Genomic DNA, 72,089 nt, shown 5'->3' with positions numbered 1-72,089 from the left:
TGAAGTGTTTGTGAAGGCGACGCTGGGAGGAAATGAAAGGTGTAGAGCACTTGGTGTGAGTGTGGGAGGAGGAGGAAAGGCCTGGTCGGGTCGGGTGTGTTTACTTTTAGGTTCTCTCTCTGTTCAGGGATCTTTCTTTTTTATCACAATACGTCATATACAGGATTGATTCTCTCTCTCTCTCTCTCTCTCTCTCTCTCTCTCTCTCTGATTGTGTATCTATCTGTCTGTCTGTCTGTCTGTCTGTCTCTCTCTCTCTCTGTCTCTCTCTCTCTCTCTCTCTGTCTGTCTGTCTGTCTGTCTGTCTCTCTCTGTCTGTCTGTCTCTCTCTCTCTCTCTCTCTCTATATATATATATATCTCCCATTGGAGCCCAGTGTCCAGAGTATTGGACAGAGCTGGGATTTTTCAAGTCTTTATAGAGTAGGGAACCCCCGGGTAGGGACCTATGAGCTTCGCGACTATGAGCCAGTAGGAGGAGGGCAGTACGCTTAGTGTCCTCCCAGTGCAATGCCTCGCCCAGCACCCCTGGGATCCAATGGGTTATATATATATATATATATATATATATATATATATATATATATATATATATATATATATATATATATATATATATAGGTTAATGAAGGGATTGTATAGCCACTCAGATAGAAGTCTCTCCTTCTATCTATATACCTAGGCTGCTTCCCCCAAGAAAAGGGAGGTAGCCGAGACAGGACGACACACTCCCCATTTACTCATCCATTCAAACACATTCATTCGCATCTTAGCCCCAAAGGGGAGAACGGACAGATCCTCACCGCACCACAGTGCACAAGGGTCAACTGCGTAATGCAATCAGTGACATCCGCAGCAGGGCCCGACGGCAGAGCTGGTTTACCCCTGCCACATCATAACAGACTCATCCCCTTACCCGCACCTGACCTGAAATAGCTGATCAGACCAAGTGCGGGATAATATCCCCTCAGGGCTGCGTCATCACTTATTCATTTACAATTTCTCTCCACCCATTTCTGTCTCTCCTTAGCTGAATAAAATCGCCTAGTAATGACAAGAATATACAAAAGGGTCGTCCCCACAGACTGACTATACAGAACACAGTCAAGTTGTCTGTGAAAGAATCCAGGATACACTAGAAGGATCAGTAATGAAAGATGACAAAGGAAGAGGCAGGGAGATTGAACAGTAACGCCAGTGGGAGAAATAATGATAGATGAAACAGGTAACGATCAGTCTCATATTACCTCCTCAGAATTGTAAGGAGTGATTGGTTGTCTACCGTAATTCAGAACATTAATAGTAGGAGAAAATAATTCATAATCATGTGTACAAGGAAAGATCGCCACTTCGACTGATGCACGAGTATTCTGCCACTAAAGCACTAGACGTACTGTACATGGCTGTTCTGAGTGAGATAGAGATGAAAGTGAGTGAAGAAGTTGAAGAAAGACATTCTGCACTGCGTGTTTTATCTCCACAGTGAAAAACCCACGTAAGGACGCTTGTGAAGGCTACTGCTCTGTTTTTTATGTTCAACAGTTAATGTGGTGATACAGTGTAGTAAAGTTTTATACGTTGGTTCATTTGTCACTTAGTAATGTACAGTTCGTTCAGCGCCCGAAAGGAATTGTAATGATAAAACTGATTACTGAACATAATTCATGCATACCAAACAGGCAGTCATCTGATACTTCTTTTCAATAGTAAAAACGCTGCTTAATAATACGATTACTTTTAGCCCAATCCTCCCTGATGTATTTCGCTGCAGGCACACTAAGTACAACAAACAGTCCTAGTATTTTCCCGACTGAAGCAGGATCCTGACTTTGTTGACCATTCCTGTTGTACCAGTTTTTGCAGTTGGGATAAAAATTTCCATTGGACTGTGTGGTCAAAAAGCAGCTTAGCGGGGAGTGTGCAGGGCTGGCAACAATTATTCATGTTGGAAGAGAGAGAGAGAGAGAGAGATGGCAGGTACAGTGGTTACCATCACGTATCCAGTAATTCCTTTACACTACCTAAAAACTGCGTCACATTGTAAAGAGATTGTGTTCAGCTAGCCGGCAACCAGACAGGTTAAAGAATAATAATTGTCTACATCTGTACAAGGAAACTGAGATGCATTAATCTGACTCATTAGCTCCTTCTGTATGACTGATTAATTTGTACAATATTATTCTTGCTTCTGTCAGAAAATTTTATTCAGCTTGGGAAAGGTCCCCTAGAATGAACACGTATGAAACACTCTCCATCAGTCCCCTTTGCACGAAGACAACTATTTATTACCATACACTCATGGTTACGTCAGCTTAGGGTAGACCTCTCCCAGTGAGGCAATTAATGTAAGGGACTCATCGGAGCGATGCCCATATTGTAATACCCTCAGAATTCATAAGAACCTTGAGTTGCTCTCACATAGATAACCATGGCCCAGAGTTCCAGAGATGACCTGTTGCATAAATGAAGGACTGGGAATGATGGTTAACTCTTGCATTAGAGAGCTGGACAGAAAAGGGATGAGAGTTTGTTGTTAGACGAGTGCAAAGCGCACGTTGTAGAGCTGGAGGGATGCAAGCAGACAGTTCAGAGAAGCAGTGACCATTGAAATAGTGATAGAAAATAGATAAAGATGCAACAGTGCAACGAAGAAAAAGAGGTTGAAGGGAGCCAGTAAGAGGAGGAGAGTTAATGAGACGAAAAGCCTTTGACTCCACCCTATTGAGAAGAGCTGTATGTGGGGAGCCCTCCACACATAAGAGTTGTACTCTACACAGGGGCGAATAAAACCCGTGTATAAAGTCAACAACTGTGTAGGAGTAAAGAAGGTACGGAGTCGGCTTAGTACACCTAATCTCTTGGAAGCAGATTTTACAAGAGATGCAATATGATCTTTCCAAGATAAGGTCCGAGTGAATGAAACCTCAACCATGTTTAAGGATGATGCAGGATTCAGGTGGATATTATTAAACATCAGTGGGTATTTTTGTGGACGATTGTGCCGGGTTGATAGGTGTAAAAACTGAGCTTTTCATGCATTAAAAACAACCAGACTATTTTTACCCCAGTCAGAGATACGAGCCAAGTCAGACTTTAAGTGTACCATAGCCTCATCCCTTGTTTGTTGAAGTAAGTGCTGAGATGGACGTTGCGGGAACCTAATGGAAAGGTGATGGGTGGAACCATCAGCGTGCGAGTGGATAGGGTTAGATGTACAGCTTAGAAGGTCATTGATGAATAAAAAGAAGAGAGCTGGTGATAGGACAGAACCCTGAGGAACACCACTGTTGACAGATGTAGGGGAAGAACGATGGCCGTCTGCAACAGCGGCTACAGAACGACCAGAAAGGAAGCTACAGATGAAGGCATAGATAGAAGGATAGAAACCGTAAGAGGGCAGTTTGAAAATTAAAGATTTATGCCAGACTCGATCGAAAGCCTTTGAGATGTCAAGTGCAATGGCAAAGCTTTCGCAAAAGTCCTGAAAGGAGGATGACCAGGAGTCTGAAAAGTAGGTGAGAAGATCGCCAGTGGAGAGTCCCTGACGGAACTCATACTGATGATCAGAAAGAAGGCTGTGATAGGAAAGATGCTTTAAAATTTATCTGTTAAGAACTGACTCGAAAACCTTTGAGACACGGGATGTTAAAGCAGCTGGACGATAGTTAGAGGGTTGGGAATTGTCACCCTTCTCTGGGACTGGCTGAATGAGAGCAAACTTCCAGCAAGAAGGAAAGGTACAAGTTGACAAAGGGGAAAGAGTTTACCTAGGCAGGGTGTAAGCACAGAAGAACAGTTCTTGAGGGCATCACGAGGGACTCCATCAAGCCCATATGCCTTGTTAGTATTATGGCCAGTGATGGCAGAAAATACATCAGCTGAATAAGTTTTAATGTCAGCCAAGAGGAAGTCAGAGGGGTGAAGTGATAGAGTAACAGCACCGGAATCGTCTGAGGTGGAATTGGAGGAGAAAGTCTGAGCGGAGAAATCTGCTTTATTAGTAGAAGAAGTAGCTACAGAGCCATCAGAGTAGAAAAGAGGAGGCAAGGATGATGAGGTAAAGTTGTTAGAAGGGCTTATGGTAAAGTGCCAGAAGGAGCGGGAGGAATTCGAGTTGGAGAGTTGAGAGCATTTAGTACGGATGAAATTATTTTTTGCAGAGCGAAGAACAGACTTAACACGATTCCGGGCAGAAACATAAACAAGATGTGATTCAGGGGAGGGTTGGCTCCGGTACCTTTTATAGGCCCTCTCCTTGTTGTGGACAGCATTAGAACAGGCGTGATTAAACCAAGGCTTTCTTGCATTAGTCAAAGGATATGAGAAGGGAATGTATGCTTCCATGCTCAAGAGAATAACCTCTGCAATGCACAAGGCACACTCAGATGGCTCCCGGCCATGGAAGCAATAATCATTCCAGGGAAAATCAAAGAAGTACTGCCTGAGGGCCTCCCAATCCGCAGCTCCAAAATGTCACAGTCGACGTTTCTTTGGAGGGTCCACAGGCCATACCGGAGCGATAAGACAGGTCAAGGTAATAAGGTTGTGATCGGAGGAGGCCAACGGAGAAGAAAGATTAAGAGCGTAAGCAGAAGGATTAGTTGTAGGGAAGAGGTCAAGTATGTTGGAGCTCTCTCCAAGGCGGTCAGCGATACGGGTAGGGTGCTGTACAAGCTGCCCTAGGTCATTAAAGACAGAAAAGATGTAGTATGCCTTCTTCTCGGTTATCTCCTTCATCTGAGCCGATATTGTCTTAATCCTCATTACGTTGGATATGAGTAGTTGTGTAACTGGTTTTAGAAGTGGCCTCTGCATGTATGTGTGTGGTCCAAATGCGAGTTGAAGACAAATGTCAGTAATAGCCCATTCAGTAAATGATCTTCATTTTACTTTATTGTGATTACCTACCAAAAAAATATCTCTGCCTGACAAATAAAAAGCTACCTCTGTTAATCCCGTCAGTTCTGTGACAACTATTTTGCTTTGTTCTTACAACTGCTAAACGATTATATTTGGTTTTGGGAAGACCTCTTTTAGTGTGAATGTTAGGGAAACACTAAGTATTTTGTCACATTATGTCCCAGTGACTCTGCACATCAATGCTACTTTACGACGGAGCTTGACAAAGTAATAAACTGCTGACGCCTAATTACGCCATTATCGGGAAACAATCGACCGTCTATGCCTCGCTACCACGATTTAGCCACGGGAAAATTAAACAGGTGATCGTAAACTATCACATTTTAGGCAGGCAACGACGAGGAAATGACAGCGAATAAACCCAGCGTACAAAGCCTACGCATTTGGTTATATTTACCCCCCCCCAAAAAAAAAAAAAAAACTTATGGAAGGTAAGGAAAGTACATGCTCAGTTAATAACTCTATTAAATTCCCAACCTAAATCTTGTTGCATTGATCAAAATCGATCAGATGACCAGGAGTCCTAAAATTAACTGAATTGACCTTGGGTCTGAAAGTGGTTGGAATTATCTTGAATGAATATCGAGTTGTCTGAATGGATATGAATGGTTCTAAAATGCTCTAATGGATCGAAATTTACCTGAATAAAACCAGACTGATATAATAAGATCTGAAATTACTTGGATGGACATGAACTGATCTGACTAGACCCCAGTGATATAATTTAACATGAACGGACTTTGAGTGAACCACTTATTTTCTCACCTGTGTCTGAAGATTATTCTCAAACCCATAATCGGACTGATGGATGTCTGGAATAGTTTGAGTTTTCAGTAATATATTCACCAGACCTCAGGAGGACTCTAAATTCCCTTACAGTACGGTTGCGGTAAATAATACCTTTTCACTGTCTTGAAATGGTAGAGAGGGACGCCTTCATGTGGTGGCACCGATATGTGTGGGTGGCTTCACTGCCTGTCTGGGTAAACGTCCATTTTCCCTCCTCATCACCTAAAAGGAGGGTGATAGACAGCAGGAAAAGGGTAACGTCAGTCTGCAGTCCACTGGGTTCATGTTCAGATTAAACCATTAGCGCCCAGTCTCCTCAATATAGGACGGAACTGGGCGTTTTCAAAATATAATAAAGAAGGGAACTTCGGGGTAGGGACCTATGAGCTTCGCGACTATGAACCGACAGGCGGAGGGCGGTACGCCTAGCACCCTTCCAGCAAAATCCCTCGCACAGGAAGTCTGGGAGCCACTGGGTTAACCTGGGGTTGCAACTACTACTACTACTACTACTACTGATAGTGCACTGAACTTTCAGTAATACTTATAGCATACACAACAAAAATGAACAACTACATGTGATAGTCTCCATAATTTTATTCGAACATAATCACGAAATTCGGAGGGAACCATTTTACCGATTTAGGTTATTGATTCTTCGCATGTGAAAGAAATATATTTCAGTATATATAATTTGCCTCATCAGTTTATTTGACACTTGTCTTATATTTCATATATTCTGGTCAGTTTAATGTTAATGCTAATTACCAAATTCATTTTGTGTTCGAGAATCGAAACATCAGTACGAATGCCAATTGATAACTAATTATAAATACTGATATTAATTTATATTTTAATAACTGATAGGATTGTTAAAATTCTGCTTCATTTAAACTTTGGATTATATTTTCCTAACACTGGTATGTTTATCTCTCGTGTTCATTTTTAGCAGTTTTTATATTTTGAAAATATTTTTATAAGTTTATAAGTAACTTTTTTTTTTTAAACAGTAGTTGTTTCAGTTGATAATCCCTGACCGTTTCATTATATTATGTTTAAGGAGTATATTAATTTTATCAGGGCATATGCACAAGCAAAAATTTTGTGTATCTAAATAATAAAGTCTAAGTTCAGCATGTATGTTTCTGTCTGTGCATTTATTCGTTTCTCTCTCGAGGACGGTAATAGATATCGACCTAGGTCTTTTTGTGTTAGGTCGGGGTAAGTCCCAGGAGTGTCAAAAAAAAAAAAAAAAAAAAAAAGTGGTAATCGCGCGCGATGCGACGAGGGAAATTGTCGGAAACTGCGACAAGCGAAAATAATTTTTTCCAGTGTCTGGTCAGAAATGGTCATCGTGGGCTCAGTAACTGTACTGAAACAAAGATAACGGTATTTGCAAACATTTTTTCATGGAAAGGCTATTAGTTAGTGACGCAAATTTTTGCGGACAGCACTAGTACGTAAATGACTACAATCTTTCATAGTAGTTTGGCGTCATATTAATATGTATTTTTTCTTTGTCATAGCCTATACGGATGAAAAAGTGTTATGAAGGAACTTACTGAAATTTTTAATACTAGTACACACACCTCACACCCACCCACCCACACACACACACACACACACACACACACACACACATATTTGATGTACTGTCCCCAGTGGCATTAGTACTAACAAGGCATATGGGCCTGATGGGGTCTCTCCTGTTGTCCTCAAGAACTGTGCTTCGGTGCTTGTACCCTGCTTAGGTAAATGATTTTACCTTTGTCTGTCCACTTTTACCATTCCTTCTTGCTGGAAGTGTGCCCTCCTTCACCTGTTCAAAAGAAAGGCGACCATTTGGAGGCAATGATCTTGCTGCAAGTGCGTGCCGCTGTAGAAAACAGTGAGTGATCTTCACGTCAGAAATTTCTTTCGCCATTAATGCAGCAAATCCCGAACGGTTGCCCAGCATCGCTGGTGCCTCATTTGTACATATCGAACCAATAATGATGAGCGAAAGCTGATGATTTGTGATGAATTCCCATACCATACTGCACACATCAGTAGCTTGTGAAGTTGTCTTAAGTGACTGACAGAAAAGAAATTTTCATCCACTTCTTTGTCGTTTGTGTAACTGACCACTACCATTTGCTGACAACAGTTTGGCCCATCTTTTGATTCATTCACCCGTAGGCTCATCTTTACTGGACTAGACTTATTATCAGCGACAACATGCCTCTGAACATCCTTATTCATGTCACATAATTTGATAAAGGCAGTTGTAGTTCTTACTTTCCCTCCCTGACAAACTAATCTTCGCCACGTCAAGACTTATTAAGTTCCACGCCAGTTGTATGGGCTTTCTTGATTTAGCAATCGGGTATGCAGCTTGATAAGAAGTAGCAACTTTCAACTGTATAGTTTTATAGTCGTCATACTTCACTTCCATCGATTTTTGCCGCACCATAGGGGTGGCCAAATCCAATGTGTGTATGTGTCCAGAACTGTTCCAATCACTCACTGACCAAGTCACTGTACCCTGTTAAAGGATGGGGTCCAGGTCTTATGAGAGTGTCTGTTGAGAGATAGGGGCATAGGTGATGCGCCTGGAATGCTTTTGAGACATGTTAGGGTGCATTTGAGGTGCGTGTGATGTGCATCTGTGTTGTTTTTGATGTGTTTGAGAGTGTGTCCAAAGACGAAGGACAGTTTTTGGGCGTGTTTGTCTGGTGGATATGACTGGCGTGGGTTCGGCTATTAAAAATGTCCCTCATCTTGTTCCGAACATGCAAAGTGCATATACATCAACAGTATGTCCTTACATAGAGCCGTGTGCACACGTACAGGCTAGCAATGAATTTTCTGTAAACTCACCTAACGACAAACATTGCACGTTGTATACATGTCTTTGATGCAGTCAACTTAGCTATCTGTATACTGCGTGAACAGTGATCACGACTTTGCTGTAGAGGTGGGGAACTGTGATCGTCCCTAAATATCTTTTAGAGTGAGAGAATTTTCATGTAACCGTATGTTTCGGTGAAGGCAATGAATCTCATGAGGCTTCCTTATGTTTAACATGTTTATCTTTAGTTCACTCCGTCCAAAATCTCCTAATTGGTTGGTGGTAAATATAGATCAATTTTCAGCTGATTCACAACCCAATTATCAGAACAAGTCACTGGTTCCGAAAGCTTCTGGTGAAATGTCTCATACCACTGTTCCACAGAACTTCAAGGAAATCCAGCGCCAAAAAAATTGCATTAATAGAAAATCATTTTAAAAAGAAGTCAGGTATAATTATTCCCTTGTACAAAGGAAAAGGGGAAAAAGAAGTGTGTGGTAATCATACGGGCATTTGTCTTCTTAGTATAATAGGAAAAGTGTATGGTAGGATACTTATTGACAGAGTTAGAGAAAGAACAGAGAAATTAGTTGGAGAAGAACAGGGAGGCTTTAGGAAGGGAAGAGGTTGTGTAGATCAGATATTCATTCTCAGATCTTTAGTGGAAAAGTTTCTAGAGAAGGGAAAGAAGTTGTATGCGGCTTTCATGGATTTGGAGAAAGCATATGACAGGGTGGATAGACTAGGATTGTGGAAAGTGTTAAGAATATATGGAGTAGATGGGAAGTTGTTGAATGCTGTGAAGAGTATGTACGATGGTGCGAAGGCTGCAGTGCGTGTGGATGGTGAACTAAGTGAATTTTTCTCTTTGAAAGTTGGGTTGAAACAGGGATGTGTCATGTCTCCATGGTTGTTCAATCTGTACATGGATGGGGTAATAAAAGAGGTACAAGGTAGGGTAGTGGATGTTGGAGTGGCCCTGGTGAGAGAGGATAGTGTTTGGAAACTCCCTGTACTGTTGTTTGCAGATGATACTGTGTTGTTGAGTGAAGACGAAGGGGAGCTGCAAGGCTTGGTGGATGAGTTTGAGAGAGTGTGTAAGAAACGGAATCTAAAGGTGAATGTAGGGAAGAGTAAAGTGATGGTCTTTGAGAGAGGTGAAGTCAGTGAATGTACAGAGAGGTTGGATGGTGAGGAATTGGAAAATGTGAGTACGTTTAAGTACTTGGGTAGTGTGATGAGTAAGGATGGAGGTTTGGAGGGTGAAGTGCTTGAAAGAGTACAGCAGGGAAGAAAGGTTGCTGGTTCTTTGAAAGCAGTGATAAGAAACAGGGAAGTGAGCATGGAAGTGAAAAAGTTACTACATGACAGTATTGTGATACCAACTCTAACGTACGGAAGTGAAGCTTGGACGTTGTTGGAAGGACACAAGTCAATAGTGAGAGCAGTGGAAATGAGTTATTTAAGAGGAGCCTGTGGAGTCACATGGAGAGACAGGCTGACGAATGAGGATATAAAGGAGCGTTGTGGTGTTGATGTGGATGTGATAGGAAGCGTTATGAGGAACACACTGAGGTGGTTTGGCCATGTGGAGAGGATGGAGGGTGAAAGACTGACGAAGAGAGTGTATGTGAGTGAGGTGGAGGGGGAAAGAGGGAGGGGGAGGCCGAGGATGAGATGGAGAGATGGGGTGGAGAGGTATATGAGAGAGGGGGGTGTGAGTTGGGAGCAGGGGAGTGAAATGGCGGGGGACAGGGCGACTTGGAGGCGATTTGTTTGTGGCCACCCCAAACGGGATTGAGGCGTCTGGCAATAGATAGATAGATAGATTTTCATCATCTATACAGTGACTAACTCCTGCAGTAATGTAGCCTAATATATTGCATTCATCTGTTACCTGACTTAACTATGAGAGGGACGGTAATGATGAAATAGTTTGAACCAAAGCTGAACGATGTTGTTACAAAACGAAAAATTATTAATTTTCTGTTTATGTGAACTTGTTTGCATTTCACCTTCGGACATAGTTTAAAATGTGTGAAATTTATGACGGTGTCTGTACCCTACTTTTAAACTACTCTGCTTACGAGATAATCAAGCATTTCTAGTAGAAGCGAAAATTGCTAGTTGTCTTTATGATTTACTTTGCTAGGGTGCTAAACCACAAGTCTCACTCCACACCCACATTATAACCCACACCTTCCTTTACCTCCATCCTTCATTCACACCCTCTCCTCTTCCAACCCTCTCACATTTCCTCCTCATCCTATCGTCTAGTTTCACCTAACTCTGCCCCCATTTTTCCACCACACCCTACTCCAATTTTTCTTCACCTCTTCTGCTCCCCAGGCTTTCTTTTACCACCTCGTATTCCCAAATCTTCCTCCGTTCTTTCCGTCTCCAGTCTCTCCCCCGACTTTTCCATTAGCAGTGTCCTTCATTCATCTAACACCTTTCCTTTCTTTCTGGCCTCTTCCATTCCTACTCTCCTCCTTCACAACCATTCTAACCCTCCCTCTCCATCACAAACATCTGCCCCCTCTACGTCTCCATTCTATCCCCTCTCCATTACATCCATACTTCTCCCACCTCTCTCCATTATATCCATACTACCTCCCTCTCCATCACGCCCATGCTACCCCCCCCCTCTCCTTCACATCCATACCACCCCATCTCCATCATATCTATACTACTCCCCTATCTCCATCACATCATACTACCTTCCCTCTCCATTATATCCATACTGCCCCACTCTCCATAACATCCAAACTACATTCCCCTCTCCGTCACATCCATACTGCTTCCCCTGTCACGTCCAAACCAGTCATCCCTCTCCATTATATTTTTAATTCTCCCCCTTTTCCATCACATCCAGTCTGGTTTCCCCACTACATCACTTTCAGACAACTCCCATCTCCAGGTTTCCTTTGCTCCTCACCCTATAACAATTCCATTCCGTATCCTACTCTTCCCAGTTCCCTCCCCTCTCCTCCTCGGATTCCTCTCCTTTTCCTCTCCCAAACCCTCTCTGATTCCTCCTTCCTAATCCCCATGGCCTCTCCCGTGCTATATCCCTCTTCCCTTGTCTTTCCCATTTCCTTTCCTTTTCCCTCTGCCCTCTCTCCATGCCTCCCTTAAATTACTGCTTCTTCCCAACCTTTCCCATGCCATATCACCTCTCCTCCCCATACCTTATTCCCTTTCCTCTCCATTCCCCTCCCACTTCCGGGTTTTCCCTCACCACGTCCTCTTCCCATCTCTCTTTATTTCCCGTTCCCAGTTTTTCCCCTGTTCCCTCTCTGCTCTCTTCCTCCCTATCCCTCCTCCCGTCCCCCTGTCGCTCTCCACACAGCCTCGTCTCCAACCAAAGTGAATCAGGCCTTAGTGAAGAAGCTACCTGACTTGCCTTGTAATTTACCTTCTGTACATAAGCTCTTATCAGCGAGAGGGGTATGGCGCTGTAATTGAGCTGCGCTTGGTATAGTTTTCCTTTGCAACTGTACAGTAGGATTAGAAAACAACCCATGTTCAATTTAATCCCTTCAACTGGAGGACGTTTATTTTATTGTGTTCTGCCTCACGATGGAGATTAGACGATTTTTATTCCGATTAGGTAAGATCTCAGCGGCCTGAAGGGGTTAGTGAAGGCTATTTTCAGTCTCACTACCAGGTGTCTCCAGTGAGTTAAATATAATCGTTTGGCGACAGGAAGAAATTATACAAAAGACATCCTGATAATGAAGATTAACTGTGTATGTGTAACTTCCCCCCTCCCCCCCACAAAAAAATATATATATATATTTTATATATATATATATATATATATATATATATATATATATATATATACACACACACACACACATTTCTCTCTCTCTCTCTCTCTCTCTCTCTCTCTCTCTCTCTATGTGTATATACTCGTGTATATATAATGCAGGTACAGTTAACATGTGCTGTATCTAAAACTGAATAGACCTCTCCTTCTCTGCCACAGCCTAACTATATTTAATTTTTCCTCAAATATTTTAGTGAATTCCAATGTGGCAAACACACTCAAAACAAACTTAAACCTGCACCAGCTTTGATGACATACTTCCTCAAAAAATGAAAATTAAAAAAGCGAGCTGTCGTAAGCAACGTTAGAAGTGGCATTACCCGTACAAAGTCTGGATAAAGAGATTATAGATGTTTTTCCCATAGTACCTTCATAAATTGGAATAAATTACACACTGCCCCTGAGTTGACTGACTCGTAAACTCAGCTGTGGTGATGAAGGATTCCAACATTTTAAGTAAAGAGGAACTTTGCTCTCAGTGGCTGTGAGCTTCTGGTCTCGGTGGAGTGGAGCAGCTGCCTGGGTGTTATTTCAGAAATTCAGGAACCAAAGTTGAAATTGCGAACATTTGTCTTGTCTACTCCCAGTGCCACACTTGTGCTTGCTAATGGCTCGAAGCAACTGTTTATAGCAGCAAAATGCATCTTATTTCTTATAATTATGTGCAGTCCATTCCAATGAATTAATTTGAATGTTGATTCATGGGGAATGCTCTATACAGCTACGTTCCTCTTTTCGACTGATATGGACAGAGCATTCATTTTCGACATGATATACTATGACACACTTTGTTTCTACCACAGCAATGGCATTTTCGGTTCATGCACGAAGGTAACATGTCATTACTGTATATTGAGTACCTTTGAACATACTATGATTGCTTCGTATAGCAAATCAGGCGCCATGTATTATTTAGGTGTGTGGACTATTGCGTTTTTACCAAGGATTAACATTGTTTCACGTTTCAGTCATTTCTAGTGGCTTGTGCAGGATATGAACGACAAGCAGGGGTACCCGGCATTGCCTGGGTGAAATCCTATGATAGTGCATACTGAAATTGCTTTGGACCGTGTGTGGCCACTGCCCCTGTGGGAGAAGTCTCACAGGGACCCATTTTATCCACTCAACAAATGTTATTCCTTGGGTCCATTTCCCCACGGATATACTCCCAGTAGACCTATTCTTACCTAGGACCTATTTTCCCACTACCCACCACCCACCAACCTTTTCCACCAACCCTGCTCACCAACCCACCCACCTATCTTACTTATTCACCGACCTACCTTCCCACCCACTCCCCCACCACATCCACCCAACCCTGACCACCACATCCACCTTCCCACCTTCCCACCCACCTAGCCCCTCCACACCCACCCATCCACTCAACCCCGCCCACCTATCCAAACAATCCTTTCACCCATCCAACCTGTTGTAGTTAATGCCGATAATGGTATGGTTGTAGAAGTGAAAAACTCAACGGAAATTGGCTATCATGATTTCTCACGTTGCCATCAAGGGCACCACTTTAGCAACTGTAATGTACACATTTAAAAGTGGCGCAAAAAGTTACACCTGATAGATCTGTTTAGAGAGATATGCCTCGACTCTGACATCCACAGAGGACCCACAGACTCTCTGTTTGTGGGTTCTCTATAGACTGACAAAGCAAAACTCTTTCTATATATATACATATATATATATATATGTATATTCATAAGGATCACATGATTCATCAGCACATCTGAGCTGTTTTCTCTGAGCCGAATCCTCATGTCTACGCACGAGTTTCTGCTCGCCCTACCTGCGCCGTTCTCACGACCTGCTCCGCTCCAGCGCTTGGTCATTAGGCGCACTGAAAAATGTGTAGTTCTACATTATACCAACAGATGGACACGAAGAAAATCCACCTCTCTGCAGTTTTAGCAGTTTCACAAAATTTTTGGAGGTGTATTATCAATCTATAGCCGGACATCATTATGCCGTAAGGGGTGGTCGTTTGTCTTTGAGTTACTTGTTTTATGGGAAGGGGCACTAACCCTTTGCCAAGCCATATGCTGACACGCAAGTAACATGTATGGATTGGTTATATGATTACCTCTATCTATCTATCTATCTATAGCCCGACGCCCTAATCCCGCAAAGGGTGGCCGCAGACAAAACGCCTCCAAGTCGCTCTGTCACCCACCATTTGACTACCCTCCCCCCAACTCACCCCCCTCCTCTCTCATATACCTCTCAACTCCAACCCTCCACCTCATCCTCGGTCTACCCCTCCTTCTCCCTCCCTCCATCTCACCTACATACACCCTCTTAGTCAGCCTTTCATTCTCCATTCTCTCCACATGTCCAAACCACCTCAGTGTATTTCTCCTAATCTTCTCAACCACATCCACATCCACCCCACAACGTTCCTTCACTTCTTCATTCGTCAACCTGTCCCTCCACGTCACTCCACATGCTCCTCTGAAGTAACTCATTTCCACTGCTCTCACTCTTGACTTGTTCCCCTCTTGCAAGGTCCACGCCTCGCTTCCATACGTCAGGGTAGGGATCACAATACTATCATGCAGTGACTTCTTAACTTCCATACTCACCTCCCTATTTCTCATCACTGCTTTCAGTGTACCAACAACCTTCCTTCCCTGCTGTACCCTTTCACGCACTTCATCTCCCAAAGTTCCATCCTTACTCCTCACACTACCCAAGTACTTGAATGCATTCACATTCTCCATATCCTCACCATCCAACCTCACTGCACACTCTGTGACTTTATTTCTCTCAAACATCATAACTTTACTTTTGTTTACATTAACTTTCAGATTCCTCCTCCTACACACTGTCCCAAATTCATTCACCAAACCTTGCAACTCCCATTCATCTTCACTCAACAATAGTGTATCATCAGCAAACAGCAACACCGGAAGCTTCCAAATCTCACCCTCATTCATTAGAGGTTACCACCGACAGGAAAAATGGGAAAAATAGGAAGAGAGAATGGCAGACACAGAAAAAGAATGATAATGGTGAAGATTGAAGTTGGCAGCACTACATGAAGTGAGTGGATGATGATTGTCACCACTTACCAAAAAACTGTAATATATACCATGAAATTCATTTCCAGTTTTGTCATATGAACCATCACTCTGAATAACCATCATTACATCCAGTTGTATGATTCATCCATTATGTTAATTATTATTCTCTCAGCCCAACCCTCAAATTAACATGCGAGTTTCTGTTCACCTTGCCTGAGCCGCTCGCCTGGCCTGCTTCGCTCCTAAAAGTGTCGTTAGATGTACTGTTAATGTGTAGTTCCAGTTTGGATCAAGAGAGGGACACTAAGAAAGTACACCTTTTTGCAATCTTAAAAGTGTTTCGCAAAACTTTAGCAACTGCAATGAACACATCTATTTCGCCGTAAAATTCACCTATTAGAGCTGTTTGAAGTGTTTTATATGAATCCCCTTGACTTCCATAGAGGACATACATACATACAGAGATAGAGAGGCAACAGATAAACTTTCTCTTATATATGTACTGTATATGGATGAATGTGCTCGTGTAACAGAGGGAAAATTCTTTACTTCAGGGAAAGGCTTGGGTACTTTGACTGCTGGACTTTCATCTTAGGAGAGCCATTGCTGTAAATAGTTTATGGAGTCCGCATCTAACTCGTCCATTTACGAAGTTCCTAAGCTGAATACAATCATCTAGAGGTCGCACGAATATTATGAAGCTGACGTCGTTGTGGTGAATGGGTTAAAAGTACGGGAAGATATTCGCAAAAAAAGAAAAAAAAAATGTCAATACCACCTGTGACGGGATAAGGAGTCATAAAGTCACATAATAGGTGACAAGTGTTTACGCCTTGAATCCAGTGACGACTTTCTGAGCTTATTCCTGCTGCCTGCAGATAGTTATACTACAATTTGGTAAGACGTCTTGTACAGAAGGAGTTGATGAAAGCAATATTAAACTCTCGCAGGTCGGAAATATCTCCTAAATTTAATAAAACGCCTGAAAATATGAAGGAATTGATTATAAAAACTCCTGTGTTGAAAAACTCATTGGCGATCCAGGAGTCATCTTGGCAAAAACCAACATTCTACTTAACCCTTTCAGCTCAAGGATGTCAGGTCTGTATCATTCTTAATGTCTCCTTAATGTATTCAGCTTTGGGTAGACTTTTCAATGTGGACAGGCCGGACAGTCTTCATTAACCCTTTCACTACACGAGATCTTCAAGCTGAATAAAATAATCTGGTGAATAATAATAATGATGCATGAATGATGTCTTTTGGCTGCAGGGGTGAATACTTGTCATTATTGAGGCTGTGACTTTGCTTTTTTCCGGGACTTATAATTTCCTGGTTCCTATTGATTACATGTCTTCATAAAACAAGACTATGTTTGTCTGTCTATCTGTCTGTTTGCACTCTACAGAAATCGAGAGGGATACATAGAAAACTCTCTAAACAACTCTAGCAGGTGTAGCTTTTTACGGGAAATTTTGTGTACATTACAGTTGCTAAAATTTAATGAGGCGTTGCTAAGGTTAGTAAAAGGTGGATTTTCTTGGTGTCCCTCTGTTTGTCCAATTTGCAACTACACATTTTTCGGTGTGACAAATGTCGCTTTTCGAAGTGTCGGAGAGTTGCGGGCCGGGCAAGCGGTGCAGGCAGGACGAGAAGAAACTTATGTGTAAATCTGGGGATTCGCCTCAAAGGACATAGTTCAGTTTAAGAAATGAATCATATAATGCTTACGGGAATATACATAACAGAGAATGTTTCTCAGTCTTTCTGTCTGTCCTTTATGGAAGCCCAGGGGGATGGATGGAGAATTCTTTTAACAGCTCAGACAGATGTAACTGTGTGCATTACCATTGCTAAAGTGGCGTCCTTTATGGTCAAGATGAAATTAATCAGAAACTAGAACTCTGTAACTGTCCTGTGGACAGTCACTAGTCTCCCCATTAGGAAGATTTGATTTTTTTTTTTTTAATAAAACGAAATAAACTCTTAGGAATCAGTCCACCAAGTTTCATTTTCAGATTACTTGCTCACGTCCCACTGATATCTCCACGTGACATGACCATGTTATCTCGTTCACGCATAATACTCATATGACTCTGCCACTGCAAGTAAAGATTTGGGATTTTTTTTCCATCAGCAATGGCCCATGCCAGGACACATAACCTGGGCCCTTTCGATTCCTTCCACAGCCTCAAGTTCTCCAAGAATCGTCCCGTGACTCTGAGGCTGGAATAACAATAATACAGGCTAAAACACTAGTCTCCACCTGTGTAACAGGTGGAACTAGCAATCGAGATGGCTAGATGAAGACTTGGTGGCCAATTGTCTTAGAAATTTTCATTTCTATAACATATACATACTAACTTCAACGGATCAGATGGGTGGACGGATTGGTGGGCTAGGAAGGGAGAGTGGGGTGAGAGGGGTTGAGTGGATGGGTGGGTGTGGAAGGGCAAGGTGGGTGGAGTGGGTGGGAGCTTGGGTGTGATGAATCAGGGTGCTGGGGTGGGTGGGCAGGGATGGGTGAGTGTGGTGGGGTAGTGTGGGTTGGTGAAAGGATGGGCAAGATGGGTGAGTGAGTGTGGGTTTGTGGGTAGGCAAGGTAGCTGGGAAGGGTTTGTGGATAGGTGGTAGCATGAAATTAGGTCCATGGTAGGAACAGACCCATCAGTGATATACTCGTATCCCGGGAGAAATGGGCTCAAGGAGGAACATACAGTGGATAAAATAGGATCCCGGGGGTCTTCTCCCACAGGGAGAGTAACCTTCCAGGGTCCAAGAGAATGCTGGTATGCACGATCATATTATTTTATCTGGGCAATGCCTGGTACCCCTGCTAGTGGTAGCTCCGTCAGTGCTGGCTATTAGTCTCCACCTACTACATAGGGAGAGACTAATGTTTTTGCGGGTATTATTAGTCTCCACCTACTACATAGGTGGAGACTATTGTTTTTGCTTGTATTATTATTCCCATTTCAGAGTCTCGCAACGATTCTAGGAGAACCACTGACTGCGCAAAGAATCTGAAGGCTCAGGTGATGTATCTTGGCAGGGCCATTGCTGATAGGAAAAAAAAAAAAAATCCAAATCTTCCAAATGGGGTCAAGGTCATTGTAAGAAACAGTAGCAGACACATGCGTGCTTTGACCCCTTTGTCAGATCCCTTGCTAATGTTACAGAACAAATTGCCTTAGGGTCTTCAGATCTTGTTAATATTACACATACCTTACCATATAGTGGAGATTTCTTATTGTGGTTACACAATAAAAATGCAAAACTAGTTTTTATTATTCCGACCTCCGAGTCTTCCGACGATTCCAGGAGAAATGGAGCCTATACAAAGAATCTGAAGAGCCCATGTTATGTGTTCTGGCATGGATCACTGCTGATAGAAAAAAATCCAAATCTCCCCATTGGGGCCAAGGTCACTAAGAAACAGTAGTCGGACACTAGTAACTCTCCACAGGACAGTTACAGAGTTCTAGTTATTATTCTGGCCTCAGAACCTTTCAATTTCAAGGAGAACCTGCAACTGCACAAGGAATCTGAACAGCCCAGGTTATGTGTCCTGGCATGGGCCATTGATGATAGAATAAAAAATCCATTTCTCCCCAATAGGCTCAAAGTCATTGTAAGAAACAACAGCAGGAGACTAGTGACTGTCCGGAGGAAGGTAGAAAAACTTGGTGGACATATTCGTTAGAGTTTATTTCATTTTATTATTAGTGACCACTAATTACATAGGTGGAGACTATTGTTTTTGCTGGTATTATTATTGTCCCTGCCTCAGAGTCTCCCAGCGATTCCAGGTGAACCGGAAACTGCGAAAGGAATCTGAAGGTCATTGCTGATAGAAAAAGAAAAAAATCTAAATCTCCCCAGTGGGGTCAAGGTCATTGCAAGAAATTGCAGCAGGTAGACGAAACTTCGCAGACTGGTTCCTAAGAGTTCATTCCATTTTATTATTGGTCTCCATCTACTACATACATGAAGACTTGTTTTCATTGGTATTATTAGTCTCGGCCTACTACATAGGTGAAGACTTGTTTTCACTGGTATTATTAGTCTTCACATATTACATTGGTGGAGACTGTTGTTTTTGCTGGTATTAATGTTAATCTGGCCTCAGAATCTCGCAACGATTCCAGGAGAACCAGTGCCTGCGTGAGGAATCTGAAGGGTCCAGTTTATGTGTCCTGACATGGGTCATTGCTGATAGAAAAAAAATCCAAATCCTTAATGCGCAGTGGAAGAACATGTCAGAAAGTGTCATATCAGTTTAAAAGTTGTAAACGAGATAAGGTGGTCCTGTCTACTGGAGATTTCAACAGGACCTGAGCAAGTAATCTGAAAATGAAATTTGGTGGACTGATTCCTATGAGTTTATATCATTTTATTTATTCAAATAAAATCCAAATCTCCCCAAACAGGATAATGTCATTGTAAGAAACAGTAAATGGAGATTATTGACTGTCTGCAGGACAGTTACAGAGTTCTGGTTATTAATATTTATTATTATTATTATTATTATTACCTTTTTATTGTTAGTCTCCAGCTACTACATAGGTGGAGACTATTGTTTTTCTGGTATTATTATTATTATTTCGGCGTCAGAGTCTTGTGACAATTCCAGGAGAACTGGAGACAGTGAATGGAATCAGAATGGCCCACGTTATGTGTCCCGGAATTGGCCATTGCTGAAAGAAAAAAAGCCAAATCCTTAATGTGCAGTGGAAGGTGCATGGCAGAAAGAGTCATATGAGTATTATGAGTGAACCTGAAAAGGTGCCCGTGTCACTCGAGATTTTAATCAACCTGCACAAGCAATCTGAAGATTAATCTTGGTGGACCAATTTGTAAGAGTTTATTTTGTACTATTAGTCTCCACCTACAACATAGGTGGGGACTATTGTTTTTGCTGGTATTATTAGTCTCTGCCCACTACATAGATGGGGTCTATTCTTTTCACTGGGATTATTTTTATTATTCTGGTCTCAGAGTCTCACTACGATTCCATGAGAACTGGAGACTGTGTAAAGGATATGAAGGGCCCAGGTTATGCATCCTGGCATGGGCCATTGCTGAGAGAAAAAAATTCAAATCTCTGCAATGGGGTCTAAATCACTGTAAGAAACAGTAGGTGGAGAATAGTGACGTCCATAGGACAGTTACAGAGTTCTAGTTATTTTTCTCAACCTATTACATAGGTGAATACTATTGTTTTTGATGGTATTATTACTAGTCTGTCATCAGGGTTTTTCAATGATTTCAGGAGAACCAGAGGCTGTGGAAGGAATCTGAAGGGCCCAGGTTATGTGTCTTGGAATGGGCCATTGCTGATAGAAAAAAAAATCCAAATCATTAAAGTGCAGTGGCAGAAAGAGTCATATCAGTATTATGAGTGAATGCGGTAAGATGGTCATGTCTACTTGAGATCTGAATGGGACCTTAGCAGGTAGTCTAAAAATGAATGTTGACGACTGATTCCTAAGATTTTTCCCCAAATTCTATATCTCCCCAATGGGGTCAAGGTCATTGTAAGAAATCGTAGATGAAGACTAGTGACTGTCCACAGTACGGTTACAGAGTTGTGGTTATAAGTCCCTACCTATTACATTAGTGGAGACTATTGTTTTTGCTGGTGTTATATATTATTATTATTCTGGCTTCAGAGTCTTGCGACAGTTCCAGGAGAACCTGACCTGCATGAGGAATCTGAAAGGCCCAGGTTATTTGTCCTGGCATGGGCCATTGCTGATAGAAAATAAAATCCAAATCCTATATATGCAGTGGAAGGGCATGTCAGAAAGTGTGATATCAGTATTATGTAAACAATATAATTTTTTTTCTATGTGTCCTACTCTGGGCATAGGCATCATAGCCTACTCGCACGGCTCAGTAGTCATCCTACATACTATAAACCTCTACACGTCACCACTTCGGCGCTAACACCCACCGTCCATACTGAATACATGCTAGAGCTGTCTCATACAGGACTGGTATTGGAACTAGCAGGGATATTTTCACATGTCGGCGAGCCTTCTTGTAGATCAGTAAAGTCTTATTTATTAAATTCAAATCATTAAACTGTTCCCTGCCCCAACTGGGATTTGCACCTGGGTCCGGTAGGACTGCAGGCTACCACTCTACCAAGAAAATGAAACTTGGCGGACCAGTTCCTGAGAGTTTATTTCGATTTTTTTTTTTTTTTTTTTTTTTTTTTTTTTTTTTTTTTTTCTTTCTTAAACCTCTACACTGGCGTAAGGTCATTGTAAGAAACAGTAGGTGGAGGCTAGACACAGTCCGCAGGATATTTACAGAGTTCTAGAAATTATTATTTGTCTTTCCCCGCTACATAGGTGGAGACTATTGTTTTCGCTGGTATAATTAGCACTATTATTTTCACGTCAGGGTTTTGCAATGATTCTAGAAGAACCAGAGACTGCACAAGGTATCTATATGGCCTAGGTTATATGTCCTTGCATGGGCCATTGCTGACAGAAAAAAATCTAAATCTCCTCAATGGGGTCAAGGTCATTTGAAGACACAGTATGCTTTCTTCAACATCTTTGTCTTTAGATCCCTTGCTGATGTTACACAAGAAATTATCTTTGGGTCTTCGGATCTTGTTTATACTATACATACCTTACCGTATGGCTTCGAAGCTTCGTTATTGAGGCTACACAATAGGAATATGAAGCTAATTATTTGTCTCCACCCATTGCATAGGTGGAGACTATTGTTTTTGCAGGCATTATTAGTCTCCACCTTCTACATAGCTGCAGACTATAGTTTTCGCTGGTCTTACTATTAATATCCTGGCCTCAGAGTTTCGCAACGGTTCCAGGGGAACCGGAGACTCCACGTGGAATCTAAGGGGCCCAGGTTATTTGTCCTCGCATATACAGATGCTGATAGAAAAAAAAAAAAATCTATATCTCCCCAGTGGGGTCAAGGTCACTGTTAGAAACAGTAGATGGAGACTAGTGACTGTCCATAGGGCAGTTACAAAGTTCTAGTTATTATTATTCATAGGCTCCACCTCCTACATAGGTGGAGACTATTGTTTTCGCTATTATTATTATTATTATTATTATTCACTTTCATCTTAAATGTCAGGACCAACTTGCCTAGCCCCAGACTCCTACGCTCCTCATGGGGCAACGTAGGATTGGATGATGGATGGATGGATGGATTATTATTATTATTCTCACCTGTGAATTTCACAACAATTCCAGGAGAACCAGACACTAAGCAAGGAATCCGAAAAGCCCAAGTTATGTGTCCTGGTATGTGCCTTTGCTGATAAAAAAAAATATCTAAATCTCCTCAAGGTCATTGTAAGAAACAATAGCAAGAGACTAGTGACTGTCTGGAGGACAGTAGTCGAAAGCTGGCGGACCGATTGCTGGAGTTCATCAGTCCTCACCTATTACATGCTGTAGGTGGAGACCATTGTTTTTGCTGGTATTATATTTATCATGGTCTCAGAGTCTTGCAATGATTCAAAGAGAACCAGAGACTTTGCAAGGAATCTGATGAACACAGGTTATGTGTCCTGGCATGGGCCATTGCTGTTAGCAAAACAATCCAAATCTTCTACACATAGAAAGGCATGTCAGAAAGAGTCATATAAGTATTATGCTGTGAATGAGATAAGTTGGTCGTGTCTACTGGAGATTTCAATCTGAATATCCCAGGTTATGTGTCCTCGTGTGGGCCATTGCTGAAAGAGAAAAATTCCAAATCTCCCAGTGGGGTCAAGATCATTGTAAGAAATAGTAGGTGGAGACTAGTGATGTTCCGCAGGACACAGAGTTCTAGTTATCATTATTATTATTATTATTAGTCTCCTATAGATGGACAGTATTGTTTTTGCTGGTATTACAATTATTCCGGCGTTAGAGTCTCGTGACATTCCGGGAGAACCAGTGGCTGTAGAAGGAATCTGAAGGGCCGAGGTTATATGTCCTGGCGTGGTCCATTGCTGATACAAAAAAAAAAAAAAAAAAATACTTTATATGCAGCGGCAGGAAGAGGCATATGAGTACTATGAGCGAACAAGATAAGGTGGTCATGTCTACTGGAGATTTCAATGGGACCTGAGGAAGTAAACTGAAAATGAAACTTGGCGGACCAACTCATAAGATTTCATTTTGTTTTATTTAAAAGATTCAAATCTCCTTAATGGGGTCAAAGTCACTGTACGATACAGTAGGTGGTGACTAGTTACTGTCCACAGGACAGTTACAGGGTTTTAGTAATTATTACTATTACTGTATGATTGGCACTGCATGCAGTAAAGGACCGCTGTTCCTCCAGTGCTGTTAACTTCTCTGATTCTTTGGCCTAATGAATGTGAGAGCTTAACCCCGTCGCTATGATGACACTTTTTCTTTTACTTTTTTTTTTTCTGAGGCTATTTCATTCAGCTTTGGAAAAACCTCTCACGTGGAAGGGGCTTGAAACAGTAAAGATTTTATTAAGCTGTAACTGGATTTCTTGAGGAGAAAGAGTTAAATCGGTCATCAAGTCCCTTCCCACAAGCTCGTCTTCTCCCACCTCTTCCCCTTCTGTGTACTGGCAGCCATCTCATCTGCCACCCCCCACCCCTCCCTTCGCGTCCCACCTTTCCCTTTACTGCTCTCTTCTCATACCCCATGACCAAGATGCTCTTCTTATATTTAATTCTCGCTAGCGCCTGGCGGTTTTCCAAAGTACCTTTCGTAGTGAAGTACATAATGTACATTACAGCATGCAGAATGTTTCGTCACTTTGCACCAGCAACTACCACAGCTCTCCGGCTGCACAAATTGCCCAGCAGGTCACGTCCCCATGGAATTGCCGACAGACTTGGCCAAAACCAACAGCAATAACAGTAAAACTTAGATGGGCGGCTGGAGAAAGGAAAGGAGTCGGAGCTTAGCACAAAGAGACAAAAATTTCCTTTAATAATGATGTTGGAGCATCATATGCAAAATTATGTATGTTAAATAATTATCACTGTGTCCGTTATATGAACGATGAAATCTGTTCGCAATACATAGGAAGACATATCTGTTGTACAGTATAACACTGTATTTGTGAAAAGCAAAGTAAAGCAGTACCTATGAATTACACAGTAAGAACGGAATGTAAAATATTTGCCGTTATCTAAAAAGTAATTATGAAATAAAAGTGGCTGTGTGAGCTGACTGCACCTTAAGTTGAGTGCATAATTTGACCGCATTGTTAACTCGAACTGAGTTTCGATATATCATGACCTCATTTCTGTTTCATATTAATATGGATGGAAAATCGAGGAAATTGAAAGTAATAACATTTGAGATAAGGACAGAAAATGCTTTTAACTCCTTCTATTGGAATCATCCAAACAGACAGCCAATATACAGATCTTTAACTGTTCATTGGTCAGTAATTTCTTGACCCTTCAGGATCGTTGGGGCCCGGAGAGAGTCTGTTGATTCCAGACAGTTATTTCAAGAATTACCCGTCGCTCTACCCTGAATGGCATTATGTGACCAGTATATCTCAACCAATTCTCTGATTTAGAACCTTACTGACTTCACCTGGTTGGAGAGAGAGAGAGAGAGAGAGAGAGAGAGAGAGAGAGAGAGAGAGAGAGAGAGAGAGAGAGAATTCCATCTATCTGAACACTGGATATACCAGTAAATATTGCAACAGTGAATTATTCCGTTAATATTTGATCTTAACAATTCTCTTGCTTATTAGTGTCCAACCTAAATTTTTACAACAAATAAAAAAACAAACATAAATGAATAAAATCAGTAAATTTCTGGGGGCGATATGTGTTCACTACTTTGAGGGATAAAAAACAAAGATAGATAAGGGGAGTGGGAGCCAATTAAGGGAGAAGAGGTTTGTCCAATTAGGGATTCATATTTAAATTAAGTTTTTGTTTATCTACTCATCACCTGTTACGTGCTCTAAAAAGGGAAATCTGAAAGAATATGCTAATGTAATGTGTAATTACGACAGATATGTGTGTTGACTAAGCATATATACCTTGATGAAATCTGTGTTCCGTGTTGATATCAATGAACACGTTTTGAACACTGAAAGCTTGTGTTGTTATTAGCACACACGTGTCAGCTGCATATCTATATAATCATCACTTTTTTTTTTTTGTAGGCTTTTTGGTGCGCTGAACGTAACGTGATTGGATGAAGATTAAATAGGCGTTTTCTTGATTGTTTGCAGACTGTTTTGTTGAACGTCTTTGATGTCTGGAGCGGAATGAGATGGAAGCCAGCCGATCCTCCTTCAGCCTCTCTTTTGTTCTTCGCTCTTCTCTTTTTCCCTCACTATCCTCTCCTACCTCAATGGTCATCTTACATTTTCTTCTTCCTACACACTACAGTCATTCAGCTCTCCACATGGAGAAGAAAAGAGAATTAGATTAACTAAGGAATTTTTCGTGGTAAAGAAGCTGCTGCTGAAATACTCTTGTAAGTCGTGTGGACGTACTGCACCATTTTTTTTTTTTTTTTTGTTTCACGTTTGCTGAGTTGGGGCAAAAATGGGCTTCGCTTTGAAGCAAGTGCTTTGCGCCCCCCTCCCCCACACGCACACCTTGGATTACTGTACAGTATATTTCATATATGAATATAAGTATAAATAAATAAATACACATTTCTATATCTATCTGTCTATATAGGTACAGTGTACTGTACAGTATATATATATATATATATATATATATATATATATATATATATATATATATATATATATATATATATATATAACATCAGTTTTTCCGAAGTTTCCTATGACTATGGCTTCCTGACAAGTAGTGTTTACATGACTTACTGTGGCGGATTTTTTTTTTCATCTCAAATACTGAAAAAATTTTGAGAGAAAGAGGTCTATGGAAGTGAGATGACCTGAGGCCATGTCGCGTAGCCATGTATTGTCATTGCTCTCCCCTGGGCTCCACGGATGATAAACTTTGTTCTGCCACGCTGCAAGTCAGAGTCATCACATGAAAAATCAGTAATGGCGGGTCTTGTGAATTCGAGCTCGTCTCCTGGCTTTCGCTTCATCTAAGAGGTCAAGGAATGGCTTCTTTATCCTACCCTGTCCCGGAGAGACAGAAGGGGGGGAAGGGATGCATTCTAACGAGCAACCAGGTGTGATGTGGTGTGGTGAGGTGAGGTGTTATAACACAACACCTCAACCTCACCACACACCATATATTATATGGCAGAGATTCTTAACTTTGGTTGGCGCGAGCCCAGGGGAAAAGTAGGAATTTCTCTAATTATATTTGCAATTCTCTTAATAGGAATGTGGCTAATATTGAAATGATTATGAAAAAATACAAAAGTATCGCCTTTACTAATTTCAATTTTCTATATGCTTCTGCACTTACCATTTTCTGTACTTATTTGTTCTTATGCATTACCGCCCGGGCCTTCAGTGTCAGTCGCCTCCCACACACACTCGTGATAATTACTCCTCTTCTTTCACATATTTCTTCAATTGAGCCTGTTGAGGTATGTTTTATCTCAGTTGTTATATTTACCTAAATATAGTTTAACCCTGGAATAGTAGAGCTGTCAGCATCAAGTGCCTACTAGCGATGTCCGGAATCCCAGACAAACTTTGGGGGTAGAAATATACATATAGGAATGGTACAGTTTATTTTTAAAAATTTTCACTTATATTAGATGCTAATCTTAACTCTAGGAACTATGAACTAAATGTATTTAACTAAAACAACATTATAAAAAAAAATAAAACAAAACATGTGTAAAAATGACAAACAATGCTACATCCTTGTAATCTTTTCACCACTGCCAGCCACAGTGTTGCCTGATGGTGATGACTTGTGCCACACATGAAGTCCAGACGTCCCCTGATATGCTCCAGCCTTCCTAGACAAATTCGACACATTACATGATACGTTTCATAGGCATACTCACAAGGTCCTATTTTAAAAACGTTGTATGGAATACCGGACAATTGGCTACAACAGATGAGAAAAAAACGGGAGCAACACGAACACACCTCACACACACAGGACAGAGTACACACTGAAATGTCATGGCAGCTGAGCGCCGTAGGCCTTGGAGCGTCTCCTCCACAACGCAAAGTAGTCCTAAATTAGGAATCCCGGACAACGCTACTGAACTAGGGTTAAGAGGCCCTAAAAAGCTAAAATTTATTGGTGAATCGTAAACACACATGTGCTGCTCTGTTCTTCGCAAGTTTTGAATTCCGATTGTATTTTATTACCAATTGGTGGTGCTTAACTCGCTGCTTCCCAACAACGTATGGATACGTCACCACGTTTTGTCATGGTGACACCCGACGATGTATCCATACTTTATACAATTGCGAGGTCCGTCATTTGTACATTTTTCAAGTTTCACGGGTGATTTTTGGTAGGCCTATGTGGGAGAGCTTCCTCTACTCAACACCAGGCAGGGATAATGCCTGGTCCCACCTGACCCCCCCCTCCCCCCCACACGCCATTTTCTTGCCAACTCACCTGTTAGCAGTGACCTGGCCAGTAAAGACATGTCACATCACGGTCTCTCTAATGAAGAAATTCAAGGCGAAAGTGATTCCTGAGGTGGAGGACAAAGGAAGAAATAACCCAGAGGAAGAAGCAAGCTGAAGTGATGAGGTGGTAACGTCGTAAAAGAAGGTGCCATATGTTGATGTTTTTGGTGAGTGAACAACACTTATATTGCCTATCTTATTGTCTGAAAACCAATATACTCTTGTACTGCATATAAATTCGTACCAAATGAATAAATATCTAACCAGTTATGAATGGTTTGAAATAGTTACTCCTCTCATAGAAAACGTTTTCTCTCGAGTCTGGCCTGAGAGAACACGGTAACAAGGTCAAGGTACTCTTACTTCTACCGTATTTCTAAACTCAACTCAGCACTTTCTTCCTGAATTTTCGATGCTTCTCATAAAAAGTGGAGGTTTTAGCCAAAAAAAAAAACTTTTCTAAAATCTGCCGGGATTGGGGGTCAGTGATAAAAAATCTGCTGGGATGCGGTGGGTTAAAAATCATGTGGTGGTTATGGTAATATGTTTATGATCATGTTGATTTATTTTTTAATAATCATGTTGTGTTTATGATTATGATGTGGTGTTTACTATAATGTGGTGTTTGTTAATAATCATGTGATGGTGTTTATGATCATGTAATGGTGCTTATGACCATGTTGTGATGTTTGTTAATCATGTGGTTGTGTTATGACCATGTAGTGATGCTTATGATCATGTTGTGATGTTTTTTAACAATCAGGTGGTGTTTATGATCACGTGATGCTTGTTAGTGATCGTGTACTGGTGTTTATGATAATGTAGTCACGATCATGTTGAGTTTCTTATTGACCATGTGGTTGTGATTATCATCATGTTGTGGTTTTTATGATCATGTGTTTGTTAATGATCATGTTGTGGTGTTTATGATCACATGGTGATGTTTATCTTAGCTTACACGTGCCTTTTGTTTTGCTCACAGATTTGCGTTGTCCATTGCACATCAAAAAATTCCCAATGAGTGCTAAGAAAAAGTATCTTGATGAATATATTCGATTTGGATTCGTGTCCCTCCAAAAAGGTGACACAGAGGTCCCCCAGTGTGTGATATGTTACAAAACTCTGAGCAATGATGGAATGCGGTCCTCATGCTTGGAACGCCACTTAAGGACAGCACATCCTACTCTAGATGACAAGCCCAAGGCATTCACTGAAACAAAAAGACAATCCTTGAAGCAAGCTAAGATGGACGGAAGTGGGGTATTTCGGCATCAAACTTCAAAGGTTGTTGAAGCATCCTATGAGATCGCCATGTTGATTGCAAACTGCAAGAAGAGCCATAACATGGGATAGTCTCTCATAAAACCAAGTCTACTGCATGCAGCAGAACTCATTCTGGGAAAAGATACTTTAGTGCAAATAAGCTTTCCCAAATTTCTCTATCAAATGAAACCGTCAAGGGAAGATCGAAGAAATGTTTCAAGACATCAAAGGTCAACTTCTTGACCAAGTAAGAGATTCTCCTGTGTTACGTCCCCACCCCACACTGCCACAGGCTCAAACAGCATAGTTCAGTACAGGAAGGACATTGCCCAGTGAGCTGTTCTTCCTATGGTCAATCTTTAGGTGTACAGTACACAAGATCAGCTGAGACGAAAATAAACACTGGCTCCTTAAAATTCACTGTCTTTATTTTCCAAGTAATTCCACTTAATGCTTTCCATCTTCACTGTTCTCACAAGCAATGGAGCTATACACACTTTACTAATTGCAGTTACACTTAATGCTTGACAACACTTCACAGTTAGTACACTTAATGCTTGCCAACACTTCACTTATTACACAAATACCGAAAATAATCTTCACTGGCAGTAATTACACTTAATGCCTGCCAGCAACTCTTCACAGACTTCACTAATAGCATTACACTAAACTGGAAACCGACTGCACTTCCCTCAAACTGACCTGAAACCCGACTAACACTCAAAACAGTCTCTACTTCATCCTTATATAAGCTTGCATTATTCGAAAAACGTCTACGTTTTTACACATTTCTGGTGTATTCTAGAGAAAGAGCACAGTTGCCAACTCGGAAACAGCCCAAAACATGCCAGTGTTGTCTTACATTACATAACACTCTAAGTCATTTACCATACGAACTTAAATTACGGTACATAATTTACAAGCAATCACATAAATAAAATACTATAAAGAAAAAGAGCACAAAAATAAATGCATAATTTACGAAACAGCTTCGCTTACAAACAACAGGCAAACTGGCAACTCTGACTCGTACCGAAACACTGTAAACACCAGGAAACGTCAAGAAAGATCTCAGCACCTAACCGGCAAGTCTCTCTTCTTAACACTACCCCCTCCCTAATTCTTTGTCATCCTGACAAAACTACACAGTATATACAAACACAAACCTTAATCTTAATGGAACATCTAACTATACACAAAATAATCTTTCAACTTATCAGGTCTTTGTCTATTTCACTTCCGACGATGTCCTTGTTCCTCCACACAGTTCATTCCTCCAGGAATGTCTTGGTCCTCTTCTTGATTCGCTTCTTCTCTTGGGAAACTGTCACCATCCTCTTGCACTTCAGCTCCTTGGTCCTCCTCAACATCCTCGGCTGCGAGTGAGCACAATTCCTCGGAGACATCCCAGCTGAACTGTCCTGGCCCATGGTACTGCCACAGACAATTCACGTGTACCACCTTTGGGCGAGACTTCCTGCCTCCCCGAATCCGATACGTTACATCTTATGGGCGGTCCAACACAGTGTAAGGCCCATCCCATGGGCTTTGCAGCTTCGGTGATTGTTCCTTCTTTCGCTGAGGATAGTATAACCAAACTTGGCCACCATCCTTGAAGCTCACCTCACTTGCCATGGCATCATACTTGCACTTCATCACCTCTGCTGAAAACTTGATGGCTCCTCACACTTGATGATGTACCTCAGCTAGCCTTTCCTGAAGGTGCTTTGCATAGCCGGTGGTGTCTCTAGGCAGCTCTTCACCAGGTGGTCTTCCCATTAACAAGTCGATGGGTAAACGTAACTCGTGGCCCAACAACAGTTTTGCAGGAGTGTAGCCAGTAGACTCATGGGATGCAGACCAATATGCCATCAGCAAAGCAGGTAAGTTCTGATCCCAGTCTGTTTGTCCATCAATGCAGTACTTGGCCAGTTCTTGTCCCAGGGTTCAGTTGAATTTCTCCACCATCCCATCTGACTGTGGCCTTAGTGGGGTCGTCTTGGTCTTCTTGATCCCCAATAACTTGCAGCACTCAATGAACATAGCAGACTCGAAGTTTCTACCCTGATCTGAATGTAGCTCTTGTGGCATCCCAAAACGACAGAAGAACTGATCAACCAACATCTGAGCAACAGTCACAGCCTCTTGATCAGGGATAGCATAGGCTTCTGGCCACTTTGTGAAGTAGTCCATGGCAACACATATATACCGGTTTCCTCTTTCAATGAGTGGCAAAGGTCCAGCAATGTCCACCGCGACTCTTTCCAACGGTGCACCCACTTGGTACAGCTGGAGAGGGGTGCAACCTCTCTTCTTGGGTCCCTTCTTGGCACAGCACACATCACATGATTCACAGGCCCAACACCACTCTTCAACATCTTGATGCATGCCAATCCAGTAGAACTTGTGTCGCAGCTGGCTTAGAGTTGTTTTAACTCCCAGGTGCCCACTAGTGATCTGGTTATGGGACTTATCCAGGATCTTGGACCTTGTCTCCTTCGGAACCAGCAGTTGCCAATACTTGCTGGGGCCATCGGCTGTCTCCCACTAAAGCTCCATTAGTCCGTCGTTCAGATGAAGTAGATCCCACTGACTCCAGTAGCTTTTGGTCGCAGGGCTTAACTTGCAAACTTCTTTCCAAGATGGTCGCACTGCACTCTGCTGCAGCTGCTCCTGCAGTGGTTGCAAATCTGCATTTTCCATCTGCATCCTCTTCAGGTCATCTGACGCTGGCCCTGTCACAACCGTACATCGGCATTTCCTGATAAGATTCCAATTCCTACTGCACTCTTTGTCATCTGTTCTTCTGTCTTCTCGCAAATTATTCATCAAGGTTCTCCTGCATTTCTTCAGTGGTGGGTCTTCTGCAGCCTTCTTATCATCCCAACCATTCTGGTCCGCAAGTAACTCAAACTATGCATGGTAAGCTTCCCGAGATACTCTACCATCAAATTCCTGAGTTTCTTCTTAATTGGACCCCCATTATAGCCATGCACTTTACTGGTTTGGGGCCTAAAAACTAGGGCATCATCATTAAGGCCAGGACTGCATTCTGATCACTGAACCCTTTAATACTACCTTTAGATGCCTGGGATCCATCAAGATTCACCATACACTGTCCTTTCCTTTTATATGCCCCCTGTACACTGACCTGAGGCTCAACAGTGCAATATTTCTCTACAGCCTCAATTTTCTCACTAATTATCTTCACATGGTTGCCTACATGCTTCAGCTGGTTATCTACATGCTGTCTGCGCTCCATCACAATTCCCTCACTAATTGTCTTCAACTGGTCATCTATATGCTGTTTGCACTCCATCACGTTATTGCTTACCTCATACATCTGCTGCTCTAGCTTAGCATCTACTTCCTCCTTAAGCTGTTGCTGTTCATTCATTATTTCCCCGATGAATGCATCCAGCTGTCCTTGCACCCTCAGTTGTACTTCCCTCTATTGCTCCTGTAATGCCTCTTGAAGTTGTTCATGTCTTTCTTTTTGTTCTTCATGTTGTGCCTCTAGTTGTTCACTCTGTGCTTGCAGTTGGACACTTTGTGCTTGTAATTGTTCTTTGAGCTCTTTCTTCTGTGCCTGTAATTGTTCTTCGAACTTTTTCTGTCCTTCATTCAGTGCCTGTATTTGGACACTTCGTGCTTGCAGTAGCTTCACAATTGTTGCCAGGGAAATTTCCTCCTCCTGCCCAGCTCGAGACCTTGTTTGCATACCCCCTGCTTCCATGTCAAAGGTTTGACTCACTGCAGCACTTAATCCCACTCCTGACACCAGGCACCAACAGCAGTAGTTCAGTACAGGAAGGACGTTGCCCAGTGAGTTGTTCTTCCTATGGTCAGCCTTTAGGTGTACAGTACACAAGATCAGCTGAGGCAAAAATAAACACTGGCTCCTTAAAGTTCACTGTCTCTATGTTCCAAGTAATTCCACTTAATGGTTTCCAACTTCAATGTTCTCACAAGCAATGGAGCTATACACACTTTACTATTTGCAGTTACACTTTATGCTTGACAACACTTCACAGTTAGTACACTTAATGCTTGCCAACACTTCACTTATTACACAAGTTAGGAAAATAATCTTCACTGACAGTAATTACACTTATCCCCTACACCGCGGGCATGTTTACCGATGTTTTGCGTGTGCCGCGGGGTTATTCAGGCTCCGACAGACTCTCAAAAAATATTTGCCAAAAATCAGTTATTAGTCCTAGAATATTAAAATTATATATGCTTATGGCACATACCTCCAGCTTTCTCGTGGAATGTTTGTTGAGCCTTCGTCAGTTACCGTAGGACTTGTGGAGACCTCTGAAGTTGGGTAATGAAGTCTCCACTTTACACTTCCCGACAACCCATAATATGATTACCACAGCCAGATATTAACACTATAAACACTACTCTATGATTTTCAAGTAGTTTGGGATCCATACTCCAAAAAAAAAAAACACTGTGAAAGCAATGAAAATTATGAGCGCGTCTGACCGCCGCACTTGCGCTGGTTCGCTCTTGGTACTCTGTCATTTATTATTCATAAAACCCCTCACACTTTATATTTCTATTACTATATAACACTTATATATATCTACAGTCTTTATCCATAAGTTTCCTTCAGTAGTATTAGTTTATTGTCACTGTATACAGGGATTCAATTTCTTTCAGTAAAATATGTAGTATTCACTTTCTCGTCCTGTATACTAGCATTGAGAGTGAATGTCACTTTCATCTTCACTCTCATAACTCATAGTATTCAGACATGCTAGAGTGAAACTTTCACTTTCATTACTCCTTGGGTATATACTCGTATTCTTATAATACTACTCATTTACATTTCTATTTACGTTCTCTATTTTATTTACGTTATTTACATTTCTATTTTATTTACACTGTGTTATGCACTGTCACTTGAAGTAACTTATAAAACTATTTTCCATTGTTCACGTATATTTACATTCATTACTTTCACTTGCTGTTTACACATTATTTACAATTCCACTTGCACTGTTTTACTCAATAGAAAGATCGTAGTCACTCTTTTATCAATTGTCAGCCCTTTACCTCTTTCCACACGAGGTTTAGTAGGGGGTAAAGGTCACAGGGCCCTTTGCATGGGGGTGAAAAAGGCCCTGAAGTCAGCAAAAGGAACAGACGTACCTCCTCTTCGGAAGATGAGAGAGAAATGATAAGGGAGGGCCAGGGTAGAGGCCTACTTAGGGGATATTCAGTGCTACCAATGTTAGCTCTTGAAACAGCTATGTATTTCACTGAAATGATTGGCAGGAAATCTAGACAATACATTATAAATTAGGTAGTTCCAGGTGAATGTAAATATCACTTAGGCTTCTCCCTTCCCTCCTTATATGTATATTTATTACGAAAATAGATTATACGGCATATTTCAAGGGGAAAAAAACAGCGAAAATTAGGGAACGAGTGCACGTGATAATTAGCCAATTCCAGGTGTATGGCACTATCACTTACCTTATTTCTTTTTTGTATATATTATTTTGTGTAAGAATAGGGCATAGGGCTTATTTCAATGGATGAAATCAATGAAAAATTCCAGGGAAGATTTACTTAGCGTAGCACGGCCGGGCAGGCGAGAGGATAGGGTAATGGAGGAGGGGTAGGGAGGGGAATCAAGAACGGGGAGAAATGGCTAAATTGTCAACAATGGATGGGAGTACAGATGAGATTAGGAGTGCTGACTAGTGTTGGACATTGGCAGTACTGATAGATGATACAAGCCCCCACTTGGAAGCCTGGGTGAATTCAAAATAACACAGAATCACAAAAGCGACGCCCCGCGGTATGATCCCTTGCTCCCAAGCGTCACGAAAGTGACGCCCTGCGGTTAAGGGGTTAATGCCTGCCAGCAACTCTTCACAAACTTCACTAACATCATTGCACTACACTGAAAACCGACTGCACTTCCCTCAAACTGACCTGAAACCCGACTAAAACTCAGACAGTCTCTACCCCATCCTTATATAAGCTTTCATTATTCGAAAAACGTCTACATTTTTCCACATATCTGGTGTACTCTAGAGAAAGAGCACAGTTGCAACCTCGGAAACAGCCCAAAATATGCCAGTGTTGTCTTACATTACATAACACTCTAAATCATTTACCATACGAACTTAAATTACATAATTTTACAAGCAATCACATAAATAAAATATTATAAAGAAAAAGAGCACAAAAATAATTGCATAATTAACGAAACAGCGACGCTCACAAACAACAGGCAAACTAGCAACTCTGACTCGTACCGAAACACTGTAAACACCAGGAAACATCGAGAAAGATCTCGGCACCTAACTGGCAAGTTTCTTCTTAACACCTGTATTTGCCATCCAGTTTGACGAAACGACTGACATCGCTCAGTGTTCTCAGCTACTAATGTATGCTCGTTTCATGTCAGGCAACAGTGTAAAAGAGGAAATGCTCTTCTGCCACCCCATGGAAAGTTGTACAACACCAGCAACTATTTTAATGTGGTATCAAACTTCTTTCAGGAAAATGAACTCTCCTGGGACTCGCTGGTAGAGGTGTGTACTGATGGGGCTCCAGCCATGCTTGGTCTGCAGTCTGGATTCATAACAAGGGTGAAAGAAAGAAGTCCATCTGTTGTTGGTACTCACTGCATACTTCATCGTGAAGCCTTAGCATCCAGAACTCTACCTGCTGAAATGAGGGATGTCCTGAACGTGGCTGTCACGGTAGTCAACTTTATCAACTTGGACGGCTTTATGAACTACGAGAAGAAGTAGCAACACATCTAGAATCGCTGCAGAAGGCGGATCTCCATTACAGATTCCAGTCTGAAGGCTTTCTGCTATCTCTAGCTTACCTGGTGGACATCTTCGAAGTGCTGAATGCAGTCAACCTTAAACCACAAGGGAAAAACATTCAACATCATCATGACCACGACACCATTCGAGCCTTCATAGCCAAACTCGACCTCCGGAAATGTCGAATTCAGGATGGATATACAACCAGTTTTAGTAACTTGGATTCTGCCCTCATTCACAGTTACCTTGATTCTGAGTTAAAGAAACAAATGATCACTCATCTGACTGACTTGAAAGCAGAATTCATCAGATACTTCCCAGATACAGATGAGAAGCGTGAAGCCTGGAAATTCATCACGAACCCATTTCAATGTGAAGTAGCTGATGTTTCGGATGAAGTGCAAGAGGAGTTTCTTGAGTTTATGTTCAACTTCTCAGCTGAGGGAGACTTAAAAAAACTGGATCTTGAGACGTTCTGGGTCAAGCACATTCCTGTGTACCCTCTGATCTCACATCAAGCACTTCGGATTTTGACAATGCTTGGATCCACGTATCTTTGTGAAGTTGCATTTTCCAAGCTTGTTACTGTCAAGACCAAGTACAGAAACCGGCTGAACGTTGAAGGGGACTTATGTTGTGCACCCTCTGGCATTCGACCAAGCATTCAAGATCTGGTAGCTAAGAAGCAGTGTCAAGTATCTCATTAAATTTGTAAGAAAGTAACCTCATCAAGTACCCCATTAAATTTGTAAGAAAGTAACCTCATTAAATATGCTGGGTATATTGTTGGGACAGAATTCATGGTCAATAAAAAGACTAGAAACACCCATTCCTTAACAGTTTTTAAAATCTTGGAGGGAATTTTATCAAGTTGGTTGAGGAAGTGAGGGGGGCGTGGAGGGAAGGACCAACTGCTAGAGGGGACGTAGTAGTAAAAAGGTTAAGAACCACTGTTATGGTGTGTGTGTATGGAGACAGTTGTGGTATTATGTAGTGTGATGTGCGTAGTGTGATGTGTGAGAAGCCAGGTATAACACGGTGCGGTATGGTGTGATTTGTGACGAGCAAGGTATGGCACGGTATACTGTAGTGTGAGGATCCAAATATGGTGAGATATAGTGTAAGGAAGGTGTGGTATGAGGAACCAGGTATGATATAGTACAGTGAGAGGAGCTAAGTATGGTTTGATACAGTTGAGGAATCAGATATGGGTAAGTGTGATGTGGCGTGAAGAGCCAGGTATGGTGTGGTGTGGTGTAGTGAGATGTGGTGTGAGGAGCCAGGTATGGATGTTGTGGTATGAAGAGCCATGTGTGGTTTGGTAGGTGGAACGAGAGACGGTGTTTGGTGTAGTGTATTATGCTGTGTTGCGAGGAGCTTAGTTTTGTGATGTCTGACGTGAGTACCTAGGTGGAGTATGAAGAAATATGCTATGCTGTACCGTGTGCAGCTAAGTGTGCCGTAGTAGATGTGATGTGATATGAGAAACTAGCTGCAATGTAACGTGTGGAAGTACTACAGTTGTTGTGTGATGTGGTGTGGTGTGATGTAAGTTGATGTATTGAATTTGGTGTGACGTAAGTGACAAAAGCAGATCCCTGTAACCTTCCTATTTCAGTGTGTAAAGTCTGCTGGAGGAGGTCTAAAGTGTTGGGAACAAGTCTGAATCCTCGTGAAACCACTCCGAGATTGTGGTGGTTCAGCAGAAAGAGAACTTGTCGCCTATTGTTACAGAAACCAAAGCTGTGTGTGTGTGTGTGTGTGTGTGTGTGTGTGTGTGTGTGTGTGTGTGTGTGTGTGTGTGTGTGTGTGTGTGTGTGTGTGTGTGTGTGTGTGTGTGTGTGTGTGTGTGTGTGTGTGTGTGTGTGCGCCTCAACTCCCCCTTGGCTTTTGATAGATCTGAATGAATCTTTCCATGTGAGTTCGTCTGGTTACTCCGAAGGTCTTCCACCAAATACAATTTTCGAACCATGATTTTTTTTTTGTGGGAGGGGGTTCCATCCCTCTTACCAAATATAAAATTCTCGAACGTAGTTAAACGAGGACAAATATGCCCTTGATATCTTACACATGCAATACAATGGACTCTCAACAATTATGGAATATTCAAGGAGGGTGACCGCCTCCCACCCCATTGATATTTCGGGGGAGGGGAGGGGAGGAGCCCTCCTCTTAAAAATAACAACGATCAGAAACAAGGGAAATCAAGTTCATGGATTTTAACGAAACTTCTCAGGTCAGTTCTTCTGATTCCTTGATAATGTTTTCCACGATGTAAGATATTCCACCATTATTTTAAAGGGGGGGGCAGCCCCCTTCTAAAACTTCAAAAGGGTACAAAGTAGGGGAAGGAGGACGACATCGCTTTGATATATTCGTAAATGTTGTAAAATGGGCTCCTACCAGCTAACTATTACTACTACTATTACTACTACTACTACTACTACTCACTGTCATTGAGTTAATCCTGGACTATCACCTCTTCACATTATGGAACCATTACGATCATATGGCTTATACATCGGAATACTAGCTTGTTTTATGACGCAGTGATATTAATTTGTAACTTTCAAAATCGGCATGCACATCGCGCGATTATGTATGCAGTTTCCATGTTTCCTCTGAATGCACAGGACGAAACTGCACATCTACTTTATTTTCATTAATTTTGTAACGTGCAATTTTCAGTGTTAAAAATTTGTATCCTTGACACATGTAGCAATGATAATGCAGTTGAGGATGCATGCAAACAAATCATCCCAGCATAATATTAAGAAATTATTTATTTCCCATATCGGAACAAAAGCCTATAGGCTAATACAGGTAACAATAATGTGAACTGTCCCTTAACAGTGCAGTTCCCTACGAATTGCAACAGTTGTGCCATCCCAACTATCCCACCACAAATCAGAGAGAAACTGGTGTCGTGAAGACCGTCTGACAATGGATAAGCCTCATTAGGGTGAAGCATATCGACCTGCTGTGATGTGGGGACGACAGAGGAAGGATGGAGAACACAGGGATGCGTGAAGAAAGAGGCAGAAAACAGACAGGAAACGTGAGAGCGAAAATATGAGCGTGAAAGAGAAAAACTATAGAGAGGATTAATGAATCTATATGCAGAGCTGGAACACACAGCATGGAACAAAAAAAGATAATCTCTTGATTCCCTGTCTGTGCCGATGTGATGGGACATGTTTGAAGTTCCTGTTGAATCGACAATTGTTGGTAGGGTTCTTATGAATATCTACGGCGTAATGGCTTATGCAGCAAGTTGAATAAATCAGTTACTATAAAAAGATATGCAGTGCTTTTCTGTTTTTCAGAATTCGAGAGCCTTAAATATAATTAATGCATTGTTTTATAAAACTGTGAAAATTTCACAGTTATTCTGGCTATCAACTTAACCCAGTGTTGACAATGTTTGAGATCGTCGTTGCATTGTGGTATTGGAACGAGGATGGGAGATGGAAGATTGTTTTTTAATTATGTTATTTTTGCTGTCGCCTCAGGCAGTGTAGGTTAGCTTAAAGAAGAAGCTTACAAACTATTAACAGTGAGTAAGACTGCTGGAATATTTCTGTCTTACAACAATCTTTTGAAACCCTGATGAATACAAAACATCTGAACCGTGCCTAAAAATATACTTCTTTATAATATATATTTAGAAATACCAGTAAGAAGAACCACCTTATGTTAAAACATTACAAATACTTCGTAACAGCAACTGTGTAAGATAATATTTACCTCCTCCGTAGCCTATGATGTCAGCGATATACAGTATATAATCGGTGTCAGCCCATAGAGCGATAACTATTGCGTTACTTGTATCTTGTTTCACGCAGAGACCGTTCTCATCTGGATTCACAACAGACATCTCAGAGGTATCTGAGTGCGTAGGGTAAAATATCATCGTACGTGTTTAATATAATTATGTGGCTACAAGTCGATGATTTTGAAACATTGAGATTATTTCTAGCTAGTCCTCAATGTACTAAGTTTTAGATGTTTTCTCGCATCGCAGTGCTCGCTATCTTTCCCTCCTCCTTTGACTTTTTTCTTGTCTTTGTTTCTCCCTCTCCCTGAATATCACAAATTCGGTACTCTAATAGAATTATCTGACTTCCTCCCAAAATTACCAAGGTTAAGATATATTTGGTACTTCCTATCATCATGAGTATGGCCTATTGAGATGAATATTCTACAGTTATTACAAAACTTATCTTTGTTTCTGTGACAAGTATTCAGAGTGTGCGTTATGATGTAAATGGAAGCAGTGTATGTCACGGTTTCTTAGTACGTATCAAACGGGATGTAGCGTCTTGTTAGATGGAAGTCCCGACTTTTTGCTCTGAGTTCCGGGTATGACACGTTGGCTTCCCTCACCTCCATGTTGAATATTCGGAAGGTCAGAAAATGAGAAAAGTTATGCGCCTTCTTTACCTTTCACTCATTTGATGAGGAGAAAAATGCTCCTGGATAACTAATTCATCTCTCTCTCTGTCTCTCTCTCTCTCTCTCTCTCTCTCTCTCTCTCTCTCTCTCATCTAAAAGCAAAATATCGATTTGGTACAGTTCATAGTTTTGGTGACAGTAGATTTTCATGTCCGTTTGCGATATCAGCATCATTAATATAAAAAACTCCAGACAGAAAACATGGAAACTACTGTGTGCAGAAGGAGTAGAGTGTAGAGTTTAGCTGAAAAAAAAATCAAGGGGGAACCAGGTGCGGAGAACCCACTATCCATAAGAAATAACTGGTACTGTAGACTCGATTTTAATTGTCTTGTGTAGGCTGGGTCCAGTGATTCCTGTTCTTTTTAATAGCCATAGTTCGTTGTGTCTCAGAAGGATAGAATATGTGCCTGAGACAAAAATATGCGACATGCATTGATAGCTGGGTTAATTGATACAATGTGAGCAAGAGACAGCATACAGAGTGGGCCATATTATATCTCTCCTGTTCCCCTCTACCATATCCTTTCTCGTGTGTTGGGGGGACGGCTTACTCAGCGTTATCAAAGTTTAACTTGTATCATTTATTCATTTACTACTCTCACTGCTACACACACGCCCACATCCTCAGAGCAAGCTGTACCCCCAACACTTCAGATCACATCAGACGTGTTTCCACTGGACTGCTATTTACGAACCACCCTTTATTACTTACTGTATAATAGATAGTACAAAGGTCATATTATCCAGCAGTCAGCTTGACATTAAGTTGTCATTTACATATGTACTAAATTATTCGGATTTAAAATGGAAAATTCAACAGTACTGTTTTTAGTCATTTTTGGTCCATTGTTAATTCCGCTAATGTTACACTTTCTAACGTCGTCATCCAGTACACAACATTTGCTGCTCTTCTGTATTCCCATGGTGCAATGGCTGTTTCGATACTTTTAGTTCACCTTGCTTATGGAAAGATACACAAGGCTGCGTTGCCCAACAAATTACTAGCACTGGACAGTGCCGACGTACCATGGAAACCTTGGGGATTATAATTTTTCAAAAGTATTATCCCTTTCAGCACGGTGACACCATTTGAATGTACATAATAACTATTTATAATGTCGGATAGGTATGACGAGAAGCGCGATTTGCAAGCTTTATTATGGCATTCCATTGTAGACAAGGATGCCAGCGTGGGATAGCACAAATGGGGATTTGATCTTGTTTCATCCATGCTATGACGACTGAATGCTGTGACTGGGGCAGGAGCAGCTTACACTGAGTACTAGAAATGGTTGGAAATAAAATGCATATGCGCTTTCTCAATGTTTTCAACTACTATGCGTTTGTAACAGTTTCCTGAATTATTATTATTATTATTATAATTATTATTATTATGATTATTATTATTATTACAGATGTTGATATATATATACATATATATATATATATATATATATATATATATATATATATATATATATATATATATATATATATATATATATATATATATATATATATATATATATATATATATATATATATATATATATATATATATATATATATATATATATATATGGAGCCTCTGTGGTAGAGTGTGAGTCTCTCACGCTGGTGGGCGGGGGTTCGCCTCCCCGCCAGAGTTGTAGAAACTTTGGGAAGCGTTCACCACGCCACTGACCACTTTGGCGGACACCAGGGGTGATGTGGTTGAACCAGTGTCGCATACTAGTATGCTTGCACCCAGTCGGCTTGCGCGGGCCGATTACACTTGGTTCACAGACTACACACACATCCAAAGCCACTCCAACACTACAGTTACACTAACAAGCACTTCTCACCCTACATACAATCTCTACTAGACAGCCTAAGCCACTTGGTAGAGATACATTGGCTGTATCGTCCCGACTTCGGTCGGGATAGGCCGGTCCTGCAGTGGATACTCAAACAGCTGATGATGATATATATATATATATATATATATATATATATTATGTGTCCGACTCCGGGCAAGGGCTTCAGGGCCTTTAACTCGGAGGCAGTAGCCTATCCCAAGGCCCAGTAGTCCTACACCTCCACATGTCACCACTTCGGCGCTAACACTCACCGTCCATATTGAATACATGCTAGGGCTGTCTCATACAGGACTGGTGTATTGGTATTAGCGGGGGTACTTTTGCGACATGTCGGCGGGTCACCTGGTAGATCAGGAAAGTCTGCTTTTTATGAAATTCAAGTCCTTAAACTGTTCCCTGCCCCAGCCGGGATTCGAACCTGGGTCCATCAGGACTGCAGACCACAGTTTGCATCCTACTATTGTCCGTAATGACAAGTCTTATATGTGATGTTTCGAAACAGTTCCATATATGTAGTCATTATAGTTCTTTGTTCTAAACGTTGTTTTAACATTTACCTACAGCTCTATAGAAATTCTGAAATGCTGAGAGGGATCTATTAAACCTTACATGGGTCATCCTCTGTTCACTTTCATTCTTGTTCTAGGCTTCTACTTATATGGAACACAGGCGTACCAACTGTTAATGAAACTCTGAGAATCACATCATCCACTTCGTTTGGCGTTTCAAAATACAGCGTAGGAAAAATGTAAGGATATTATTGTGACGGGTGTAACAGTATAGCCTATTTCCATCAGTATTCAGTGTTTTCTTTACTAACGTGCATGATGGCATAAGCCTAATGAATATACATACGTACATATACACGTATATATATATATATATATATATATATATATATATATATATATATATATATATATATATATATATATATATATATATATATATATCATCTCATCAGCCGTTTCCACTGCAAGACCGGCCTATCCCGACCGAGGTGGGAACGATACGCCAATGTATCTCCACCAAGTGGCTTAGGCTTTCTAGTAGAGATTGTATGTACGGTGAGAAGTGCTTGTGAGCATAATTGTTGTGTTGGAGTGGCTTTGGATGTGTGTATAGTTTGTGAACCAAATGTAATCGGCCCTCGCAAGCCGACTGGGTGCAAGCATACTTTATAGTATGCGACACTGGTTCAACCACAGCACCTCTTATGTCCGCCAATGCAGTGCCATACTTGGCCGGAAGATCGCTCCCAAAGTTTACTACCTTGGCGGGGCGCGAACCCTCGTTCTTCAGGGTACGAACACGCACACTTTACCCACTGTACCACAGAGGCTCCATTTATATATATATATATATATATATATATATATATATATATATATATATATATATATATATATATATATATATATATATATATTAGATCGTAAACACAAAGATAAACTGATAATTAGATAGAGAGATTGAGCATAAACGCATTTATGTGCATTCGTTAGCAGTGTTTGTTGTTGTTATCGCATTCCCGAATTTTCGGTTCTACAGTATATTGTAATACTACGAATAATGTGAGACCATCGATGTATTTGCGAGGGTCGCGAATGGAGATGCAGTAGCGACCTGCTAGGGACTTTACGCGACACGGCGTATCCACATAAAAGCGCTACTCTGCCCTCTACTACCCTTGATGTGGTAGTGTTGAGAGGTTGATGGTAGGTAGAAAACAGCAAGGCGCCACCTGGCATCATCATGCTCCACCTGGCATCACTAAGCACCACCTGACGTCATCAGTCACCACTTGGCATCACAAGCCACCACCTGGTATCACCAGTCACCACCTGGCATCACCAGTCACCACCTGGCATCACCAAGCACTGCCTAGCAAAATCAAGAACCAGCTGGCATCACTGAGTACCACCTGGCGACAGAGGCATACAATATGAGAGAGAGAGAGAGAGAGAGAGAGAGAGAGAGAGAGAGAGAGGGGGGGGGGGGATGGACCCCTATCCTACAACAGAAGTAATCATGCTGAAGTGAAATGTAAACTAAAAACCCGAATAGCACACACAGTCTCCTTAATCACTAACTCCTCGGCATTAAAAAAGGCATAACCGATTTAATTAGAACATGTCAATATTTGGGCTCCTGCTGGCTGGCTCTTTGAAGCTGCCGACTTATTACGCCTTACATACTACCTCTGCCTTGTGCTGTGTGTTCTTGGCTGCTGCTGCCATAATCTGTTGATACCCGACCGCCTCTGCCTTGTGCTGTCTGTGTCAGGCTGTCTCGGTCTTATGTTATCTGTGCCTGTTTGCCTCCGTCTTGTGCTGTCTGTGCCTGATTCCTTCTGTCTTTTTGTGTTCCTAGCTGCCTCTGCTTTGTACTGTCTGTTCCTGGCAGGCTGGCTGTCTTGGACCGACTTTCACAGTTACTATTCCAACATATAATAAACTTATATCTCTGTCCTTATGACATTTTGTTTATTCACATACATCATGTAACACTTGTTTAGAATTTCATGTATTTATTTATTCAGAGAAACAAGATAGCTGTTTCTCAGTCAATACCTTCCATCCATCTGGCCCTGACTCTGAGTCTTGAAGATGTCATAAATCTATATTGTTTTGAAGTGGTTCTATTCCTTTTTTTCAAGAAGGTCATATCAAGGACTTAACTAGTTCTTTCGTACGTGGATTTCATTAAATAGTGTTATGACCATCCACCCTTGAAAATGTGGAAAGTGATCGAGGAAGCAAGCTTGTTTATGTTGTGGTTTTAGCTAAAACAAGAAATGCGCCATCTCACTTGCCTGATAATAATACCCACTTCGAAATTTTTGGAAAATATTTAATTAACTTATGTTACATTTCCATAAGCTTTCCAGCGATGTGCGTAATTCCACCATGGATTTAATCATTTCAGAGACAAACCTGTTTTGGTGTTCAGTTTGATGCTATTTTGCCTTTTCCATGATTATTATGGTAAATTTTGGGAGAAACTCCTCAAAGTAAAGCAAATTACTATTAGTTTTTCCTAAGGTTTCCGATATGCATAGGTCTGTTGTTGCGTCATTTGTATCTGAGGTAACCCAGTTTTTGGTGTTTAACTTGGCGCCTTTTAGCTTTTTTCAAATATATTGTGGCAATTTGTGAAAAATAACACGTATGTGACACCCATTAATTTCTCATAGACTTTCCAACAATGAGTGTTGACATGCTGCAGCTTTACTAGTTCCAAGCTAACACAGCCCTAGTGCTGTCCTCTACTCCGTACTGATTGCCAGACTGTTTGCACTCGCTCGCTCCGGAGGGTTCGGGGGACAAGTATTTTCCACAGCAGTACAGAAAAACAGAGATTCAGATTGGATAAAATGCATAAGTACTGAATAATGAAGTAGATCAAGAGACGAAGATCTAATTTGTTGCAAAAAGACAGTGGTACAGTCGTTCTATTTATTAAATACGCCCCTCTTTGGAACTGCTGATTGAGTAGAAATGGATTTTTGTAATGTGACCTGTGAATATTGTTTACATAACGGCATCAAGGATAATACCGCTATCCCTGTTCGGAAATATACGATTATTTCATCAATTTCGTGTATTTTACTCATGGATGAGCTGTGGCCCCATTTATCTGATTTTTCACTAGCCAGGCCAGCTCACCATGAGAGGTCATTAATAACCTCTTCAGTCTTCTTAAGAGACAAAGTGAAATGGATGTATATATTGTCACGATGGAGATTTAGGCATTATGAAACTGCCAACAAAAACTGCATTTCTGATATATGGATGGATAATCTCAAATAACGAGAGTTTTCTCCCACTGCCGGATTTCAAACCCAAAGTGGCTTAAGTACAGTAAAAAAGTCGTTATAAATGAAGTGACATTCTGTAAATTGCGAGGCGCAGGTTGTAGTGCTGTTCTAGTAATAAAAATGCAATCTTGTAGATGTGCACAGAACGTTATTTTCATGAAACTGAAACTATTGTACTTATCATCTGACAGTCTTGCATTAACGTTATTTTATTCAGTGAGTAGATAGTCTGTTTTCGTGCTTTCATATTTTCAGTATAGAAGTGGAAAAACAAATTGCGTTGCCAATTATTTTGTCGTGTTGACCTATTGATTTGTGACTGATTAAACAGCCTTTAATGAGATGACTGTTGAAATAGGTAGTTAAATAGTATGCTAAAACCCAGTTTGGAACAAGTGGTGAGAAATCCGAACAGTTTTGCCTCCCTAGTACAAAAAGATCATGAAGCGTCGTCTCTTTCAGGGATAATTACATAAAAAATCTGAGCCTGAGCCAAAGAAAAACATAAAAAGTAAAAATCCCTGCTAAGAGGAGGAAATCTGACCCTTTGCTCAACCTCGGCTCTGTATTTCATTTTTTTTTTTTTTTTTTTTCAACTGGAAACTGCAAAGAGAATTCTACAAGTAAACGTGCAGGCAGGAAGGTGAGATGTGAGGGAGGTGGCGGAGGCAGATGCAGAGGGGTAAATGATAACACAGCTAGAGGGGAAGCAGAGAGGGGCTCATCAATAGATAGTCCACTTTGCAGGAAATAATTATCTCGGTGTGTGGAAGGGAGAGGGAGCCACCGCGCGCATCTTTGTTACAGGCCGGCAAGAGAGTTATAAGACCAGACGAGGGGTGGTGAATCATGGCCTAATGGTATTGCCAGAAGAGGAGGCGAGAGAACAAACAAATCTATCTATATCCCGTTGTAGAAATTACTTAGCATCTAGTATTTATTATCTAGAGCAGACACAGTGAACTTAATTGGAAGTCTTTACATATTCCTCCTAATTGACTGCTGCAAATTCCACAAAGATACTCTACCATATTGAGTGAGGCTTCAGTATCTAAATTAGAGTAACAGTGCTTGTTTAATTAAATTTGCATGCGCCGTAGTGCAGCCGGTGTAATGTTTTGTGCGGTATGTTTGTTTGTGTATGCGTGCGTGCGCTTTGTGTGTGTGTGTGTTCTTAACTAATTGTTCTTACCTAATTGTATCTTTACAGGAATGAGTCAAGCTCGTACTGTCCCGTGTCTTAAACCATATTTATCGTACATATCCTTAAATTTGAGAACTGTTTTGGCACACACTATTTCATTCGGTAGTGCATTCCATTGATCAATTGCTCTGTTTGGGAAACTGAATTTCCTTACGTCTTTATCACCTCTCTTCTTATGCAATTTTTTGCAGTGTCCTCTTGCTGATGCTTCTCCATATGTTAAGTAATCATTTATGTCTATTTTTTCCTTTCCTGATATGCATTTATATAGCATTATCATGTCACCTCTTTTCCTTCTCTCCTGTAGTGTTGGTAGATTCAGTTTATTTAGTCTTTCTTCGTAGCTTAGGTCCCTTAAGCTTGGTATCCATCTTGTAGCGGCCCTTTGAACTTTTTCAATCTTGTCTATGTACTTTTTGAGATGAGGACTCCAGACTACTGATGCATATTCCAGGGTTGGTCTAATGAATGATGTTATTATCCTTCTTAGCATGTCTTCATTTATGTATGTGAATGCTATTCTCATATTTGCAAGCAGTGTATACATGTTCCGTACCTTCTCGCTGATGTGGTCAGCCGGAGATAGACTGTTATTGATAATCACACCTAGGTCTTTCTCTCTTTCTGATGTGTATAGGGTTTTATTTCCTAACTTATAATCCCAATCAGGTCTTTTTCCACTTTTACCAAACTTGATTACATGACACTTGTCCACATTGAATTCCATTTGCCATGTACTACTCCATTCATGAAGTTTATTTAATTCTTCTTGTAGCTCTTTACAAGAGTCTGTGTTAGTAATTCTCCTTTGTATTTTTGCATCATCTGCAAACATATTCAGATAGCTCTCATCTCCAGTGTTACTGTTTATATCATTTATATACACTAAAAACATGATTGGTGCCAGCACTGAACCCTGTGGTACTCCACTAGTCACTTCTTTCCATGATGAATAGTTTCCTCTTAGTACTGTCCTCATTTCTCTTTTTATGAGAAAGTCTTGCATCCAACAAAACAGTTTGCCTCGAATTCCTCCTTGATGGTACAGTTTCCATAAAAGTCTTTGGTGTGGTACTGTGTCAAAAGCTTTCTTGAAATCTAAATAGATACTGTCCACCCATCCTTCCCTTTCCTGTATTGTGTTTGTTACTCTGTCATAGTAGCTCAACAGATTAGTAACACATGATTTTCCTTTTCTGAAACCAAACTGTCTTTCTGTTATCATACTGTGTTCTTCTAGATGATTTACCCAAGCTTTTCTTATAAGTTTTTCTAATACCTTGCTTACAACACTGGTCAGTGATACTGGTCGGTAGTTGAGTGGATTTTGTCTATTTCCTTTCTTGAATAAGGGGACAATATTTGCTTTTTTCCAAATATCAGGTAGTTTACCTTGACTCAAGGATTTCTTGAAAATTAAAAATAATGGTTTACATAACTCCTTTGCACATTCTCGTAATACCCAACATGAAATTTCATCAGGACCACTTGCTTTTCCTCTGTCTAATCTACTTCACTCCTCCTGTATTACTTTTTCTGCTATTTGTATATCTGGTAGTATGTGTGGACATGCGTGTTCCACATAGTCCCTCTCAAAATTTTTTTCTTCTGTAAAAACTAATTGGAAATTCTTATTTAGTGCTTCACAAATATCTTTCTCTTGTGTATAAGTGATTCCCTCGTCCGTAATGGATTGTATTATATCTTTTACTTTAGTTTTGCTTCTGATATAGCTGTAAAACAGCTTTGGCTGATCACTACTTTTATTTATTATATCCTCCTCAAACTGTTTTTGGGCTTCCCTCCTTATTCTTGTATAGTCGTTTCTTGCCTGTTTGTAATTATTATACGCCCTTTCACTATTGTGTCTTCTGTATCTATTCCACAACAAATCCCGTCTTTCTTTTGATTTTTTACATTCTGTATTGAACCATTTCTGTATTTTCTTATCTGCTTCTTTGTGCTGTGGGATGTACTTCTGGACTCCTATTTCATAAAATTCACAAAATTTTTTATATACAGCATTTAAATCTTGTCCTCTAAGCTCATTTTCCCAATCAACTTCTAAGAAATACTTCTTTAGGTCTTGATAATTTCCCTTTTTATAGTTTAGCCTCTTTTTGTAACTATCATTGCTGTTTACTATGTCATATGCTATCCTGAAGTTATAATTTAGTACTGCATGATCGCTTTTGCCAAGTGGAGGGTGATATATTAAACTGTCAATATCATTTTCTTGCCTTGTAAATATTAGATCTAGCACTGAAGGTACATCAAGTCCTCTTTTTCTGGTGGTTTCCCTCACATGTTGCGTTAAGAAAAACTCTTGTACGAGATCCAGGAGCTTTTGGTCCCAACAGCTTTCTTGGCTATTTATATCTAGAGTATTCCAATTTATAATTGCATTGAAGTCTCCAGTTAGTATAATTCTATCCGATTTCTCTTCCATTTTATGTAGTAATGATCTTACACTCTGAATTGTACTTTCTGCCAGGTCCTCATATTCGTCTCTTTCCCATGTGTTTGACCTGGGTGGCATGTACAAATTGGCTACAATTACTTTACCTTCAGATGTGTCGATCTCTACTGCAATCAGTTCTACTTGTGATGGTATATCTAGTTTTAATTCCTTGACTTTTAGATTTTTCTTAGTTAATATTATAATTCCTCCTCCTTTTTTTTAAATATCTGTCTCTTCTCCATATATTGTATTCCTCTAAGTTTAGTATGTCATTTGATATCCTTGGTATTAATTTTGTTTCAGTTAGGCATATTATTTGTGGTTCATTTTCTCTGACATAATCATTTATCTCTAGTAATTTAGATACCATTCCATCCACATTTGAGTACATCAACTTTATCATCTTGTTTATATACTTGTCATGACATGGTTCTACTACCTTCCTCCTTTTTCTTCCATCCTGTTTGTGTACCACTTTCGTACCTGCAATCCTATTACTTTGTAAAAAAATTTCTTCTTGTCCTCTTCTGATCTTTCCTCATTTTTTGTTTTTGCTTCCTTCCTTTTCTCTTTCAGTAATTCCTGTTCCTCTTGTGTTAGGCATCTTTTTATCCATACATTTTTGAACTCTTTTTCCTTAAGATTCTTTGCATTTTTTAGTATCTCTTCCACAGTGTTTACACTCTGGAAAGTCACCTTTAGAGGTCTTGTCTTGCTTTTCTCGTATTTCCCTAACCTTTTGTGTTCCTCTATGTCTTTACTACAGATTTCCTCTGATACTTCTTTCAGTAAGCTCATTACATTTGCCATCTCCTTTTTTGTCTCTTGTGATCTTGTTTTTAATTTCTTCCTCTTCTATACCAGTGATTACTATTGATTTGTTTATCTCTACTGAATCTCTGACTAACTTTGGATTGTTTTGGATTATTCTTTTCACCTCCTTTCTAATGCTTTTTTCCTCCACCCTTGTTTCCAAGTCTTTCTTTACTTTCACCATTTCAGCATACGTGGTTTCTACATCATTTTTGTAGCTTTGCACAGCTTCATTCACTTGTGTTATCTTCTCCTCAATATCACTACTCTGGTCAATAAGACTGCTAACTTGCCTAATTGTCTCTGTGTCATTTTTGAACTCTTCCATAACACTCTCGTGATTGACTACTGTACTTGCCATTTCACTCATTTTCTTCCTAAGTGTACTCAACTCCACTGTTAGTTCACTGATGGTTGTGTCTTTCTTATTGGCCTCCCTTCCTAGTTTTTCTATTTCTTCCTTTTGCAAGTGCATCTGGTTTTTTATTTCATCAATTTCATTTTTGAAAGCCATTTCTAGTTTGTTTACACGTTCAACCAGTCTATTGTGGGTCTCTACTTCAACCAGTTCTTGGTAGAAATCATCATTTTGCTTTTTACCTTTATCCCTTTTCTTTTCCAAATTTGTTTTACTGAAGTATGTATCCATTTTGCAATACTTAAAGTGCAAAGCATGTACTTACAATCTCCGTGTTCTTGTAGTCTAAACAAACCTCAGAGATGACTCAGCGTATTCTTTCGTCTTGGTTCTATTTCCTGTTTTTACAAGTCTTGTTTAAACTTACTATTTTTTTCCTTTTAATAATGAACAATCATTTAGTCTAACCTGGTACTGAGCTTGACTCATACAAAGATACTATTTAGGTAATGCCACTGGCCGTGATGATTTGGTACGGAGCGCCGGTGTCACACGTCCGCCTAGATTGAATCCCTGTGTGTGTGTGTGTGTGTGTGTGTGAATAAAATAGCTCAAACACTTTTTATCCGATTTTAATAAAACTTGATGAAAGGGTTAAGGGTCAACCAATTGGTTGATTCATCTCGGTAGAAAAGTATGACAAAGATGAAGGTTAAATGATGAAATCAATGTAAATTATTTTTACATTATTTAGAACAAAAATGGTGGATGATCTAAGGGTATGGGCAGGATGAAATAATCAGATTTGTAAGAATAATCAAAGGTCATGGTTGTAAGACAAGGTCAGAGTTCGACCTAATACTCAAACAGGTCTGATTTGATTTCGACTAAACCTGGTGGAAGTGTTGAGGACCAGACAAGGATGAAAAGATACAATTTTACGAAAAACAGCTCAAAGATCCCAAAATGAAAGATCAGATAAGATCAATTCAGACAGTTTTGATCCGATTTGGACCAACGTTGGTGGAATGGTTGGGGATCAGGCAAAAAAGAGGAATTCAGATTTGAGAACAGTTGGTGGGATGTCAGTATCACAGACCAGAGTCAAATATTCGGCCCTTAGACTAATTGTAGGGAACGACTGTTGCACTCTGACTGTTCCTTCTTATTTCTACCTTTTCATTCATATATTATATGGATCAGCAGGTGTTGAGGGGAAACTATGGAAGAGCTATGGAGTGGATTATAAAGTCATATGAAATTATAACGCCCGTATTTATGTGTACTTTTCCTACTGTACAGTTTGGTTAATTATTATATTTTTAAATTAAATGAGTGATTTTATTGTACGATTTAAATAATTACCAAAGTAGACCCATATACTCTTTAGGTTTAATGTGGTTCATACAATTTAGGGAAATTTTGTTTGACAAGAAACGGAATGAGAGGCTGAGGTATATCAGGACTGGGGACAGAAGAGAGGCAGAAAGAAGAATGAAGTAAGAAAAAGTAAGAAAGGAGCGTGGGTAGAAGAGGACCTGTAATCTCTTGTCAGAAGATTTTGTGTGAGACGAGGCGGAGGAGAACCGGAAGACAGTGGATGTAGGAAGGGAGAGGTAAAGACGAGGAACATTGTTTATTTTGGAAATAACATAAAAAACAGAGATAAAAGAAAACGCCGAGAACAAATGAAATTTTATATATATATATATATATATATATATATATATATATATATATATATATATATATATATATATATATATATATATTAATAACACACGTGGTGTAAATATATTAACAACACACGTACTGCAAATATTTGTAAGACACATACTGCAAACTCAATATTCAAATCCGTAAACCGAGGAATGATACAAATCTTTCAGTTATCAGTTTTAAATAAGGATGTTGCTTACTGTTACTTCACAGAGAGACTACATGCGAGTTAACTGAAGGGCTGCTAGACGGGAGGAGAGTGTCGCCGTCTTTCCTTCTCTGCCACCCTGCCAGTAACCACATCTCACCACCCACACCTCTCCCTCTCACCCTTTCGTCTCGGCAAGCTTGGGAAATAGATGATTTTTTTTTTTTCTGCAGATATCTCGTTGTAAATCAAGTGATGTCGCCCTCTTTCCTTCTCTGCCCCCTCCGCCAGCAACCACATCCCACCACTCACACATCTCCCTCTCACCCTCTCGTCTTGTCAGGCTTGGGAAATAGATGAATTTTTTTCATACAGATATCTCGTTGTAAGTCAAGTGAAACAGATTAACATTTATTTCAGCGATTATTTTTTCCATCATCCTCATCATCATCACCCAGACCTCCTTTCCCACTCCTAGGTGATCAGGTAGAGTGGATTTGAAGATGATTGTTTTACATCAGTTGTATCTGTAACCGTTTTGTGTAGATGTGCAGATTGGCCAGGGAGGAAGGGAGTCCCGGAGGATTGAAAGTCAGGTATAATTATTCCTCTGTACAAGGGAAAAAGGGAAAAAGGAGTGTGTGGTAATCATAGGGGCATTTGTCCTCTCAGTGTAATAGGAAAAGTATATGGTAGGATACGTATTGACTGAGTTACGAAAATAACTGAAGAATTACTTGGAGAGTAACAGGGAGGTTCTAGGAAGGGAAGAGGTTGTGTAGATCAGATATTCACCCTTAGGTCGTTAATGGAAAAGTTTCTAGAGAAAGGAAAGGAGTTGTAAGCGGCCTTCGTGGATTTGGAGAAAGCATATGATGAAGTGGATAGACAAGGAATGAGGAAAATATTAAAAATAAATGGGAAGCTGCTGAATGCAGTGAAGAGTATGTATGAGGATACTAAGGCTGCGGTGAGTGTAGATAATGAACTAACTGAATTTTCCTATCTGAATGTTGGACTGAAACACGGATGTGTCATATCTCCATGGCTGTTCAATCTGCATATGGATTGGGTTATAAAAGAGATACAAGGTAGGGCAGTAGATGTTGGAGTGGCCCTTATGAGCGTTTGGAAACTACCTGTACTGCTGTTTGCATATGATACTGTGTTGTTAAGTAAAGACGAAAGGGAACTGTAAGACTTGGCAAATGAATTTGGGAGAGTGTGTAAGAAACTGAATCTAAAGGTGAATGAAGCAAGGAATAAAGTTATGGTCTTCGAGAGAAATGAAGTCACTGAATGTATAGTGGTGTTGGAGTATGAGAAAATGGAAAATGTGAATGCATTCAAGTACTGGGGTTGTGTGATGAGTATGGATGGAAGTTTGGAAGGTGAAGTGCTTGAAAGTGTAGAACAAGGAAGAAAGGCTGCTGGTTCTTTGAAAGGAGCAATAAGGAACAGGGAAGCGGGCATGGAAGTATAAATGTTGCTGCATGATAGTATTGTGATACCAACTCTAACGTATGGAAGCGAAGCTTGGACCTTGTTGAAAGAACACAAGTCAAGAGTGAGAGCAATGAAAAGGAGTTATTTGAGAGGAGCATGTGAAATTACATGGAGAGACTGACTGACAAACGAGGAAGTGAAGGAGCCTTGTGGTGTGGATGCGGATGTGAGTGAAAGCGTTAGGAGAAATACACTGAGGTGCTTTGGCCATGTGAAGAGGATGGAGAACGGGAGACTAACGAGAAGAGCGCATGTGAGTGAGGTGGAGGTGGGGAGAGGGAGGGGGAGGCCAAGGATGAGATGGTGGGATGGAGTGGAGAGGTATAAGAGAGAGGGGGGTGTGAGCTTGGAGCAGGGCAGTGAAATGGCGGGGGAACAGGGCGACATGGAGGCGATATGTCTGCAGCCACCCCTTACGGGATTAAGGCGTCTGGCCCTAAATAGATAAACTTCTTTTTGTTACGTCCACCAACGAAGTTTGCTTGTCTGTTTGTTTGTCCACAAGATAGGTAAAATAGTTATGGATAGACTGCAATGAAATTCGGTGGATATGTGGGTCATGCACCAAGAGAGAGTCGATTAAATTTTGGTAGTGGTCCGAGTTCGAGTCCCGGTTCAAGATTTTTATTTCATTGATTGTCCATAAGATCTCCAAGAAAGTTATTGATGAATTTCAATAAAATTTTGTGGATACGTGGGGCATGGGCCAAGGAAGAGTTGGTTAAATTTTGGTGGTGATCTGAGTTTGCCGAATAGGTGTTGAAGGAGGAATGTGCTCTCTGAGTGCTCTTGTTATTTTTGTTACGTAATTCTAAAATCCACAGCAGATACGGGTTTAGTGACCACTGAACTCTAAGGATACACAAGAACAATAAGAGCACCAAAATTAAGGTGAAAGAAATAACAAAAGTTTAAAAAAAGACAACGTTACTTACAAAAAAGTTTACTGTAGCAAGTGCAAAACAAGAAAGGTTCTGTATATTAATGAATACATGGTCATCTTTCACACAGAACTGGTAACTTTAAGTTAACTTTCAAAACTAACATACTCAAGTTATAACAACATAACTTGGTACTGGAGAGTAAGTGAATACAATACCACACAAAAGTTTATAATAACAATACAATAATTAGGTGTTAACAGTAGGATTTACTAAAAGGAAGCAAAGTCTTCTCAGAGCCTGTGTACAAAACCTTGCAGACGCCGAGTCACAACGATCCAACAATCATCAATCCGTATATCTGCGCGGTGGCATCGCCCTCATAAGTTGCTCCAAGATTACGGAAAGAACACATGTAACACACATGTAATAACCTATCAAGTTAATTATGAATATTGGATCTATTTTATATAGATTTTCACCTCTTTGAATTGGAGGTATATTAACATAATGTGAAATAATGTCTAATTTAAATAATGAAAGCTAATACTGAGCAAAATATTCTCCAAGACAGAAATATAAAATGATTATCTATCTTTCTATAGCCAGACGCCTTAATCCTATAAATGATGCCCACAAATAAATCGCCTCCATGTCGCCCTGTCCCCTGCCATATCGCTGCCCTTCCCCCCAACTTACACCCCCTCTCTTATATACTTCTCTACTCCATCCCTCCGTCTCATCCTCGGTCTCCTACTCCCTCTCCCCTCCTCCACCTCACTCACATACACTCTCCTTGTTAGTTTCTCACTTTCCATCCTCACCACATGGCCAAACCACCTCAGTGTATTTCTCCTAACGCTTTCAATCACATCCACTTCCACACCTCAACACTCCTTCACTTCCTCATTTACCAGTCTGCCTCTCCATGTAACTCTACATACTCCTCTCAAATAACTCATTTCCACTGCTCTCACTCTTGATTTGTGTCCTTCCAACAAGGTCCAAGCTTCGCTTCCATAAGTTACAGTGGGGACCATAATACTAAATGCAGCGATTTTTTAAATTTTTATTTCCATGTTCACCTTCCTGTTTCTTGTCACTGCTTTCAGTGAAATAGCAACCTTTCTTCCTTGCTGAACCCTTTCAGGTACTTCATATGCCACCGGAGTATTGGGTGGGCTGACTCCAATAAGAGGATGGACACAAGCTAAGATAAAGTGCTATGAACAGAGCACTCAGTGAAAAGGGATACATGGTAGTTCACCCATCATTCAGGCACTTATGCACAACAATTTCTTACAATGACTCAAACATTGCCATGACATTATACCGTCTTTTAAATCCTTTACTACCTTCACACCTTTTATATTCTTCATCCACTTTTGCACAGACCGAGCTAGACTGCCCAGTTTTACGGGTCGTGGGCAGGCATAGGACCCAGTTTCGGTGCCTTGTACAACTTTCTTCAGTCGCCTCAACAAGCAGGGAATGCCTGTGCAGCATTCTTTCTTCCGTAGCCTCAGGGACACCAGAAGGAAAGATCACAGAACTCTGTATTATTGCCTGTGAGTCTGAGAATCTCAGCTTGGCATTTTTCTCCGTCTAATTGTGCCCGACAACTCTGCCTAACAGTATATAGCTATGGGGCTTGTTACCGAGCTTGTAGCCACAATATGCTCTTATTCTAATTTTGGTACAGTACCTCTCAAGTCTCCTGCAACCATCAACCTGCCACTTACAAATTTACATTAGCAATATATCAAAGAAATGAGTGTGTAAAGTAATAAATAATGGTAAATGGTTTTGGCAAATGGCTTACGAGTAAATAGTTTACAAATGCTGCTGAAAGTACTCTCTCTCTCTCTCTCTCTCCACACGCGCGCGCACACACACACACACACACACACACACACACACACACACACACACACACACACACACACACATCATCATCATCATCAGTAAAAATTAATCCAGAGCAAGACAAATGCCTCTCCCATCATTTTCCACTCTGGGCTATGGGCTGTTTTCCATTTTCATCCACTCTAACTAAAAATCACATTTCATTTTGCTTTTTCGTTCTCTGTCTGCCTCTCCTTATCATTCTATCTCTGAGTAGTCACTGAGTTACCCTGGTTGCCTAAATGCTATAAGCCGTAGGAAGAACTGGTCCTGCCCACATACTCGTATATTTGATTTTAGTCCTTAAATCCTCTACTTCCTTACGTTTTCCTATCCAGAAGCCTGTCTTTTTTATCATTCCATTTTACACTACATAATATTCTCCTTTTCATTTCGAGTGATCTTATTGAGTTTTACATTCCAAGAATTTTATTATGCATGTTTCCAATCCATAGGTTAGAACGGAAGGCACACACTGGCTATGTAACATCCCTTTTTACATAGAGACAATTGTTTATCCTTCATGTAGATACTTAGGTTGCGAAAAGACCTCATCCTATCCCACTTGTCGCTTGATTTTATTGTCATGAACTGGGTCAGCCTGAACTATATACCTGCGCTATTTATACGGTATGCATAAACACGATCTGTTTTATTTGTTTTTACTGAAAGGGACTGAAAATCTCTATTAAACATATTTTTCGTCTTCTTATATTCATTTTCAAGCCTACGTATAGATATTACAGTACCTTTTCTTACTATCAATTCTTGTAGTTCTTTTCCTGCTTCTCTGAAAAAAAGATGAATAAATAAATAACGACGGTGACAGTAAACGGAAGTCGTTTTCTATGACGCAGATACTGCAATGACTTCTAAACTTTACGTAAATAGTTTGGCAAGTTCAGTCATTGCAAAGTTGCCTTCATCCATAATTAGATCAGTGGTGAGACCAACACCGCTTCCTGCCTTAGTAAGTCTAGCTGAGAAATAGTACGACATAATTATTAAAAGACTGAGGATAATATGATAACAGGAGCCAAAATGGGACACTGACGAGAGAATAAAGAACAGTACTGAGACATGGAAAGAAGTGTTGGGCGTGCAGAAAGCATGAAAAATAATATGAGAAAAAGAAGAAACATGAATTCTAAAAAAAAGGAAACAGATATAGATAAATAAGTATATCAAGACCATGGTATCTAGTTTATATAGAAAATATAACTGAAATGAAAATAGGTGGAAAGCAGGAAACAGAGGCAAGAGAGAGAAGTCACGACATGGAATGCTGAAAACGAATGAGAAATATTATAGGAAAATCTTACGGGCGAAACTTACGGTGTGTCAGGTTAGTAAAAAATGAAGAGTGACACCCAACCTGCAGATGCTTTCAGGAAACCCAGCACTTCCTGTGAACGTGAGGAAGATGGATCACTAGGACTTGTATTGCTGTGGTGCAAGTTTATTTGACCTAAGGTTTTCACAGAGAGAGAGAGAGAGAGAGAGAGAGAGAGTTGCAAATGATCAAACTAGGAGCGAGGAGAAAAGAAACATACTGACATACAGTATTATGGATACGTGATTATGCATGGTGGTGTATTAATTACATCTAAATAAATAACAGTGTATATTAACAATCGCCATCCTTCAAACATTTAAAATATTTTCACCATTTTGACTTCTTCATCATCTGCACACATCATTTCATCCCTCCTTAAAATGATGCATGTTATGACCGTTAGGTTACATCAACGCCAGACGGTCATCAAATCAGCATTAGGTACAGCCAGTCTCAAGAACGTCGTGTATACAGGTATATGTAATTTTCTCATTATTTACAGTCTGTCTGTGAATGGGTTCTGTGTAGTCCAAAACGTTAGAGAAATAAAGAACCTAAACTCTTGCCTGATGATTGAAAACTGGGATTTCAACCACTGCTCCGATAAATACATACTTAGAAGTCTTTTAAACTGATCCTTCTTAAATCGTGACTTGAAAGTAGATCGATATGGTTGGAAGAATTTTGCACGAAGGAGTGTCTGACAAGTGTTTTCACCCTTGTTCTTTCCCGATAACGTGAGAGTAGTAAGATTTACTCTGGCTGATGGGAGATACGAAGTGCGTAAGACGATGTAGATTTGCAGATGAATATGCCTGTGAGGTGGAGTCAAGATTCCGGGGGTTTTAATGGTGAGTGACTAAGAGTGTGGTTCAATCAACTAGAAAGACTTTGATAAATTTCTTCTTGTATCATTTTCCCCTTGTGACTCTCTGGATTCTACCTCACCTCATCCTACGGTGGGAAAAGAGGTATGGATGTATAATGATGACGATGATAATGATGATGATGAAAGCATATCTGGTATCTACCCTACTGTGTCATCACTGAAATTTATTGTTGCGACGATTGTGGCTAAACGATGATCATTGTTAACAGATCAGTCTCCCACCAAAACGTGTACTAAATCTTCTGTTGTGAGTAGGAATAGATGTAAAACATTTCCTCACAGCTAATGAGCTAATGTAATGAATTTTCATGCTTGTCAGTGTGCAGGTTTAAATTGTGTATGTGTGGGCATGGGCGTGTACGAAAGAGAGAGAGAGAGAGAGAGAGAGAGAGAGAGTTTGCTCAGATTACCGTTTATTAGATACAATATTTGTCAGCTAATGGATTATTATGAACGTTTTGGTGGTTCTGTGGATGTGCAGGAAGGTGCCAAGAGATGTACCCTGAGATGGGTTGGCCATGTGCAGAGAATAAAGAATGAAGAATGAAAGATTAACTAGGAGACTATAAAAAAGTGAAGTGGTAGGGGGTAGGGGGAGGAGACCGACAATGAGATGGGGGGGTGGAATGGAGAGGTATATGACTGAGGGTGGTGTGAGTGAGAGAACTTCCTGATGTCGGGGAACTGGGTGACATGGATGTGGTCTCCCATTCCAGGATAAAAAGCAAATAATGTAGTGTGAGCCTGATGCTGGACGATGAAACATACTCGAAGGTCACTCTTCTGTGGGGTCCATTTCTAAGCTGAATTTAAATACCCCCTTATTATTACTTGATGCTTTAGGAATTAGTACTAGATTAAGACTTACTCTATTACATCACACTGAATCACATTCCAGCCTTTCAGTTTACTACTTCAGAAAGTTAATGAATCATAGTAAATCATATTCAGTTAAGTCATTTCTTTACACACACACACACACACACACACACACACACACATACAATCTCTCTCTCTCTCTCTCTCTCTCTCTCTCTCTATTTGTATAAACAGTGTTCGAGCAGCATGGAGATCCTCCTGGGCCAAGGCCGACTCATGCGAGCGTGTTGGAACGTTTATAAAAGATACTAACGATACTATACGGTAGATAGATAAACAGACTGAAAAATAGACTGACTGATAGACAGACAAATAGGTAAGAGGACAAAAAGATAGGGAGATAATATAGAAGAATAAACATTGATAGATACATAGGTGTGTGTGTGTGTTTTTTTTTTTTTTATGTAGAAGCCAGTAATAAGAGACTCAGCAAATGCAATGCGCACACAAAAAGTCACTGTATCGAAACTCACTGGGCAAAAATTTATTTGACAAAAAGTCACCAGGCAAATATTTTCTGAAGAAAAACTTACCAGACAAAAATTTACGGGACAAAAGCTCACCAGACAAAAATTTACTAGACAAAACTCGCTTGACAAAAATTTACTTGACAAAAACTCGCTGGACAAAAATTTACTAGACGAAAACTCGCTGGACAAAGATTTGCTGGACAAAAACTCACTGGGCAAAAATTTGCTGGACAAAAACTCACCAGGCAAAAATTTGCTGGACAAAAACTCACTAGACAAAAATTTGCTGGACAAAAAATCACTGAACAAAAATTTGCTGGACAAAAACTCGCCAGGCAAAAATTTACTGGACAAAAACTCACCAGAAAAAAAAAAAAAAAATCTAAACAAAAACTTACCAGACAACAATTTTTTGGAAAAAAACTCACTGGACAAAAATTTACTGGACAAAAGCTCACTGGACAGAAATTTACTGGACAAAAACTCACCGGACAATTTACTGGACAAAAACTCGCTGGAAGGAAATTTATTTGACAAAAACTCGCTGGACAACAGTTTACCGGAAAAAACTTGCTAGGCAAAAATTTACTGGACCAAAACTCTCTGCACAAAAATTTACCAACCAAATGCAGAAAAGGACAAAAACTCCCTAGAAAAATGTTGGTTAGTATTACTACTATGACAAAACGTACAGGAAGATATGCAGTTTCCGAAGAACATCTCTGTGAGATCATATGACCTATGCTTGTACTTCTACACAACATTTATTACTAATATATTCCGTCAAGGTCAAATACCAATTTCTTTTTCCACCCGCCGCATGGAATGTACTCGAATCTATTTTATAATGATCCGATTTCTAAATGTATGTTGGTCTGTTACTGTAACACAGCAAAAACGGCGTATGTAGCGCAAATTTTTGTTAGAGCAAAGTACTATTGAAATGCTCTAATTTGAAGAATAAAACAATTTTCAGGCCCAACGGGCCACCAGTTCCAGAGTTATGACTGATTTCAGGTCTTTTGTTTCGAATTTAGTATTTGCTTTTAGTGCAAGGATGAATTCGTTCTCGGTCCAGCCTTGAAATTACCAGCATGACACAAGAGAGAAGAGTGATGTGTTTCTTGTATTATCACTCTCTCCCCTCTCCTCCCTCCCTCCTTATACTCCTAAAACTGTATAGCATAATTGTATAGTATAGCCTACATTATAATAATCCGACATCTGTATGTTTGTTGGTATGCTGGTCTGTTTGTTACCGTAACACATAAAAACGGCGCATGAAGCGCAAATTTTTGTTTCATCAAAGTACCGTTAAAATGCTCTAACTTCAAGATCAAAACAATTTCCAGTCCAATCAGGCCGCTGGTTCTCTAGTCATGACTCATTTCTGCAGATAGGAAGTGACTTGACACTGAAGACGGCCTCTCAGCGAGTATGTAATATTACCGTGAATTTTGAGGCTCGAATGAATAATGTAGGTGAAAGACAGAATTCCTCATTCTAGCAGATGGATAATAATTGTCACATCTCATTCTTCACAGTTATCAATAGCATTTGGAAGAATTAGACCCTGGTCAACAGAGTGATATTTCAAAATTGAAGACGCCAAACCACAAAGAAAAGAAACAAAAACTAGGCGGACTTGCAAAAACATTTAAAGAACCATTACGATGATTAGATCACTGGCAGAAATTGACAAATTTCTATTATAACAGTTGGACACTGTTCATTCTAAACAAGTGCGTATTTAAAAGGTTTTAACAGTTTTTTCATAACCTACTGATTTTATATTTCACTGTGGTCAGTATATTACAGATAGCTTTTTCGGAGTTGAAATGTTGTGAATGTCACTAATAAAGCACTTTCTAGCATATTTTTGTTAATATTTTACATACAAACTGGTGAGCCCTAAGCTGGAGTTATGTGTCTAACTACACATTTTATATTACTCAAACGGTCAGTGTAATTTCATTCGGTGAAATTTTGTTCTCCTTTACGTTTAATCGTGAAGTTTTGTGTATTGAGTTAATGTCCGGTGAATTTTTGTCCAATGAGATTTTGTACTACGACTAACAAATACGAGGTAGAACACAAGCCAGTACCGTATGTCACTCTCAGAGACCTGAAATCTGTTCCGTATGTTGACTGAATCCTCGTCAGTTTGGTAAACACACGAGTTCCAACCCTGTCTCAGTAGTGTTCATATATCTTGCTTCAGTCCGTACCATATCAGTCATTATTTCTGTACATACTCAGTGTCTGACACATTTCATAAACTGTCACTTGTTTTACTTCGCATGATGTATTCTTGTAGACAAGGAAAAACACAGGAATCACATAAAACTAAGGAATAATGTTTCCACTGATACTTGTTAAAGACCTTCGTGTAACTACGGTACTGTGGTATGTATCATTTTCTCCCTTGCAGGTGGCGCTGCAGTCATTAGTATAAAAATGGCGTCTATGAAGGAGAAAGAGAAGGGTGTTTTGTGGTATCACGAAACAAAATCGCCAGTTACAGTTCAACGAAAATTCAGAAATGAGTATGGACGAGATCCACCAGATGTGAAGAGTATCAAGGTTTGGTATGAACAGTTCAAAAAGACTGGCGGTGTTGGTGATCTCAAAAGAACTGGTAGGCCACGCTCAAATGAAGAGACTGTTGATGATGTGCGTATTGCTTTTCAATGCAGCCCTCGCAAATCAATTCGTCATGCTTCAACAGAACTCAGGATAACGCAAAGCACAGTGGTTAAAATTTTGCACAAACGCCTTCGTTTGCATGTGTACAAAGTGGAAATCGTTCAAGATTTGGAGCCAGACGATTGTCCCCAATGTGCTGCTTTTGCTGATGTGATTCTGCAACGAACTGATGAGGGCAATGATTACCTTAAGCATGTTGTTTTTGCTGATGAGGCCACTTTTCACATCTCGGGGAAGGTAAACAGGCACAATGTTCGTATCTGGGCATCAGAGAACCCACAATTTGTGTTAGAGCACCAGAGAGACAGCGGTAAAGTGAATGCTTGGTGCGGTCTAATGCATAACACGATTACTGGACATTTCTTCTTTGCTGAACCCACCATTTCAGCAAAAGTTTACTTGGACATGTTGGAGCTTTACACTGCACCTCAATTAGAAGAATTTCAGCCACGGGTAGTTTTCCAAGAACATGATGCACCCGCCACACTGGGGTTTAGCTGTCCGTCAGTTCTTGAATGCAACCTTTCCAAACCGATGGATTGGGAGAGATGGTCCAACACCATGGCTGCCACGTTCACCAGACATTACCCCTCTTGACTTCTTTTTATGGGGGTATACGTAGGACAAAGTGAACAGTTCACCAGTTCCTGATCTTGAAACTCTGAAGGCAAGGATAGCGCAGGCAATAGTGATGGTGACCGAAAACATGCTGCAGAACACAGGGTGTGAAATCGAGTATCGCTTAGATGTGTTCCGGGCAACAAATGGAGCATATTTGAAGTTCATGTGTAAAGGAAAAAGAAAAACTCCTTGGGATAAGGTTTAAGCTGCAAAAAACTGTATGTTTGTACCTAGCATATGTTTTGTCCAGTCAAGATTTGTAATCAGGGAAAGACTTTATGTTCACTCTGCATATAAAGTAAAACTGCTTACGTGTGTGTCTGTCTGTGTGTTTCCTCGTTTCTTTCACGAGAGAGGTAAAATATATTGACCTAGTTCTTTCTGCATTAGGTTGGAGTAAGTCCAAGGATTGTCAGAAAAAAAATGGCAATCACGCGTGATGCGACAGAGCGAAATTGCCCAAAATCCCAACAAGTGAAAATGTTAGTCTGTTTGTTCGTTCCTTTCATGAGAATGGCACTAGAAATTGATCTGATTACCTCCACCAACGAAGCTGGAGCAGGTCATGTATTCATATATGTTTGTCTGTCTGCCTCTTCGTCGAGACAATATCACAAAATGTTCTCAATGAATTTCAATGAAATTATGTGGAAGGGTGGGCCATAGGCCAAGAAAGATTGATTAAACTTTGGAGCGGATCTTGATCTTGATCCGGATCCTGCGTTAGGTCAGGGTAAGTCCATGGAGTGTCAGAAAAATAAAAAGATGACGATTGCGCGAGAAGAGACTGCGTGAAATTATCGGAAATCACGACATGCAAAAATATGAGAAAATTATTTCTCACTAATGGTATCAAAATTATTTCTCACAAATGGTATCAAAACAAAGATAATTATATTTATAAACATTCTGTGATGGAAAGGTCACTAAATACTCCAGTTACTTTTTGCAGGAGAGTACTAGTGTACACACACACACACACACACACACACACACACACACACACATATATATATATATATATATATATATATATATATATAGGGAGCCTCTGTGGTACAGTGGTAGAGTGTGCATTTCGTACACAGGTGAGCCAGGGTTCGCGCCCCGCCAAGGTAATAAACTTTGGGAGTGTTCACCCGGCCACATACTACACTGGCGGACACCAGGGGTGCTGTGGTGGAACCAGTGTCGCTTACTATAAAGTATGCTTGCACCCAGTCGGCTTGCTCGGGACGATTACACTTGGTTCACAGACTACACACACATCCAAAGCCACTCCAACACGACAATTACACTAACAAGCACTTCTCACCCTACATACAATCTCTACTAGACAGCCTAAGCCACTTGGTAGAGATACATTGGCTGTATCGTCCCGACTTCGGTCGAGATAGGCCGGTCCTACAGTGGATACTCAAACGGCTGATGATGATATATATATATATATATATATATATATATATATATATATATATATATATATATATATATATATATATATATATATATATCGAGATAGGCCGGTCCTACAGTGGATACTCAAACGGCTGATGATATATATATATATATATATATATATATATATATATGTGTGTGTGTGTGTTTGTGTATTCTTTTTTCCCTTAAGAGGTAATGAATGGAGGAAGGAAAATCAAAGGGAATAAAAAAAAATCCATGTGCCTAAAGGCATCCTCCATTCATTAGTTATTTATAACAAATGGAATTAAATAAAAGTGGATTAAATGTTTGTGGGAAGCAATTCCCAGGAAGTGAATCCCAGAGAGTAGTAGTTCTGGGGATAAATGAATGTTGATAAGCAGAAGTCCTGCATTGCGGGGGACAGAGTGTGAGTTCATGGGCTCTCCCACTGCCCGAGTATTTCGGGAGAAAATGTGAAGGGGAGGCACAATTGAAGTAAGTTCATCAGAGCACTTACGGTAAAAATATCGGTAAAATAATGCTAAGATGCAACATCTCTATGTACTGATAATGGAGGAACGCCCTGCATAATGGCAGGATTACTGATTAATCTAATGGCTTCACTTTGAGTTTTGTCCAACTGCCTCAATGCAACCGCTCCACATCCACAACCACTCCACAGTGGTGAACAGCATTCGATTTGAGAACGCACATGACTTTTGTATATTGTGGCCAAATGCTCGTCAGTGAAGAATTCACGAACCTGTAGAGAAGCTCCAATTTTTTAGAAGCGAGGCGTGGACCTTGCAAGAGGGGAACAAGTCAAGAGTGAGAGCAGTGGAAATGAGTTACTTGAGAGGAGCATGTGGGGTGACTTGGAGGGACAGGTTGACGAATGAAGAAGTGAAGGAACGTTGTGGGGTGGATGTGGATGTGGTTGAGAAGATTAGAAGTAATACACTGAGGTGGTTTGGACATGTGGAGAGAATGGAGAATGAATCTCTGACTAAGAGGGTGTATGTAGGTGAGGTGGAGGCAGGGAGAGGGAGGGGTAGACCGAGGACGAGGTGAAGGGATGGAGTTGAGAGGTATATGAGGGAGAGGGGAGTGAGTTGGGGGGAGAGTAGTCAAATGGTGGGTGACAGAGCGACTTGGAGGCGTTTTGTCTGCGGCCACCCTTTGCGGGATTAGGGCGTCGGGCTATAGATAAATAGATATATAGATAGATAGACAGTTTTAGCAAGGGATTAACATAATCTGCCCAGCTTAGGTTGAAGTTTAGTGTAACACCTAGGATATCAATTGTAGTGGATATGGGAATATTGACATCATTTAGTATTATGTGGGAGTCTGAGGATTCTTTCTGTTGGAGAAATTAATGCACTGAGTTTTCTGAGGATAAAATGAGACCAAATTTGTCCCCGTTGATTAATTTTAGAAAGGTTCTGGCTCAGAGAAATTGCTGTGTTCATTTGGGAATTTATAATATCAGATAGTGTAAAGGTGATACTAAATGTGAAAGAACTATGAAGTGTCAAGTCATCAGCATAAAAGTGTATTGGGTTGTAAGTGACAGATAGGTCATTTATATGAATGAGAAAGAGGGTTGGGGCCAAAACTGATCCCTGAAGTACGCCAGCATTTATGGAATGAAATTGGTAATAAATTCCATCTACCATGACCCGTATTTCTCTCTTATGAAGGTAAGAAGAAATCAGAGGAACCAGTGATGCAAGGCCATAGTGTGACATCTTAGACAAAATGGCCCGGTGCCATACTCTGTCAAATGCTTTTGAATATCAAGTGCTACTGTGTGTGTGTTTCACCATTTTGGTCTATTGTTTTGTTAACCTGATGGGTAAGAAGGCAAAGAATGTCTACAGTTGAACGTTCTTGTCTAAATCCATACTGCCGATCACTGATTAATTTATTGATTTCTAGGTACTTTGATTATATATTTGTTTATTAGTGTCTCAAAAACTTTACCGAGAACGGAAGTTATAGCTATTGGTCTACAGTTTGATGGATCAGAAGTGGCCCCCTTTTCATGAACAGGATGGATATTTGCTTCTTTCCTTGTAATCAAGAAATTACAGCACGTTTACCTACAATCAGTGATGCGATCGCAGCCTTTCTCTTGCAGGCCAGCCGGCTATTTTCAAACCCACTCGGCCTTCAGTGAATTTGCTGATCACGGGTCTCTTCCAAGGTTCCGTGCTAAGAATATCTAGTAATATTCTAAGCCTACAACTGTTAAACAATAATATGTAGTTATAAGACGATGACGATGTACAGAGGCTTCGAACTGCCTGAGTGTAGTTTGGTTACGTAAATTACGCACAGTATGGTCTACGCTGTCAGTGCGAGAACGATACTGATAATTTATAGCTGCTAGCTTCAGAGCTTAAAGATGACTTCTCAGAGCAAAAGTTACAGCAATATTCCCGCTAATCTTCCTCAGTACGCTGACGAACTTTTTTATTTCATTCTCTTTACCATAAGATTTCTGTGGAGCATAGAAAGGACCATTCACGGTGGAATGGTAGTGTTGATCAAAGACGGATAAACTCAGCTATTCATGACATGTTTTACAATGACATCGTTCACGAACCTCTCCTCTTCAAGCTTTGATACATAAAGGAAAAAAAAGAAAAGAAAAAAACAAAGAGGTTAGGTTACTGAAGAGAAAGAGCAATTAAACACGACAGGAAATAATTATCAAGTGGGTTGATGGAACTAGACGGGGGTGTTTAATTAAAGTGTGCTTGCTCCCTGCTATCAAAGGTCATGGTGTAATTAGGGTCGGGTGGAGCGTGTAGTAATTCACCAGGTCTGTCAAGATCACATGATGGCTTTGATCGTCAGCTTTTACCCTCCTGGAAGAGAGCTGAGAGCTCATACAGTCCGATCTAAGGGCAACTGTGTGACCTACACACACACACACACACACACACACACACACACACACACACACACACACACACACACACACAGAGCCATCCCCTTGCTCAAGGGGGACAGTAACCACCCTCTTCGTCTGTGAAACTACACAACCTGAGCAAGGGGCGAACCTCCGTCTTACCAGATGGCAGGCGAGGGCATTACCACCGACCCAGCGAGCGGTGTGTTTCATGTAGTGTGATGGCAGTCGTTGTAGTGATGGTGGTGAGGTACAAGTGAGGCCAAGCTACTTACAGTGCTATACAGTGTCATGGCTCCCAGTAGGCTTCTTAAAAATGTTTCTGAAGTACATGGTATTTTAAGTCTATAACAGAAAATTAGTAACGGAGCAGAAGTGCTAAATTCTCAGCTTGTTTACCATAGGAGAGACTGGGTCTAGTTGTTATTTGGCCAAGTTGTTACACCCTCAGTATCTCAATAATTAGTCAGTAGATGAGGGAGTGGTCGTTGCCGCATTATGCAACTTTTATGGAAAGGTAGGACCTTAAGTGGCAAAGCGAAGGTGTTGTATGAATAAGAGCTGAGGTGAAAAAATTAATTGTCAACTGTATTTTTCGATGTTTAAAGTTATTTTGGTATATCTGTGTCATCTGTTGATGTAGCTAAGTCCTATATGAGACAGCCCTAGCATGTATTCAATATGGACAGTGGGTGTTAGTGCCGAAGTGGTGACATGTAGAGGTGTATGGTATGTAGGAGGACTACTGGGCCTTGGGAACAGGCTGCGAAGCCTATGCCCAGAGTCGGACACATAAAAAAAAAAAAAAAAAAACTTGGAGTGTGGTACCATATATGTGAAAAGGTTATGAAATAGGCAAAGGGTCATGGTGGCAGTGTCATTTTTGTAGACCAAAAAATGGCCAAGTATACAGAAAACAAGTGCTGGGTTACTTGTTAAGGGTCAGTTGTTGCAGTGTCAATTTACCCATATATATATAATAAAATGCAGGGAATAGTCACCGACGGCATCACAACACCCCCAGGAGGAGTCTACAAAGGGGTGGACAGAGTGCAGCTGACTCCGGGCAACAGGGACGTAAGTTAGCCCGGGCGCGCGCCCCTATGACCCGGAGCTAGCCCGCCGCACCAAAGCAGGAAACGGAGACTACCTTGCAGGCGAGCTGACTCTTAACAGGATCGGGGTGGAGCTACTTCCTCAGCTCCAAGCAGCACCCCTGCGACGGCTAGCAGCCACACCCTTTGTGAGACAGCCAGTAGCTGCTCAACCCTTCAGGAGATGGCCTGTATCCGCTCTGCCCTTCAGAAGACGGTCGGTGGCTGCTTCCCCCTAAATGCCAAGGCCTATAGCCAGGCCACAATGCAGGAAACAGCCAGTAGCCGCTCCCCCTTCAGGTGCTGCTATACCCCCTACAGGAACCAGTGACAGCCAGTAGCCACGCTGGGGAGAGAAGGGTACGTCCCCTCTCCTCCTGTAGTTGCCTCAGAGGACATGATATAGGCAATGGCTCATAGCCAAGCCCGTCAGCTGGAGACGGCCTGTAGCCGCTCCTCATCAGCAGATCGTCCTCCAAACTGGACTTCGGCGACAGCCGGTAGCCGTGCTGACAGGCAAGTGATGGCAGGTAGCCGCACTTCGCCTACACCCCTGTCAGGGAGTCAGGCCCAGGTGACGGCCGGTAGCTGCTCCTATGACGAAGGGACGGCCAGCAGCCACCCTCTTTTCGTTGCCCACGGGAACCCAGCGACGGCTGGCAGCCACGCCGGGGAGGAGCACCAAAGCTTCTCACCCCCTGTGACTCCACAACGAGAGAGCGATCTGCCATCAGACCTGCCGACAAACAGGGGTGCAGATGACCCTGCTGTCCACCACGAGTGAGGCAAGCTTCAGGAGGAAGGTTTCTACCCCGAGGACCCGTGGAGAGGCCCTGTGCTATCCCCAGGGTTATTCTCCGCCCAGCCGGCTCCGGAGGGACCCTACCTGAAGAACTCTGACAGAGGCCGATGCCGCAGCCCGCTCCTGATGGCGTCCCCAACAGCAGGAGACAGCAGTCGATGGGCCCCCGAGGCCAACCCCCAGGACCCCCAGGCGAGACCTTTCCCCACCGAGACGCAGGAGGCACTCGTCATCCGTCAGGCACCTGAGTGAGCGCTTTAGGAAACTCTTTGGCCCCAGTCCTGAGGGCCGTATCCCAGTTCCCAGCCCCGACAGTGCGGGGCCCCGGGGCCCTTCGCCGCATGCAGCCCCCGACGAGAGAGGACGCACCTACGAGTGATCCCGTGGCTGCGGGACACAGAGGCCCCTGGCAAAGCTCAGCCCCCATCAGGAGCCGGGCTGTGAGCTCTCCCGCCGCCCTCTGCAAACACCGGCACCCTACCCAGTCCCGATAGTGAGTGATAGTGGAAGTGCAGTGACAGTGAAGCAGTGACATAGATACAGGGCAGTGTGTTAAGATGTTTAGAGGGAAATTAAGTCAAAGACCTGCCAGCAATATAGTGACGGAAGTGCAGACCACCAGTGAAACAGTGACAGAGAGGAAAAGCCGAGCCGTGATTACAGTGACCTCAGCGAATGTGTACCTCGGCTCTAATAACATATTTCTCCCGCGACATAAGACATAAAACCGAGCCACCCATCCTAATAACAGTGTAGCTTTCCCCTAATGCGTCAGTGACTAATTCTGCTGCCCAGGATCATAAGTGCTGTTCATTGTGCTATTCACTTTGACCCAGAACTATTGTCCAAACAGTATCAAGCGTGATACTACTACCCCTGATTTCAGTAGCCTACATGCCATATAACTGTCTAGATTCCTGTTTTGTGACGTCTGCCTGTTCCATATCTAGAATTTGCCAATATACGTGTAAGGTTGTTGCCCTGAGTTTTTGTCATGTCTCTCTCTTATTTTCCTAAGCTCCGGGCTAGAAAGGGAACCCAGCTGCACACTAGGCGTTCAAGGGACGAGAAGCCGACCCTAAAACACCTAGCATAACATATATATATATATACTGTATATATATATATATATATATATATATATATATATATATATATATATATATATATATATATATATATATATATATACGTAGAGAGAGAGAGAGAGAGAGAGAGAGAGAGAGATTGACAGATAGATAGACAGATAGATAGATAGATAGATAGATAGATAAATGGATAGATAGATAGATAAATATGTGTGTGTGTGTGTGTGTGTGTGTGTGTGTGTGTGTGTGTGTGTGATACACTGACAGGTCTTTATTGAAAATAATAATAGTTACATTCCTGCTCCTAATGTAGAACTGAAATAGGAACTATATGCTTGACAAAGGCCATTTGAATTAATCAGTATTTATAGCCTGTCTGCTGGAGGGCATATGAGACTCGTCGGAGTCGTTAGTGGTACACAGGTGCGTTGTTGGATGGATATACGAGTACATTAAGTATGTATAAGATGAAGAAGTGCAAGACAACTAAACATACATTTTAACTTTTGCTGTCAGTGCGAGCGGTCTCTCCGAGACTGCATCAATCGTTTGGTGATTACATAAAAGTAGTAAAAAAAAGACTTTATGGTTCTGAAGAACGATGAAATTTTTTTTCTGAAGATCGTTGTTAATCTCTCAGCTACATGTGGTCTCCTCTGAGATGATAAATTATATATATATATATATATATATATATATATATATATATATATATATATATATAT

At 40.9% G+C, this 72,089-nt stretch overlaps 1 protein-coding gene across 1 annotated transcript; it reads left to right on the top strand.

The window, feature by feature from the left end:
• The first annotated feature begins 31,067 nt into the window (after positions 1-31,067).
• Positions 31,068-36,712, top strand: LOC145414655 (protein FAM200A-like). The gene is made up of 3 exons (XM_080284175.1): positions 31,068-31,085; positions 35,730-35,847; positions 36,060-36,712. Exons 1-3 carry the CDS (start codon positions 31,068-31,070, stop codon positions 36,710-36,712), a joined length of 789 nt encoding a protein of 262 aa, XP_080140301.1.
• Positions 36,713-72,089: the final 35,377 nt, after the last annotated feature.

Source organism: Coenobita brevimanus, chromosome 100 (genome assembly GCF_032717465.1).
Source record: "Coenobita brevimanus isolate Jiangsu-jjx chromosome 100, ASM3271746v2, whole genome shotgun sequence".
Lineage (NCBI taxonomy): Eukaryota > Metazoa > Arthropoda > Malacostraca > Decapoda > Coenobitidae > Coenobita > Coenobita brevimanus.
Note: the sequence above shows the minus strand (reverse complement) of the source record. Positions and strands in the feature narration are given on the sequence as shown.

Excerpts from the sequence above, each read along its gene's own strand:
- LOC145414655 (XM_080284175.1), top strand. Across the intron at positions 35,848-36,059 it reads AAGAAGTCCATCTGTTGTTG|CTTACCTGGTGGACATCTTC; the intron begins GTACTCACTGCA and ends TGCTATCTCTAG.